General features: G+C 32.5%; 5 protein-coding genes and 1 non-coding gene across 6 annotated transcripts; 3 read left to right on the top strand and 3 right to left on the bottom strand.

Annotated features, from left to right (window-relative positions):
* Positions 1 to 6,735: 6,735 nt before the first annotated feature.
* On the top strand, positions 6,736 to 7,716 carry LOC114175393 (uncharacterized). The gene has a single exon (XM_028060164.2). It carries the CDS (start codon positions 6,736 to 6,738, stop codon positions 7,714 to 7,716), a length of 981 nt encoding a protein of 326 aa, XP_027915965.2.
* A 1,569-nt stretch (positions 7,717 to 9,285) lies between these two features.
* Positions 9,286 to 9,726, top strand: LOC146887848 (uncharacterized). Its single transcript, XM_085670432.1, has one exon. The coding sequence runs from the start codon at positions 9,286 to 9,288 to the stop codon at positions 9,724 to 9,726; it is 441 nt and encodes a 146-aa protein (XP_085526558.1).
* Positions 9,727 to 39,782: 30,056 nt separating this feature from the next.
* Positions 39,783 to 40,753, bottom strand: LOC114175390 (paired amphipathic helix protein Sin3-like 4). The gene is made up of 4 exons (XM_028060161.2): positions 40,608 to 40,753; positions 40,330 to 40,495; positions 40,087 to 40,185; positions 39,783 to 39,987 (listed from the first exon to the last, which is right to left on the bottom strand). The coding sequence occupies exons 1-4, from the start codon at positions 40,739 to 40,741 to the stop codon at positions 39,919 to 39,921; spliced, it is 468 nt and encodes a 155-aa protein (XP_027915962.1). The 5' UTR covers positions 40,742 to 40,753; the 3' UTR covers positions 39,783 to 39,918.
* Positions 40,754 to 46,659: 5,906 nt separating this feature from the next.
* On the top strand, positions 46,660 to 47,025 carry LOC146887847 (retrovirus-related Pol polyprotein from transposon TNT 1-94). Its single transcript, XM_085670431.1, has one exon. It carries the CDS (start codon positions 46,660 to 46,662, stop codon positions 47,023 to 47,025), a length of 366 nt encoding a protein of 121 aa, XP_085526557.1.
* A 2,909-nt stretch (positions 47,026 to 49,934) lies between these two features.
* On the bottom strand, positions 49,935 to 50,008 carry TRNAT-AGU (transfer RNA threonine (anticodon AGU)). The gene has a single exon. It is a non-coding gene; the product is annotated as a tRNA-Thr (tRNA).
* A 5,972-nt stretch (positions 50,009 to 55,980) lies between these two features.
* On the bottom strand, positions 55,981 to 56,565 carry LOC146887846 (uncharacterized). Its single transcript, XM_085670430.1, has one exon. It carries the CDS (start codon positions 56,563 to 56,565, stop codon positions 55,981 to 55,983), a length of 585 nt encoding a protein of 194 aa, XP_085526556.1.
* Positions 56,566 to 72,089: the final 15,524 nt, after the last annotated feature.

The raw sequence follows: 72,089 nt of genomic DNA, 5'->3' as shown, positions 1-72,089 counted from the left end.
AGCAACGATTTAATTCACGAAAAAAACTCAAATTTCAAAAAAAAAAAAACACAATCAATACAAATTTACTTTTGAAACTTCGCAAAATAAAAAGATTTACAACTAAATAGAATATATATATATATATAATTAATTTTTATTTTTAGTAATAATAATTATTAAATTTAATTTATTAAATTTTATTAATTATATTACAAACAAATTTTCTACTCACATTCACCTAAATCATATTATTTTCTCTTAATCCAAATAATTACATATTTACTTATAAATCAGTTCAAATTTACTTCTCCAAATCCACGTTCCAATCCAACATTCACCTAAATCATATTATCTTTTTCTTAATTAAAAAATCCTATCTTCCCCTACAAATTAACTCAAATTCATTCCCAAAATCCACATTCCAATCTACATATAGCATTAATGTGTGTAACCAACCATCACTAAAAAATATTCTAGTATATTTTCAATATATTCATTAAAATAAATTATGTTTATTATATTAACTATTTTTTCTACATTAATATTTTTATTTTTATCCTTTCATAATTTCTAATTACTTGGTCATTTAATAAATTATTAAAGAATAACTTAGATTAAAAGTATTTATTCTTTCTTTTATACTTTTTTTTTCATTTTCAATTTTATCTTTTATAATTTTTAATTACTTGGTTATTTAATAAAATAAAATTAAAAAAATATATTTTACTTTTATTTCTTTATATTATTTAAAACATAATATATATTTGTTAACATTACAAATTGTTTACAGAACAAATTGTCCTTCTAAAGAGTTATTTAACTTTTTTATCATTTAATTCGTTCTTAAACTAATTTACCATACCAATGGAAATATATTTCAATTCTATCCTTTAATATATAATAAATTATTATTTTAGCTCTTAAATAATTTTATTAGTTTCTCAAATTTAAAATTTTTATATTAATTTTTAAGACGTTAATTATGTCTAACATTAGAATTTTTTTTATTAATCAATTTAATCCATGATAGATATTTCTAAAAATTATTTTAAAAGTTAGTTGATTTTAAAAATAAATACATATTTTTTTATGTCTTTAGATACATTTTAACCATCATTAAATTTTTGTTCTAACGTATTTTTAATATATTTATTATTATAAAATAGCTTATATTTAAAGTATTAATTTTTTTTAATATTATATTTTTCATTCTTAATTTTATCCTTTTTATAATTTGTAGCTACTTGGTCATTTAATAAATTATTAGATAATAATTTATATTTAAAGTATTAATTATCTTTTATACTTTTTTTTTCATTTTTAACTTTATCCCTTTATGATTTTTAATTACTTTGTCATTTAACAAAATTTAAATTTAAAAGATATATTTTTGTTTTTATTTCTTATAATTATATTATTTAAAAAATAATATATATTTATTAACAATACAAATTGTTTCACCGTTATATACAAATTGTTTCTCTAAAGACTTATTTTACTATTTAATCCATTTGTTTTGTTTTTAAACTAATTTACTATAAAAATAGAAATATGTTTGAACTCTATCATTTCATGTGTAATAAATTATTATATACTACTAATGAATTTATATTGTCCGAGTTTAGAAATATATATGAGACATACATTTATTCGATGAGTTTGACAACTCAAACTACACAAATATAGCAAAAAAAAAAAATAGTCTAACAATATACATATTCGACGAGTCTGTCCATACATTGATTAAATGAGTATAACAAAAATCATTATACGAGTCTATCAATAAACAATAGATGAGTCTATCAATCCATAATAAACAAGTGTATCCATATATTAATTAGATGAGTATAACAAAAAGTTAGACGAGTCATTTCATACATTGATTAGATGAACCTATAAATACACTGATTAGACAAGTATAAAAAAAATTATTAAACGCATTTTTTGATGCACTGATTAGACAAGTTTAACAATACATATTAGATAAGTTTGTACATTTAATCACTAGAAAAGTATAACAAAAAACATTAGACGAATCATTCCACACATTGATTAGACGAGTATAGAAATACCTATTAGGCGAGTCTGTTCGTACGCTAATTAAACAAGTCTAGTAATAAAAACTAGGCGAGTTTGTCAATTCACTAATTAAATGAATCTTATAATACACATTAAACTAGTTTGCACATACATTGATAGATGATCATTCCATACATTAATTAGATGAATATAATAATACACATTAGACGAGACACATGTTAGACCAGTCTATTAATACACATCAGGCAATTATATTCATTAACTAATTAGATGAGTCTCACAATATACATTAGACAAGTTGTCCATATGTACTAATTAGACGAGTCTAACAATACCCATAACACAAGTATGTCCATATGCTGATTAGACGAGTCTAACAATAAACATTAGACCAGTCTGTTCATACACTGATTTTTTGTATTTTTAGCGAGTCTAATTTACATGTTTCTTTATATCCTTTTTATTTTTAGAGAGTCTACTTTATATTTTTGCACATGTTTTATCCTTTGTATTTTTAGAAAGTCTACTATTTATACTTTTATAGACATATTGACTTTCTAAACCTATAAATTATTTTTCATGTTGATTTTATTCAAAACTCAAAAATATTTATTACTTCTTTCATTAGTCTCTAATTTTTTTTAATAACACACAAAGAAACATCACTTAAAACTAGTTTATCATTAAAAAAAATGGTTAAATATGTTTTTGGTCCTTTTACTTTCAGTGAATATTAGAATTATTCTCTATTTGAAACTTTGATCCAATTTAATTCTCATATTTAAAAATGTATGGATTTAGTTCTTTTAACCAAATTTTATTAAATTTATTTAATGTTATATATATATATATGCGTGGAATTGCAAGAAGGATGCAAGAAAGTTGGATGTAAATGAGTCTTTAAGACTACACGTGACTCTCATGGCAATATTGAACGTTACAAGACCTGACTTGTTGCCAAAGGTTTTACTCAGAAAGATGACATTGACATGACATTGACTATAAGAAAACATTTTCGCCTGTTTCTAAGAAAGATTCCCTTAGAATTATCATGACATTAGTAGCTCATTATGATCTTGAGTTGCACCAAATGGATATTAAAATTGTCTTTCTGAATGGAGATTTATAAGAGAATGTTTATATGAACCAACTAGTGGGGTTCGCTAAAGAAGGAAATGAACACATGGTGTGTAAACATTTAAAAGACCAATATACAGACTTAAGCAAGCTTCTTGACAATGGTACCTTAAGTTCAATGATACTATTATGTCCTTTGGATTTTAGGAAAACATTATTGATCAATGTATATATCTGAAGGTTAGTGGAAGCAAATTTATATTTTTTTAATATGTGTTTTGATGATATCTTACTTGTGACTAATGATCTGGGTCTATTAAGTGTGACTATGAGGTTTTTCTATAATAACTTTGAAATGAAAGATATGAGTGAGACATACTATATGATAAGAATAGAAATATTTTGTGATAGATCACAAGGACTGTTAGGTTTGTCTTAAAAAACATATATTAATAAAGTTTTAGAGAGATTCATAATGGATAAATATTCAGCATCTCCCGTTCCAATAGAGAAAGATTCAAGTTTAGTCTAATGCAATGTGCACAAAATGATTTGGAATAGAAATAAATGGAAGATGTCCCTTATGCATATGTTGTTGGGAGTTTAATGTATGCTCAAACATGTACGAGGCTAGATATTACCTTTGTAGTTGGTATGCTTAGTAGATACCAGAGTAATCTAGGACTGAAACATTGAAAAGTTGCAAAGAAATTTTTAAAATACCTACAAGGAACAAATATCACATGCTTACTTATAGGAAATATGATCACCTTGAGGTGTTTGGTTATGCAAATTCAGACTTTACCGACTGCAAGAATACAAGAAAATCTACATTTGGTTATATGTATCTTTTAGCCAGAGGAGCAATTTCATGGAAAAGTGCGAAGCAATTCGTTATTATTGCATCCACCATGGAAGTTGAATTTGTGGCATGCTTTGAGGCCACAAATCAAGCTAATTGGTTTCAAAACTTTATTTCAGGACTTGGAGCGGTCGACAATATTGCCAAGACTAAATATTTATTGTGATAATTTCGTCGCAATCTTCTTTTCTAAGAACAACAGGTATTCCAAATGTGCTAAGCATATGAAATTGAAATACTTTGTCGTTAAAGAAGAAATTCAAAAACATAGAATGTCAATAAAACATATTAGCATGATCTTATGATTGTTGACCCTTTAACAAAAGGGTTATCGCCAAAATTATTTACTGGCCATGTAAAGAATGCGAACATTATGTCTATTAACGAATGTTGAATGTTAATATTATTGATGTTTATGTGACACTCTGAGTTCTTTAATGTATAAGTTTATAAAATTTAGAATAAACTTCATTTAGAATAAATTACACTTACATTCTTCACTTTTTTTTCAAATCATATCATGTGTGGAGACCCAAAAAACTTCAGCCCTTAATCTCTCTTCTCTCTGCCACCCACACCATTGAACTTCATTTACACAGCACTGCACCTCTTCTCCCTTTTCTCTTCCTCTGCCTTCTCTCTATCAAAACCTGAATTCACTCATCATCTGTTGCAGAGTCCAAACCTGAGGCTAGTTCAGGATCTCTTCTCTCAGCTACAATTCCCCCTCCTTCATGTAAGTTGTTCCTAACCTTTTCATTTTCCTCTTTAATTCGAAAATTTGTAGAATCCCTTTCCGCTGTTGGGAACCCATCTCATATTGGAACCTGTAATTTCAGCTCATTAAGTGGTACAATTGAAGCTCTTGGGTGGGAGGATCCTAGCTAATTAGAAAGATATATAGAGGTAAGGGAAGCTAACTCCTTTTCTCAAATTTGAATAGAAAATCCATGGATGAGCTTGAATTATGTAATTGAGTGATGAATTCGTGTTTGTATTGCGTGAATTGGTGAAAAATTACTTGGTGATTGATAGAAACTGGTCTGCTGCATGTGGGAATAGGTTTGTGACCTGGTATTTTCGCCTAGGCGAGTTACTCTCGCCTGAGCGAAAGCATCAGGAGACGCACCTCTGCTCCTGCGTGAAGTCTCGCCTAGGCGAGCTAAGGTCGCCTGAACGAGATAACGATCTCGTATGGGCGAACCAACCTAGCCTGAGCGAGAGTTCACCCAGGTTTTCTCTTTTTGCCACTGTTAGTGTCTCGCCTAGGCGAAACTGGCTCGCCTGAGCGAGATAACCTCTCGCCTAGGCTAGACTTTTTAGCCTGAGCGAGAGCTACTGTAGTGGTAGTTCTTCAAATCTGTTTTCTTTGGTAAAAATATATGTTTTAATGCGTCTTTATGTAACTTAGGCCCTGTATGATTGGAATGCTACCATTGATGTATTGTATGATTTAATTGGATGAATATAAGTTATGAGAAGATGAGGTTAAAATGGAATTTCAAGGGAAATCCAAGTGGAATTGTAGTGTGTGTAAGGATGTGAGGAATCTATAATGGTTGGTATCCTGAAACTCCAATAATCATTCAAGCTCAGATAGAGTAGAATGGATTATGTCGTGAGGAGTAGCAGGAGGTCCTCGTCGTCGGACTTGATCAAGTCTTAGACGTGGAGGGGACTTACCCTGGGAACGGTCGGGTGAATACTCCATGTGTCCAGACTCTGCAGAGTTTGGGAACCGTTACAGGTGCAAGCCACCAAGAGCTCCAACGTCACTTACACAATCCGGATATCGAGTCTATAAAATTATGGTTGAATTATATGCTATGAATGATATCTCTAATTGCGAAGCGTATTTATGTTGTTTCTTTCAGTTAGCTTACCCTTTACCCTTCTTGTTTGTGTTATCTGCTTTTGCATATTATCCTTTTGCTATGATCACCTGTGTTTGGTGGGAGCAGAGCAGAAACCAGGTGGAGATACCCCTCCTGAGTAGGAGTTAGAGCATGGCAGGGAGTGTCCGTTGTAATTAATTTTGGCTGTATGTTTTGGACTGGTGTAGTTTAGCATCCTTTTCACCTTCTCTTACTTTATATATATATATATATATATATATATATATATATATATATATATATATATATATATGTAGAAATAATAGTTCGGAGGACTGTACTAGGTTCATATACTATGTGTATATGACTGTTACCCTACTATCTGCTATGTTTGATCATGATATAATGTTTTGTTTGATAGTATGGAAACTATTAAATGGGATGTTACATTTTTGGTATCAGAGCAGTAGTTCCTTTAGGGTCTGTAGGTGTGAGCTTGTCTAGTTTCTGTTTTGTGTTTCTTATAGTGATTTGGTACAATTGTGGCGCTTGTTAGATAAACTGGCGAACCTCTCTTTGTGTGGTCAGAGCTATGGCACCTAGACCTCCTCCTCCTCCTATTCCTAACCCGGATAGCTCTCACTTGGTGGGGACTATTGAGGCGATGTTGGCAGCCATGCAGAAGTAGAATGCTAATATGGTGAACCAGCACAACTTGGCCTTGCAGCAGATGGAGTTTGCTAGGCTCGCAGCAGAGGCCACCCAACAGAGGCACTTGGAAGCCTTACACCAGCTAAGGGAGAATCGATCTGCGGCTGGATCTTCCCAAGCTCCACCACCACGAGTGCAAAAGTGGAGTTTGGAGGACTTCTCAAGCATCATCCATCCCGCTTTGACGGCAAGACCACTCCAGATGAGACAAATAAGTGGATGCGAGATATGGAGCGGATCTTTGAGGCCAAAAGATGCCCAGCAGAGAGTAGGCTAGCATATTCTGAGTACTTGCTAGCCGGAGAGGCTGTCCATTGGTGGTCTAGCATGAAAATGATGTTAGAAGACAATAGGGAGACCATCACTTGGGAGCTATTCAAGAAGAAGTTCTATGTTAAGTACTTCCCAGACAGTGTGAGGTATGCCAAGGAGGTGGAGTTCTTACAGCTGATGCAGGGAGAGATGTCCGTATCTGAGTATGCGGAAAAGTTCAAGCATTTGGGCAGATTCCACACTTTAAGGATGGCCGAAGACTGGCAGTGTAGGAAGTTTGAGAATGGGTTGAGAGGTGATCTCAAACTCATGGTGGCTCCGCTCTCTATAAAGGAGTTCCCTGCTTTGGTGGAGAAAGCAAGGGTAATGAAGAAGCTGAAAGCGGAGGTTGAAGCTCAGCAGCAGTCTCAGCAGAAGGTGGGAGGGCCATCTGGGTCCACGAGCCGACAGGATGATAGGAGGAAACCCTACTCTAGACCTCCGCCTCAGGGGTCCAGGAGATTCTCACCACAGTCACATCAGTCTCAGTCTCCTCAGCATCAGTCCCCTCAACACCATTCTCCCAGGCATCGGTGTTTTCAGTGTGGAAGGCCCCACACGAGGAGTGTTTGTCCTCAGCTTGGTGGTAGGCAGACGTGTTATAGATGTGGCCAGGAAGGCCACTTTCTCAGAGATTGCCCCACTGGCAGGAGTACAGTGCCAAGACCTTCGGCGCAGTCACAACCACAGCAGACACGAGGAAATGCTAGGCTCCAGGCAGCTGGCCGAGTATATGCCATGACGGGCATAGAGGCAAACAGAGCAGGTAACCTCATAATTGGATCTTATGTGATTGATGGTAGGAGCCTATGTGTACTATACGATTCAGGAGCGACACACTCTTTTGTGTCGGAGTCTATAGTGTTGGAGTTGGATCTTCCGGCGAAGGAGCTCTAGTATGACCTGGTGGTGTCCATGCCTGCTTCTGGGTTAATCAGAACCTCAACCTTGTGTGCTAGGTGCCAGATCGAGGTTGAGGGACGCCAATACCGGGTAAACCTGATCTGTTTACCTTTGGAGGGCTTGGATGTGATCTTGGGAATGGATTGGCTATCTGCTAATCACATTCTCATTGATTGCAATGAGAAGAGGGTGTTGTTTCCCAACTCAGAGGATGATGTTATGTTGATGTCCTCACAACAGGTGGATCAAGCCATCCAAGAGGGATCTCAGTGTTTCTTGATTCTAACTCAACTATCTGTTGAGAAGGAGGGTGGACACCTTGAGACGACAGTGGTGAGGGAATTCTCTGATGTTTTCCCTAATGAGGTACCCAGCTTGCCCCCATCTAGGGAAATAAAGTTCTCTATTGATCTGGTACTTGGAGCACGGCCAGTGTCAATAGCACCTTACTTGATGGCTCCTGCTGAACTGGCAGAGTTGAAAAAGCAGATTGAGGAACTGCTTGAGAAACAATTCATCAGGCCCAGTGTGTCACCTTGGGGAGCGCCGATGTTGTTAGTCAAGAAAAAGGATGGCAACTCCAGGCTTTGTGTGGATTACCGGCAACTCAACAAGCTAACCATCAAGAACAAATATCCTCTGCCAAGGATAGATGACTTGATGAATCAGTTGCACGGCGCTGCAATGTTTTCAAAAATTGACTTGAGATCATGATACCATCAGATTAGAGTTAAGTCTGATGATGTGTAGAAGACCGCTTTTAGGTCTAGATATGGGCATTACGAGTACGCAGTGATGCCCTTCGGTGTGACCAACACCCCTGCCTTGTTCATGGACTATATGAACCGAATCTTCAGGTCTTTTCTAGATAAGTTCGTGGTGGTTTTCATCGACGACATCTTGATATACTCCCGAACTTATGAAGAACATGCGGAGCATCTGATGACAGTTTTGAGCATCTTGAGGGAGAAGCAACTCTATGCAAAGCTGTCTAAGTGCGAGTTTTAGATGACCACGGTCCAATTCTTGGGACATGTGATCTCGGCCCAGGGCATATAAGTGGACCCATCCAAAGTCGAGGCTGTATTAAAATGAGAGCGTCCTAAATCAGCGACGGAGATTATGAGCTTTGTGGGACTGGCAAGATACTACCAGAGGTTCATTGAGGGGTTTTCTAAGATCGTGGCACCTTTAACATAGCTGACTCGTAAGGATCAGCCTTTTGCCTGGACTGACCGTTGTGAGAATAGTTTCCAAGAGTTGAAGCAGAAGCTGACCAGTGCTCCCGTGTTGGTGATCCCTGATACCAGTAGACCCTTTGAAGTTTACTGTGATGTCTCCCATCAAGGGTTAGGGTGTGTTCTGATGCAAGAAAGGAGAGTGGTTGCCTACGTCTCAAGGCAGCTTAAGAGTCATGAGAAGAACTACCCCACACATGATCTCGAGTTAGCGGCTGTGGTGTTTGCACTGAAAATCTGGAGACATTATCTGTATGGTGCTCAGTTCTAGGTTTTCAGTGATCACAAGAGCCTGAAGTACCTGTTTGACCAGAAAGAGTTGAACATGAGGCAAAGACGATGGATGAAGTTCCTAAAAGACTTTGATTTTGAATTGTTGTACCACCCGGAGAAAGCGAATGTGGTGGCGGACGCTCTAAGCAGAAAAACAGTTCATGCCTGTTATATGATGGCCAGGGAGTTAGATTTGGTAGAACAGTTCAGAGACATGCAGTTACAAGTGACTTTAGGAGAGGATGTCATTAGATGCAACCGCTTAATCGTATCTAGTGATTTCCTCGTCCTGATAAAGGAGAGACAATTGTCTGACCCCAAATTGTGGAGGACAGCAGAATTGCTTGGTACTGAGAAAACCAAGGACTTTGAGATGGGAGGTGATGGGGTGTTGAGATTCAGAGGCAGGGTCTGCATACCTGAGGACTTGGAAGTGGAGGGTATGGTTCTTGAAAAGGGCACGAGAGCCGTTTTAGCATGCACCCAGGCATGACTAAAATGTATCATGATCTAAGAGAATCTTTCCGGTGGACGGGAATGAAGTCGGACATTGCTCGGTATGTGTCATCCTGCTTAACCTACCAGAAGACTAAGACAGAACATCAGAGGCCTGGAGGAATGCTGCAACAGTTAGAGATTCCAGAGTGGAAGTGAGATAACATTGCTATGGATTTTATTACCCATTTACCATGGACGGTGAGGAACCATGATGCTATATGGGTTATAGTAGACCGTCTGACCAAGAGGGCCCATTTCCTCGCAGTGAATCTAAGAATGTCCATGACGAAGTTGGCACAGTTGTATATAAATAAGATTGTGAGACTGCATGGGGTGCCGATGAGCATAGTCTCTGATAGGGATCCACGTTTCACCTCCCGTTTCTGGCAGACGTTACAGAGTGCCATGGGCAGTAGACTAATTATGAGCTCAGCTTACCACCCCCAGACGAATGGCCAGTTCGAGAGGACAATACAGTCTCTTGAGGACCTTTTGCGGACGTGCGTGCTAGATCATCTTGGTGCATGGGACGAGGTCCTGTCTTTGGTGAAGTTTACTTATAATAACAGTTTCCATGCGGACATTGGCATGGCGCCATATGAAGCCCTCTATGGCAGGAGATGTAGGACTCCCTTGTGCTGGTACCAAGACGGAGAGTCGGTGGTTGTAGGGCCAGAGTTGCTGAGGCAAACTACAGAGAAGGTCAAGTTAATACAAGAAAGAATGAAGGCATCTCAGAGCAGACAAAAATCCTATGCTAATTAGAGGAGAAGACCTTTGGAGTTTGCAGTGGGAGATCATGTTTCTTGAGGATTACCCCAACCACTGGTGTGGGGAGGGCTATTCACTCAAGGAAGCTATCTCCGAAGTTCATCGGTCCATATCAGATCTTGAGGAAGATTGGACCAGTGGCTTATGAGATCGCTCTACCTCCTCAGCTGTCTAAACTTCACTCTGTATTCCATGTCTCTCAGCTCAGAAAATATGTGTCCGATCCCTCTCATGTGCTTGAGTCAGAAGATCTACAAGTTAGAGGAGATCTCTCAGTGGAGGTTCAACCGGTCAATCTTGGTGATAGTCAGACTAGACAGCGCAAGGGGAAGTCGGTCAGTCTAGTTCAGGACATCTATAATAAGAGAACGGGGGATTCTACGTGGGAACTTGAAGAGGAAGTGAAGGAATCGTATCCACACCTGTTCTCTGGTGAGTCTTAATTTTCGGGACGAAAATTCTTGTTGTTGGGGAGATTGTGGAGACCCAAAAAACTTCAGCCCTTAATCTCTCTTCTCTCTGCGACCCACACCACTGAACTTCATTTACACAGCACTGCACCTCTTCTCTCTCTTCTCTTCCTCTGCCTTCTCTCTATCAAAACCTGAATTCACTCTTCATGTGTTGCAGAGTCCAGACCTGAGGCTAGTTCATGATCTCCTCTCTCAGCTACAATTCCCCTTCCTCTATGTAAGTTGTTCCTAACCTTTTCATTTTCCTCTTTAATTCGAAAATTTGTAGAATCCTTTTCTGCTGTTGGGAACCCTTCTCATATTGGAACTTGTAATTTCAGCTCACTGAGTGGTACAGTTGAAGCTCTTGGGTGGGAGGATCCTAGCTAATTAGAAAGATATATAGAGGTAAGGGAAGCTAACTCCTCTTCTCAAATTTGAATAGAAAATCCATGGATGAACTTGAATTATGTAATTGAGTGATGAATTCGTGTTTGTATTGCGTGAATTGGTGAAAAATTACTTGGTGATTGATAGAAACTGGTCTGCTGCATGTGGGAATAGGTTTCTGACCTGGTATTTTCGCTTAGGCGAGTTACTCTCGCCTGAGCGAAAGCATCAGGAGACGCACCTCTGCTCCTGCGCGAAGTCTCGCCTATGCGAGCTGAGGTCGCCTGAGCGAGATAACGATCTCGTCTGGGCGAACCAGCCTAGCCTGAGCGAGAGTTCGCCCAGGTTTTCTCTTTTTGCCACTGTTAGTGTCTCGCCTAGGCGAAACTGGCTCGCCTGAGCGAGATAACCTCTCGCCTAGGCTAGACTTTTTAGCCTGAGCGAGAGCTACTGTAGTGGTAGTACTTCAAATATGTTTTCTTTGGTAAAAATATATGTTTTAATGCGTCTTTGTATAACTTAGGCCCTGTATGATTGGAATGTTACCATTGATGTATTGTATGATTTAATTGGATGAATATAAGTTATGAGAATATGAGGTTAAAATGGAATTTCAAGGGAAATCCAAGTGGAATTGTAGTGTGTGTAAGGATGTGAGGAATCTATAATGGTTGGTATCCTGAAACTCCAATAATCATTCAAGCTCAGATAGAGTAGAATGGATTATGTCGTGAGGAGTAGCAGGAGGTCCTCGTCGTCGGACTTGATCAAGTCTTAGACGTGGAGGGGACTTACCCTGGGAACGGTCGGGTGAATACTCCATGTGTCCAGACTCTGCAGAGTTTGGGAACCGTTATAGGTGCAAGCCACCAAGAGCTCCAACGTCACTTACACAATCCGGATATCGAGTCTATAAAATTATGATTGAATTATATGCTATGAATGATATCTCTAATTGCGAAGTGTATTTATGTTGTTTCTTTCAGTTAGCTTACCCTTTACCCTTCTTGTTTATGTTGTCTGCTTATGCATATTATCCTTTTGCTATGATCACCTGTGTTTGGTGGGAGCAGAGCAGAAACCAGGTAGAGATACCCCTCCTGAGTAGGAGTTGGAGCATGGCAGGGAGTGTCCGTTGTAATTAATTTTGGCTGTATGTTTTGGAGTGGTATAGTTTAGCATCCTTTTCACCTTCTCTTACTTTGTATATATATATATATATATATATATATATATATATATATATATATATATATATATATATGTGTGTGTGTGTGTGTGTGTGTGTGTAGAAATAATAGTTCGGAGGACTGTACTAGGTTCATATACTATGTGTATATGACTGTTACCCTACTATCTGCTATGTTTGATCATGATATAATGTTTTGTTTGATAGTATGGAAACTATTAAATGAGATGTTACATCATGACCCACGCTTTCTCTTTCCAAATATTACACAAACCTTTTTTTTATATATATATATATATATATATATATATATATTATCACTCATTTTTACATTATTATATCTAATTCAAAGTAAGAATGTAATTTAAAAAATATAAAAGGTATCACCATAATTCCCCATCCAAATACCCAGTAAAGATTCAGATGAGAATGTTCACGGGAAAACCCAATATTTTAAAATCCATTGAACTAGCTTGATTCCCAAAGAAATTATCAAAAGGAAACGAGGGAAATAATGGCTTGCCTCATATTCGCTTAAGCATACATGGACTTAATATTTTGGTAGGTTTCTATAGGACATTTCTTTTTGCACCCCATTTTTCTCCTCATATACCTCATACATTATCATATTCCACTTTTATTCTTTATTAAAAATATTGAAAACTCTAAAAATACTAATTCTAGGAGATACCTCCCTCTCCCTTCATCTTCAATAAGAGTGACAAAATAGACTGACCTAATCTGTGTTAAAAGGGATGAGTTGTGTTGAGAATTTCAACCCGTCAAGCCGTTCTGGTTTGATCCGTCCGGTTCGTTAATTTGACGGACCAAAATACGAATCACTCCATCCCATCTATTGGCCCATTTGTTTTTAAATTAAAAATTAAATTAAAAAATAATTAAAAAGATTAATGTTTTTATGCTAAACTTTTTAAAGGTATAAATATATAATAGTATTGTAATTTAAATCATTAACATTTACAAATTAAGTTTCAGTTATTAGTTATAATAGAGTAATTTAACATGTAGATGTAATAATTATTCTAATTTATCTAATTAAAAATATTAACTAATCAATTAAAAGTTTATATGATTAAATATGCTTTTAATATTAATTTATATGTTTATATAAACAAATTTTAAAAATTAAAAATTAAAAAATTTGAAAACAAATTAAAAAGTAATTTTTTTAAATGACGAGTCAGCTCAACCTGTTAACCCATTCTATACGATATAAGTTTTCATTATTGATATGTTTCTGTTTGAGAATCCAACCAAACACGATTCTAACGGACCACGGACGGATCTACCGAATAAAACATGACGGACTGACCAAACCAAAACAGGATGAACCAACCATTTTTGCCATTCCTAATTTTCACGCCTGTGGTGCAACTTCCCACTCCCCTCCATCTTTTTTATTACGCCGAGGGAATGAACCCATTGTTACCACCTCACACGAAATTCCATCTATCTTGCATATCTATTCTCCATTCTCACTCTTTACAATGCGTTGGCTTGACCATGCTTCTGGTTTGAGGCATGAACTTGTAGCAGCATGAATGGAGCCAAAGACTTGATAGCAACATGCAATGGTCCTCTCATGCATGCTCCTTGGTGTTTTTTCAGTAATAGGCAATTCAGTTGGGGTAATTATGGGAGTAGGCATTTTTTTAAAATTACAATTAAAGGCAAAACATGTGGGGGCAGAACGTTTTTTGATGAAGAAATTGTTATGCCCCCAAGCGTTTTTGGGTCAAATATGGTCAGCAGATGAAATCGTGCGAGGGGTGGACGACTTAAATAACGAAATCGTGGGGGGGGGCATGACGTTTTTACTTGAAATCGTGCAAGGGGGTAACATTTTTCTCTTTGCAATCGATTATCCTCTGATGTAATCGATTACTGCATGCGTTGCAGTGTTTATGGGTTTAATGTAATCGATTACAGACATACTGTATCGATTACAAACATAACTAAAAAAAAGGTTCACAAAAATTTAACTAGATACAAAAGCAATGATAATAATAATGTCGAATATGAAACTAAAAACAGTGGTAAAAATAGAAAAAAAAACATTATAATTAATTAAAGTACTAATATAACAAATAATAATGTCAATGTGAAGTAGATGATGCATTAAACAAATACAAAGTTCTTGAATGAAATAATGATGAAATGCATCTAAGAAGGAGGAAATTGGCACCGCACGTAAGCCATGTCTTCCTCAAGTTGACCAACCCGAGCATCCATACTGTCAAATCTTGAACCAACAAAAGCTCAGAGATCGCGGATCTCGTGGATAATATCATTGAGCCTAGCACTAGATGCATCCTAGGTAGGTTGAGACGGTGGATATGGTGTGCGCTCATCATGAATAGGTTGATCCTGCATATCATGTTTATGAACCCATTGACCATTTTGGTTTTTTACAAAAAACCAAAGGAATGAATTACTTCAGCACCAATTAGGCATGTTCTCCAATTAACCTCTTCAAATGGTTCATCTTCAAGAGGAACATTAAACTTAATTAAAATGTCAGTAATGTGGTTTGCATATGGTAAAGGGGCATGGTCTCTTAATGCCTTTTTCATGCGATATCTAACCAGATGACCCCAATTAAGCTCCCTTCCAGTCAACATTGCCCACATTAATATAATGTCCTCTTCAGTAGCTTGGACAAGGTTAGTTGTTCGGGGCAACAAGCATCGACATATGATGTAGTGCATGATACATGTTTCTACTTTCATTTGGCCTGCCAGTATTCTTCCTCCAATATTGACATTGTCACGACAAATCATTAATTTTGCATTTTGACTAGAATAGTCATCTCTCAATTCCTCCACCATGTTTCCCTCAAAACAGACACCTTGAGTCCCCAACTTGGTTATACGATAAAACATATTTATATCCATTCTAATCTTTATATTTTTAACTTCAATAATAATAAGTCATTCATCAATAATTTGCAAGTTAGAATAAAAGGCTCTAACTAATTCCGGATAATAAGATTGACAATTAGTTAAAAAATGGTAATAATCCCAAATTCTGCAGTATATCATAGAACTCAAAGTTTTGCTCGGCAATAAAATTATCAAGATATCTTGGTTCAATAATATCTCTGTTGGAAAATTTGGAAGAATACCTTTCATATTGAGCTACAGAAGAGAAAAGACTTTGTGGCTGTGAGGGTGCAATAATTTCATCAGGTTTGTTGGCGACGACACCACGACGACGGCGAACACCAGTTTGAGTCTTGCGTTTTCTTGAAGATTCAGTCATTTTTTGGTGTTTTTGACGATTTTAATCGGTGGGTTTTTGTGGAGAATTTAAAATAAGAAAGATTGCAACGAACGAGAGTTGATTTGGTTAAGAAACGAAGCAACAATGGTGAAAAAATGGTGGAGGCAATGAGGGGCGCAAAGATTCTTTGTGGGCGGCGGCGACGGAGAGAGAAAGTGCTGATTTTATAGTGGAAGACGACTTGTAATTTATTACAGGGTTTGTGTTCGATTACTGGGTTCAAAGGGTTTGTGTAATCGATTACACAGTTAATTTTTTTCCAGAAGCTCCTGTTAATCAATTAATCGATTACAGAGTTTGTATAAACGATTACAAGGTTCAATTTGTTTTTCCAAAAGCTCTTGTTAATCTAGTAATCGATCACATGGTTTGTGTAATCGATTACAGGGTTCAATTTGTTTTTCCAGAAACTCCTATTAATCGATTAATCGATTACAGGCTTTGGGTAATCAATTACAGGTTACAATTTAGTTGCAGTTCCTCGTTTTAATTGATTACGGGTACTATTTAAACGATTAAAGTAAGTTGTAATCGATTAAATGAATATATAATCGATTACTCTCGCATCAGATTATAAAAAATGATGTTTGTAATTGATTACACTATAAATGTAATCGATTACAATAAGTATTTTTGCGTCACAATGATGCTGCTAATGGATAACAGGTCCATATAATTGATTACAACATAACATTTTTTTTCCAAACGATTTGTACTCCATTAAATGGGTCCCTTAATAAAAAAGTTCAAAATAGTCTACTAATTAAATAAAAATAAAATGATTAACAACTTCCACATTACTTAAAATGAAAAGCAAAGAAAATAAAGTAAATCAATTACGACAACCATCTATATCTTGTTCTCCCCCGGTGATCCATAAACCATCCAGAATTGATATCTTCGTATTCTTCGGCAGGTGTTTGTGGTATGATATCTCTAGTTTGGATCAAAAGCTCGATATACGAAGAAATACGCGATTTCAAAAATCGATCTAGACTTTGTACGTGCTTCCAACGACTGATCGTTTGTAGTGCAAGATGACGATGGAGTGTTTGTAGTTAAAAGAAAAAGAATTTCTTCAGGTGATCTTGTGAACATGACATACAACTCAATCATTGTGTTCAAAGGGAAAGAAGACTTACATTGCAACATTTGAAAAACATCTTCATCCGTTTTTAATTCAAATGCGTCATACATAATATTTCCTTCAAAAGTGATGGTGGGTCGTCTGAAGTAGAGGTTGTTTATGGATGTATTTGAGGGACATGGAATGGCTGCACATACTCTTTGTTTCAGCATGTTTTATGTGCAGTCGTATAGAATGCGAAATATTTATGAACTTGACCCCATCATCACAAAGTTTCATTTCCCTATTTGTGAATAAGGTCGCTTATGTAAGAATTGGTGAAATCCTGAGACTCTGTGATGCCAAACATTTCAGAGGAAAAATGTTCCATGTGTGGGTTATGAATTAAGAAAAAAAAGGTAGAAGGAGACGGCAAGGAATGGTAGTGTTGGAAACTTGAATATTTGCAATTGATAGAGTGTAGGGCGTGGTATTTATAAGCATAATGGCACCATTATTGAGTGTAAAGAAAAAAAAATATTATTCATTTATTTGGAAACGTACATATAAAATTGTCATATTTAAATAGTACAAAATCATAGTAGAATATGGTCCCATAATGTCATAATTTTATTTTACAATAACATTCTTCAACAATGGCCACCTGTGATGCATGGTGGCCTCCGTGTGGATCGTAGCGGTCGTCTCTCGGGTTGTGTGGGAGGAAGGGGTGACTTACTTTCGTCGTCAGTTTCTTCCACTTCCACAGATTGAAAACCTTCATCCAAAACATGAAATGGAATTTCTGGTTTGTAATATTGTTGTGAAGATGACATGCCTTGGTCTGCGGATGGTGGAGTCAGTGATGATGTCTCAAATATTTGTGATGGACCACCCCCAAACTGGAAATTTGTGGGGCAGATGAACCACCATAAAATTGGGATGGACTCGCTACAAAGATTGACGACGGTGGGAAAAAACCATAGGAAGTGGGGACCTGATGAGATGACAATGGAGGTTACATTCTTTGATCCCAATTTCCATAACCTAGAGTCAGATTTTGTGAGTGAAGGAGGCCAGAAAAAGGTCTATCCGTACGAAGCTACTGATGTGAAGGCGAATTATGATATTGCTCAGGCATGTCATACTGATACAAAAATAATAATTACTTGACATGTTTGAAATTCAATAATAATAAAAATTATAATTTATGAAAAATCGAAAATAAATGATTCTCACATCATTATCAAATGATTGCGCAATAGGCGAGATATAACAGATGGTAAAATTTATGTACCATTGCACGTAGGGAAAGGTATCACGCAGATGACCTCTCTTGCTAAAAAGTTTGCCTTGAACAACAAAATTATGACGATTATTCCATAGTATTATAAATCGATGATGATATTGCCTCCAATTAATTTCCCCCTTCCTCGGAGATCAATTCTGTGAATCTCATCCAAGTTCATCAGGTCAACTGGGATGCTCTATCGCCAACCAAATTGTCTGACAACCCGGTCGACTTGGTGAAATTCGATAGTTGTAAAACAGATCAGGGGAACCAATGCCCGACTTATGGGCGAAACATTTATGATGATCAAGGACTAACCAAGGGTTGTCGATATGATGTCCATAAAAAATGCAAAAATTAAGGTTAATATTAAACATAAAAAAAAACAAATCGAATTTGTACAAACAAATTAGCATAGCACTGGTGATAATGAACCTATTTTGGTTGAATTTTATCAAATTTTTTCGGAACTCAACCACAATTGTTTGGTCATGGAAGACGGAACGTGTTTGCCAACACCACCTCACGCTTAAGGGGAACGCAAGGCCACCAACAATCTCGTCATCCGTGACTGGTTGTATTTCTGGAGAGATACATGTGAATCTCTCTCACGCCAACACTGCAGCAATAACATGCATCCACCAATGTTATCTTGTTGGAACTTTGTACTGTGATCCAGTGCACGATACAGACATGTCAACACTACGGATCCCCAAGTAAAGTTTGAAACATGAGCCAAGTCTCTTAACAATTGCAAATACATAAAATGTACGAGACTAGCTAATATACCTGGCATTAACATACTGCAAATTAGTATTAGGATGTGAGCGCGTGCATACTGTACAATTGTTCCTAGGTTGACGTCATTTGGTAATTCCCGAAATCTGGTATTTAGCCACGACAACTTTATCTGATTCCCTGTGAACATATTTTCGGGTGGAATGTCCCCCAATAATTCTTGGCACAATTTTAGGAGGTTTCCAGAACTACCACTGGTGAGGGGTTCATCATCTATTGGCACCCCCAATTGGAGTGAAACATCCTCGAGGGTGACAGTTGTTTCGCCTAGTGGCATGTGGAAGGTGTGAGTTTCAATTCTCCACCTTTCGCAGAGTGTTGTTACCATGAGGTGGTTAATCTTCATATTATCCACTTTCAAAACGTGACCAAAACCAGCTTGATCAATTAACATTCTGACTCTAGGGTCAATCAGATCTGTATATTTCAAAATCCAGATAGAATGGCGTCTTGACTGGAGCACTCTCTTGTTTCCTTCCCACATCTGGTTCGTGATGTGGTCGTCTTGATGACGCAAGACTGACATGTTTGTTGAAAGGTTGTTATTTTCAGCCATTATGAACTACGTAAAAAAATAAAATAAAACCATTAAGAGCACGCTTAATTAAGTAAAGGCAAAAAAATAATTAAACAATGTAGATTCACAAATCTAACCATATGATGAAGTTGACAGATGATAGTTGTAACCATTTTTTTTCCTTAAGCAAATAATAGCAGCGACAACTTGAAATAGAACTTGGAGTATGGAAAGGTTGTATTTTCGTTGCCTATCGGTCAAAGTGTATGCTTATTTATGCTTCCTTCAAAACAACTATTCATACATCATGATACATTATAATGTACATGGACCTACCACTAATCAATGATAAAGTTGGCATTTCAACTTTCTATGACAATGGTAAGCTTTTGCATAACTCCATCTCTTTTATAGGGACCTATTTTTCAACCACGCATGCAACATTTTCCAGCTGCCAAATTCCTTTTATCACACCTTACAAATTCAAGCAATAATGAAACTAATGGAATCTCTGCAATGGAAGTGATTGGTATAGTGCATGAATAGTTATACGCAGAGATTTCTTCATTATTTTGAAATTGTCAAAAAACATGAATGCATAGTGTGCAAGGCATGAGGGATGAATAGTTTTGTGGCAGGAGAAAACGTGAAGTAGCAGGAATAAACATGAAAGAAGAAGGGATGTGGCAGGGTTGCGAATGGAAAACGAGGGGGTGTGCCACATTTTCAATTAGAAAACGTTAGGGGGGATGTTTTCAATTAGAAAACGTTAGGGGTGGATGTTTTCAAAGAGAAAACGTCTTGGGGTGTGACGTTTTTAAGAGAAAACGTGTCAGGGGTGCACGTTTTCATCTTTTATGTTTTTTCTTCTTTGCACACCCCCATCTAGCTTTCTACGTTCTAGATCCTCATATTCTTTTATTTTTTATGCAACTTGAACATGCTTTTAAGTGGTTATATACTGAAACACACCACCATTTGTTCTCCTACCAAGTCTTCTCTTCATACACGGCCCACTTCACATATCAAGGTTAACATAATGAGTTCATGGAATTATGGAGGATCATCTTCGTCTAATCCAATCGAAGATGAACCTGTCATTCCAGACATCATGGACGAGTTTACTTCTGATGATTTTTATGAAGACAATCCAGACGATCAAGAAATTGTTCTGGTCCCTACTATGGATTACAATCCATATGGGGAAGTCAAACTACGGGAACAGATGCACTTCGATTCAAATGAGGCAACAGTGTCTGCAATAAAACATTATCACATCACCAATGGATACAACTTCAATGTTTTAGAATCGAAACCCTATCTTTACGTTGCATGATGCATCCATTACAACAATGGATGTCAATGTCGTTTGAGGGCTAGTTACAATAAAATCAGACATCATTGGGAAATCAAGTCCATTGACGATACACATACATGTTTCTCTATATTAATTTCAAAGGATCACTGCAATCTGGATTCCACTCAAATTGCTTCCATTGTTTTTCATTTGGTTAGGACAAACTCAAGCATTTGCATCAAAAGCTTGGTCGCAGACATAAAAAGTCGTTACAAATATACGATCACATATAGAAGAGCATGGATAGAGAAGGAAAAAGCAATTACCATGGAGTATGACGATTGGGACCAATCTTATAATGAAGTTTCCAGATGGTTACAAGCTACCCAACAAACTAATACTGGGACAATTTTCCAACTTTCCGGTCCTTCAGTTAATGTTGATGGTGAGGATGCGACACCCAAATACATTATGGAACGTTGCTTCTGGGTATTTGGACCATCCATTGAAGGTTTTAAGTATTGTAAACCTATTGTTCAAGTCGATGAAACATTTTTAACAGGCAGATATCATGCGACCTTGCTAACTCCAATTGCTTAGGATGGAAATAAAAACATATTTCCTTTGGCATTTGCAATAGTAGAAGGTGAGACAAAAGAGACATTGATTTGGTTTTTTCAACTACTACGAGAGCATGTAACTCCTCAACCAAATCTATGCCTAATTACTAATAGAGGCAATGACATTTTGTCAACCCTACGCTTAAAAGAAGTTGATTGGGAATCAGATAATCTTCACTCTATCTAGTACATACGTCATTTGGCTTCCAACTTCAACAACTGGTTCAAAAACGCGGATCTCAAAAAAGATTTCATTAACTTGGGTACGACATTTTCCTAACCTTACATTCCACATCAACAAAAAAATCTCACCCATCAATCTCATAGGTTTGGTCAAATTTATGAATTTATTTTTGTGTACGATTTCCCCTTTGATTAAGTTTAAATGATATTCTATTAATCTTTTTATCTTCTTTTACGCAGTTTATAATGGTTGAGAATAACAACCTTTTAGCAAACATGTCAGTCTTGCGTCATCAAGACGACCACATCACGAACCAGATGTGGGAAGAAAACGAGAGAGTGCTCCGGCTAAGACATCATTCTATCTGGATTTTGAAATATACAGATCTGATTGACCCTAGAGTCAGAATGTTAATTGATCAAGTTGGTTTTGGCCACGTTTTGAAAGTGGATAATATGAAGATTAACCACCTCATGGTAACAACACTTTACGAAAGGTGGAGGATTGAAACTCACACCTTCCACATGCCACTAGGCGAAACAACTGTCACCTTGGAGGATGTTTCACTCCAATTGGGGGTGCCAATAGATGGTGAACCCTTCACCAGTTGTAGTTCTGGAAACCTCCTGAAATTGTGCCAAAAATTATTGGGGGACATTCAACCCGAAAATATGTTCACAGGGAACCAGATAAAGTCGTCGTGGCTAAATACCAGATTTCAAGAATTACCAAATAACGCCAACCTAGGAACAATTGGACAGTATGCACACACTCACATCCTAATACTAATTGACAGTATGTTAATGCTAGGTACATTAGCTAGTCTCGTGCATTTTATGTATTTGCCATTGTTAAGAGACTTGGTTCATGTTTCTAACTTTAGTTGGAGATCCGTAGTGTTGACATGTCTGTATCGTGCATTGGATCATGGTACAAAGTTCCAACAAGACAACATTGGTGGATGCATATTACTGCTGCAATGTTGGGCATGAGAGAGATTCACATGTATCTTTCCAGAAATACAACCAGTCACGGATGACGAGATTGTTGGTAGCCTTGCATTCCCCCTAAGTGTGAGGTGGTGTCGGCAAACACGTTCCGTCTTCCATGACCAAACAACTGTGATTGAGTTCCGAAAAAATTTGATAAAAACAACCAAAATAGGTTGTTTTTTTTTTATGTTTAATATTAACCTTAATTTTTGCATTTCTTATGGACATCATATCGACAACCGCTGGTTAGTCCTTGATCATCATAAATGTTTCTCCCATCAGTCGGGTATTGGTTCCCTTGATCTGTTTTACAACTGTCGAATTTCACCAAGTCGAACGGGTCGTCAAACAATTTGATTGGCGATAGAGCATCCCAGCCAACCCGATGAACTTGGATGAGATTCACAGAATTGCTCTCCGAGGAAGGGGGAAATTAATTGGAGGCAATATCATCATCGATTTATAATACTATGGAATAATTGTCATAATTCCGTTGTTCAAGACAAACCTTTTAGCAAGGGTGGTCATCTGCATGATAACTCTCCCTACATGTAATGATACATAAATCTTACCATGTGTTATATCTCGCCTACTGCGCAATCATTCGATGATAAAGTGAGAATAATTTATTTTCGGTTTTTCAAAAATTATAATTTTATTATTATTGAATTTAAAAAATGTCAATTAATTATTATTTTTGTATCAGTATGACATACCTGAACAATATCATAATCCGCCTTCACATCAACCGGTTCGTACGGATAGACCCTTTTCTGGCCTCCTTCACTCACAAAATCTGACTTCGGGTTATGGAAATTGGGATCAAAGAATGCAACCTCCATCGTCATCTCATCAGGTCCCCACTTCCTATGGTTTTTTCCCACCGTCGTCAACCTTTGGAGCGGATTCATCCTGATTTTATGGTGATTCATCTGGTCCACAATTTTCCAGTTATGGGGGTGGTCCATCACAAATGTTTGGGACGTCATCACTGACTCCACCATCTGCATACCGAGGGTCGTCATCATCACAACAATTTTACAAACCAGAAATCAGATTTCATGTTTCAGATGAAGGTTCTCAATCTGTAGAAATGGAAGAAACTAACGACGAAAGTGACTCGCCCCCTTCTCCCACACAACCCGAGAGACGACCGCGACGACCCACACGGAGGCCACCATGTGGAAGAGGCAGCCATCGTTGAAGAATGTTATTGTATAATAAAATTATGACATTATGGGACCATATTCTACTATGCTTTTGTACTATTTAAATATGACAACTTCATATGTACGTTTCCAAACCAATGAATAATATTTTTTTTCTTTTCAGTCAATAATGGTGTCATTATGGTTATAAATACCACCCCCTACACTCTATCAATTGCACATATTCAAGTCTCCAACACTACCATTTCTTGCCATCTCCTTCTACCTTTTCTTTCTTAATTCATAACCAAAACATGGAACATTTTGGCATCACAGAGTCTCAGGATTTCACCAATTCTTACATAGCGGCCTTATTCACAAAAGGAGAAATGAAACTTTGTGACGATGGGGTCAAGTTCATATGTGAGAGTCCTCAAATATTTTGCATTCCATACGACTACATATACAACGTGCTGAAACAAAGAGTTTGTGTAGCCATTCCATGCCTCTCAAACACATCCATAAACAACCTCTACTTCAGACGACCCACCATTACTTTTGAAGGAAATATTATGTATGACGCATTTGAATTAAAAACGGATGAAGATGTTTTTCAAATGTTGCAATGTAAGTCTTCTTTCCCTTTGAACACAATGATTGAGTTGTATGTCACGTTCACAAGATCACCACAAGATCACCTGAAGAAATTCTTTCTCTTTTAACTACAAACACCCCATCGTCATCTTGCACTACAAATGATCAGTCGTTGGAAGCACATACAAAGTCTAGACTGATATGTGAAATCACGTATTTCTTCGTATATCAAGCTTTTGATCCAAACTAGATATATCAGACCACCAACACCTACCGAAGAATACGAAGATATCAATTCTGGATGGTTTGTGGATCACTGGGGGAGAACAAGATATAGATGGTTGTCATAACTAATTTTGTTTATTTTCTTTGCTTTTCATTTTAAGTAATTTGGAAGTTGTTAATCATTTTATTTTTATTTAATTAGTGGAATATTTTCAACTTTTTTTATTAAGAGAACCATTTAATGGAGTAAAAATCGTTAGATTTTTTTTTTATGTTGTAATGAATTATATGGACCGCGTTATCCATTAGTAGTATGTTTGTGACGCAAAAATACTTATTGTAATCGATTACATTCATAGTGTAATCGATTACAACATCATTTTTTGTAATCTGACGCGAGAGTAATCGATTACATATTCATTTAATCGATTACAACTTACTTTAATCGATTAAATAGTACCCGTAATCGATTACACAAAGTCTGTAATCGATTAATCGATTAACAGGAGGTTCTAGAAAAAAAATTGAACCCTATAATCGATTACACAAAGCTTGTAATCGATTACTCGATTAACATGAGGTTCTGGAATAAAAAATTGAACTCTGTAATAGATTACACAAACCTTGTAATCGATTACTCGATTAACAGGAGGTTCTGGTATAAAAAATTGAACCTTGTAATTGATTACACAAACCCTTTAATCGATTACGCGATTAATAAGAGGCTTTGGAAAAAAATTTGAACCCTGTAATCGATTACAGGTCGTCTTCCACTTTCTCTCTCCGCCGCTGCAGCCCACAAAGAACCCTAGCACCCCCACTGTCTCCACCATTTTTCACCATTGTTGCTTCGTTTCTTAACCAAATCAACTCTCGTTCATTGCAATCTTTCTTATTTTCAATTCTCCACAAAACCCATCGATTAAAATCGTCAAAAACACCCAAAAATGGCCAAATCTTCAAGAAAATGCAAGGCTCAAACTGGTGTTTGTTGCTGCCGTGGTGTCGCCGCCAACGAACCTGATGAAATTATTGCACCCTCACAGCCACAAAGACTCTTCTCTTCCATAACTCAATATGAAAGGTATTCTTCCAAATTTTCCAGCAGAGATATTATTGAACCAAGATACCCTGATGATTTTATTGTCGAGCAAAACTTTGAGTTCTATGATATACTGCATAATTTGGGATTATTACCTTTTTTTACCAATCTTCAATCTTATTATCCGAAATTAGTTAGAGTTTTTTATTCTAACTTGCAAATTACTGATGAATGACTTATTATTACTGAAGTTAAGAATATAAAGATTAGAATGGATATAAATATGTTTTATCGTATAACCAAGTTGGGGACTCAAGGTGTTTGTTTTGAGGGAAACATGGTGGAGGAATGGACAAATGACTATTTTAGTCAAAATGAAAAATTAATGATTTGTCGTGACAATGTCAATATTGGAGGAAGAATACTAGCAGGCCAAATGAAAGTGGAAACACGTATCCTGCACTACATCATATGTCGATGCCTGCTGCCCCGAACAACTAACCTTACCTAAGCTACTGAAGAAGACATTATATTAATGTGGGCAATGCTGACTGGAAGAGAGCTTAACTAGGGTCATCTGGTTAGATATCGGATGAAAAAGGCATTAAGAGACCATGCCCCTTTACCATATGCAAACCACATTACTGACATTTTAATTAAGTTTAATATTCCTATTGAAGATGAACCATTTGAGAAGGTTAATTGGAGAACAAACCCAATTAGTGCTGAAGTTATTCATTCCCTTGGTTGTGTAAAAAACCAAAGTGGTCAATGGGTTCATAAACGTGATATGCAGGATCAACCTATCCATGATGAGCACACACCATCTCCACCGTCTCAGCCTACCCAGGATGCATCTAGTGCTAGGCTCAATGATATTATCCACAAGATTCGCGATCTCTGAGTTTTTGTTGGTTCAAGATTTGACAGTATAGATGCTTAGGTTGGTCAACTTGAGGAAGACATGACTTACATGCGACGCCAATTTCCTCTTTCTTAAATGCATTTCATCTTTATTTCATTCAAGAACTTTGTATTTGTTTAATGCACCATCTATTCCACATTGACATTATTATTTGTTATATTAGTACTTTAATTAATTATAATGTTTTTTTTTCTATTTTTACCATTGTTTTTAGTTTCATATTCGACATTATTATTATTATCATTGCTTTTGTATCTAATTAAAATTTTATGAATTTTTTTTTAAATTATGTCTGTAATCGATTACAGTATGTCCGTAATCGATTACATTAAACCCAAAAACACTACAACACATGCAATAATCAATTACGTCAAAAGATAATCAATTACAAATAGACAAGCGTTCCCCTGCACGATTCCAAGTGAAAACGTCATATTCAAAAAAGCATTAGAGCCTAACGGTTTCTTCATAAAACAAACGTCCAACTCCACACATTTTGCCTATAATTATCATTTTTAAAAAAATTCTTACTCGCTTAATTACCCCAATTGAATTGTTTATTACTAAAAAAAACCCGTAATGTGGAATGCTCTCTTGGATTCGGTAGTCCATACCAGATCGGCCAATTTGGTTAGTGAAACACAGTACCGCATATACCAAAAAATGCAAACTAAGCTACACAAACCTGTTATTTTCCACCGAAAGAAGGAATGACAGATATTGATGGAGTTCCGTGGATCACGAGTTGCGTCGTCCTCCTCTACCAGCAATGGCGATGGAGGTGCGTCGTCAGCAACTTCCTTCTATTTCAGCGGTGCGGCAGTGCAAGGTCTGCGTGATGGGTTGCACACAACGTCTTGAAGAAGATGGGTGCACACAATATTGCAATCAAGATGTGGTGCCTCGTGGAGAAGAATGAAGAAGATGGGTTGCAGGGGATAAAGGGGATGCAGCGACGCCTTCAACACAAAAGGGGAAAGACTTCACATTAGGATTCTTAGGGTTTCTTAGGGTAATTTTGGGATTTCAAAAGTTACATCAGGAGAAAAAACAGGGAACAGGAAGAAATGATCGTTTCCTAATTCATTCACCTAATGCTGTTTCTCTTTACACTTCAACAATTTCTTTAGCACTTCCAAATTTTACAAAATTAGTTAAAATACTTTTTTAACTTTAACCATCTATACCCTCTAAAAATGATATTATCAGATGTCGAAATCTAATTAAAAAAATTATATAATCTAATGTCCAAATCCATAATATATATAAATATTGGACGTGGACATCTGAAATGCATATATAAACAAATTTTGATATCCGTAAATATATATACACGATATATATATATATATATATATATATATATATATATATATATATATATATATATATATATATATATATATATATATATATATATATATATAAAACTTTTTTTTCTTTTTTTTTTTAAATTTTTTAATTATGATTAATTTCTTTTTATTGTTAGTTTTTTATTTTATTTATTTTATTTTTTTACTATTTATTTTATAAATAAAATAAAATATTAATATATATTTATATATGTATATATTTCTCTTTATCTTTTGTTAAAAAAATAACTTTTTTTCAATTTAATTTATTTGAAAACATAATATTATAATATTTGAAATAAAATATTATTATTTTTTGTTTTAATTAATTAAGGGTTAAATATGTTTTTGGTCCCTTAACTTTCAGTGAATTTTGAAATTAGTCCATTTTGAAATTTTGGACCAATTTAGTCCTTCATCTTTCGGAATACGTGGATTTAGTCCTTTTAATCAAATTTTGTTAGGTTTATTTGATGTTTCGTACGTATTTTAAGATTGTATTTGAGTTGTTTATACTGTTTGACACATTTTTGCTCTAATTTTAAGTCAAATACTATTGTGAAATACGCTTGAAATGTCAAATAAACTTAACAAAATTTGATTAAAAGGACTAAATCCACGTATTTCAAAAGATGAAGGACTAAATTGGTTAAAAGTTTCAAAATGGACTAATTCCAAAATTCACTGAAAGTTAAGGGACTAAAAACATATTTAACCCATTAATTAATTATATATTTCTAAAATATATATTAAACAAATGAATAAATATTAACATTTTATTTTATTTTTAAAATATACATTAATAAATATGAAAACATAAAAAATAAACTAAAAAAACATTTAAAATTTAGAAAATATAAATTTTAAATAAAACTAAAAAACGTTAAAACATAATTAATTTTTTTAATTTAAAGGTTTAGTATTTTACTTTAATTTATTTCATATATATATATATATATATAGATATATATATAATTTTCTATAACGTATTAAAAAAAGTTAAACTAGAAAATAAAATTTAAAAACATTTAAAATAAACAAAAAATAATATATATATATATATATATATATATATATATATATATTTTATTGAAAGTCAAATTCGATAATATATGTATAGATTGTGGAAGTCGTATGATAATATATATTTTGAAAGTCGATTATCTATCTATATATATATATATATATATATATATATATATATATATATATATATATATATATATATATATATATATAGATATATAAAAGTTGATTTTTGACTATATATTTTGATATTTGAAAATCCTTTTTATTAAATGTTGATATTCATAAGTAATTTTAAAACATGATTTTGTTCAGTTGATTAAAGGATACTTTTGGAATTTAATTTTTTTTTTTGAAGATGCAAGAAGAAAAGCCTTTCACGTGATAAAATGAACTAAACAAATGTAAGGTTGAATACTTCATTTTTGCTTCTTGGTGTTTCTTTATCCACCTTTTCTTCTTCATCAATCTCAAATTATTTCTCATAAGGTAATCTCCAACATTTTTTTCAAAGCAAATCAGATTATACAAGTTGAAAAAGTATTTTCGAATTTAAAAAAATACATATTTTAAATTGTACAATAAAAAAATATTTCTTAATCCATAAATGACTTCTAAATTGAACGATCTATAATACATTTATTAAAAAACAAAATTTCAAAATGTATTTTTAGATTTGGAAACATGTTCCAGAATAATCATTTAGAATAAACTCAAAAAGTATAATGTGTATTTGAGAACGTATTATATAATTCGTATAAAAAATATCTTTCGAATTGCACAATCCAATATGTATTTTAAAAAAATAATATTATGGAATATACAGTTTAGAATATATTTAAAAAAAAAGTTAAATATGTTTTGGATTCTTAACTTTTAGTAAATTTTGAAATTAGTCCATTTCGAAATTTTGGACCAATTTAGTCCTTCATCTCTCGAAATACGTGAATTTAGTCATTTTAATCAAATTTTGTTAAGTTTATTTGACATTTCAAGCGCGTTTCATAATAGTATTTGACTTAACATTAAAGTAAAGATGTGTTAAACAATATAAACAACTCAAATACAATCTTGAAATGAGAACGAAACATCAAATAAACCTAACAAAATTTGATTAAAATGACTAAATCCACGTATTTTGAAAGATGAAGGATTATATTGGTTTAAAGTTTTGAAATGGACTAATTCCAATATTCACTAAAAGTTAAAAGACCAAAAACATATTTAATCCTTAAAAAAAATCAAAATATACATCGCAAAAAGATATTTTTGAATCTAGAAATATGTTCCAAAATGTATAGTCAAGAGTACATTAAAAAAAACCCTTTCAGATTAGGTGTATCGAAAGGTGTTTTCGGATTAGGTGTAAGAACTTCCAACACATTAATGATGGTCCGATAGCGGGTGAATATATGTCCAAAATGTAAAATATTTTATAGTTTCCATGCAATAATACTTCATTATAGAGAACTACTATAGGATCTTAAGATTCATGATTCAATATGTTATAATCCTTGATCCATGAGAGATCCAATAATAATGCGTTCTTCAACCTCTGTTCTTCTGCCTCCTTTTCCTTTTCCCAATCTATATTTTTGTCCTCGTTACTCCTCTCACATTCTCTTTATTGATGACTTATTGAGAGAGAACCTTATGACCAGAGACAAAACCCTAATATCCTTTTATAAGCCAACGTCCATCGAGTTGGGCTGAGCTTTAATTTATTTTATTATGACTTCCCATAATAACCAATAGGTCCTTATATTTCATTAAATCACAATTGGGCCATCATAATATTTCAAATGAGTCACATAATAGAATTAATTCGTCAATTAATTCTAACATTCTCCCACTGGACTCATATGATGTCATAACATTATGTGATTACATAAACATAATGCGCATTAAAGGACCTTACATGAATTGGTGTTCAATCATTATTCACAATCAAAGATGCAGAAATAATAAGAGTCATGGCGGTCACACATCATTCACTCGACATGATTCCTTCCATGGACTACTGTATCATTCCTTTCTCCTTAATATGACTTTAGCATGAGAAATCCTTAATGAGTTCAAACATAATGTCATTTTTTTTTCAATAATAACATAACAAAATTTGTTTTCTTCATCATAATTTGCATGCATAAACATAAAGAAGAAAACACAACCTTCAAAAACTTATACATCAAAGAGCTCAGAGTGTCACATAAACATTAATAACTTTAACATTTAACATTTAACATTCACTAGTAGACATAATGCCCATTTTCTTTACATGGCCAGCGTACAATAGGGTGGTAACCCTTTTGTCAGAGGGTCAGCAATCATAAGATTTGTGCTAATATGTTCTATTGACACTCTATGTTTCTGAACTTCTTCTTCAACGACAAAGTATTTCAATTTCATAAGTTTAGCACCTTTGGAATACCTGTCGTTCTTAAAAGAGAAGACTGTTGCGGAATTATCACAATAAATTTTCAGCGGCTTGGCAATATTGTCGACTACTCCAAGTCCTGAAATAAAGTTCCGCAACCAATTAGCCTGAACTGTGACCTCAAAGCATGCCACAAATTCAGTTTCCATGGTGGATGCAACAATGACAGACTACTTCACACTTTCCATGAAAACGTTCCCCCGACTAAAAGATACACATAATCAAATGTAAACTTTCTTGTATCCATACAACCGGCAAAGTCTGAATTTGTATAACCTATTACCTCAAGATGATCATATTTTCTATAAGTAAGCATGTGATTCTTTGTTCCTTGTAGGTATCTTAAAACTTTCTTTGCAGCTTTCCAATGCTCCAATCTGGATTACTCTAGTGTCTACCAAGCATACCAACTACAAGACTAATATCTGGCCTTGTACATGTTTAAGCATACATCAAACTCCCAACAACAGATGCATAAGGGATATCTTCCATTTGTTTTCGTTCCAAATCATTCTTTGGACATTGCATGAGACTAAACTTGTGTCCTTTCTGTATTGAAACGGGAGATGCTGAACATTTATCCATTCTGAATCTCTCTAAAACCTTATTAATATATGCATTCTGAGACAAACATAACAATCTTTGTGATCTATCACGAAATATTTCTATTCCTATCACATAGTATGCCTCACCCATATCTTTCATTTCAAAGTTGTTAGAGAGAAACCTCTTAGTCTCACTTAATAGACCAAGATCATTAGTCGCAAGCAAGATATCATTGACATACAGAATCAAAAATATAAACTTGCTCCCACTGACCGTCAGATATATATACTAATCAACAGTGTTTTCCTTAAATCCAAAGGACACAATAGTTTCATTGAACTTAAGATACCATTGCCGAGAAGCTTGTTTAAGTTTGTATATTGATCTATTAAGTTTACACACCATGTGGTCCTTTCCTTCTTCAGTGAACCCCACTAGTTGGCCCATATAAACATCCTCTTCTAAATCCTTATTCAGAAAAGCAATTTTAACATCCATTTGATGCAACTCAAGATCATAATGTGCTACTAATGCCATGATAATTCTAAAGAATCTTTCTTAGAAATAGGCAAAAATGTTTCCTTATAATCAATACCATCTTTCTGAGTAAAATCTTTGGCAACAAGTCGATCCTTGTAACATTCAATATTATCTTGAGAGTCACGTTTAGTCTAAAGACCCATTTACACCCAACTCTCTTGCATCCTTCAAGAAATTTCACAAGGCCCCATACGTCATTCTGTGCCACTGATTTAAGCTCATCTTTCATGGCATCTAACCACTTATCAAAATTATCACCATTAATGGCTTCTGAAAATGAAACGGGATCATTATCAACACTTAAGTCATTTTCTGACTCTTGTAGATAAACCACATAGTCATTCGAAATAGTAGATTTTCTATCTTTGTGAGATCTTCTTAATACTACTTCTTATGGTTGTTCTACTACCAGCTCATTATTAACATCAGGATCATTAATTTGTTGTTCTTCTTAATTGTTGTAAGTTTCTACAACATAGGGAATAATAAGTCTTGAAGAAAAATACTAGCTACAAGAACTTGTATTCTAACTTCCTTAATCTCCAAACTTTGTGAAGCTTCACTCCTACTGATTTCACCATTCTCAATAAATCGAGCATTTCTAGTTTCAACGATTCTTGTACTATGGATAGGACGACAAAATATACCTTTTTTTTTTCTGGATAACCAATGAAATATCGATTGATTGTTCTTTCATCCAGTTTCTTTTCTTGCATATTGTATCTTCTTACTTCTGCCTGACAACTCTAAACTTGCAGGTGTCTCAAACTGGGTTTCCTACTTGTCCAAACTCAAAAAGAGTCATTTTGAACAACTTTACTAGGAACCTTGTTCAACAAATACATGGCAATCTTTAAAGCATACATCCACAACGATACAGATAAACATGAATTACTTAATATACTCCTAACCATATATCATTAAGGTTCTATTACGCCTTTCTAATACACCATTTTTTTGTGGTGTGCTTGTCATTTTGTATTGAGCATAAATACCACATTTCTCAAGGAACTTAGCAAACAGACCAAGGTGTTATTCACTTTCATCATATCTTCCATAATACTCACCACCTCTTTTTGACCTTACGATTTTCACCTTTCTGTCTAATTTTCTTTCCACTTTATTTATATAAACTTCCAAGGCATTCACTATTTAAGATTTCTCATGCAATAGATAGACATGTCCATACCGCGAAAAATCATCAATAAAGGTGATGAAATACTTCTCTTTATTGAAGGAATTTACATCAAACGGACCACATATATTGGTGTGTATGATTTCAAGAAGCTGAGTGCTCCTTGTGGTTCCTTTCTTTGTGTGTTTTGTTTGTTTGTCTTTAATACAATCCACACACACACATTCATATCAGTAAAATCCAAATTCGGAAGGATTTCATTATTTACTAATCTTTGTATTCTTTCTTTGGAAATATGTCCCAAACGCTAATGCCACAAGTAAGCAAATCGTTCATCCACTAAACTATGTTTAGTGTCAACATTGTGATGCAAGGTCATAAGATTTTCAGCATATAAATTATCCAAATTCAATTTATATAAACCATCATAAAGTGTACCAGATCCAATCATACAAGTACGCTTAAACAAACTGAAACAACCATTCCCAAACTTAAAGAATATCCAACAACATCAAACTTAGACAAAGAAATTAAATTTCTAGTGATACTAGGTCCATAAAAAGTATCCATAAGGTCTAAGTGATATCCAGTGTCAAGGATTAGACGATAAGTCCTGACAGCTTCCATTGAAATTTTCTCTTTATTGCCCATGAAGACAAACTTCTCATTTGGGTTTATGGTTCGAGTTGAAAAAAATCCCTACATCACATTAGAGACATGAATCGTACATCTAGAATCCATCCACCAAGCATTATGGGGAACTTCAATTAAGTTTGATTCAAAACACATGTGAACATTATGCTCATCTTTCTTTTCGAACCAAGCTCTACGCTTTATGCAGTCCTTCTGGAAATGTCCAGAATTTCTACAAAAATGACATTTGCCATTTTTCTTCTGGATTTTGGTTGAGGACTCGTCAATCTTTAATGGTTCTTTACCCTTTCCATGTTTTTTTGAAACTTTCTCTCAAACTCCTTAATTCTTCGCATAATGAACATCCGAGATAATTTTCATCCACTTCCATTCTTAGAGACTTAAGTCTTGCTACAATATTTGTCATCTCGATCACGTGCTCGTGCATAGTACGTGAACTATCAAACTTCATGGTGGTCAACGTACTCATCAATGTCCCAGTAAGGGACTTATCAACAGTTTGGGAGCGCTCTTCCACACATTTCTTAAACTCTTTCACATTATCAATTTTGGGAAGAGCGACCTTAGTGTTGCTTGTTATGCTCATTCGCATAAACATTTACATAAAATCTAGTCAAGGAAATTCAACCCATTGAAGACTAGAACAAACATATAAAGATACCAGAACAAAGACTTCAATTATCACATGCCTAACATCAATGCTTTGAGTCATAAAACTAAATTAAATACAGATTCAGACATAAATAACCATTATATGCATACTAAAGTTCTCCTTTTGGAGATCCACTAATATACAAACATAGACATAATGACGCCGATCATATTATATAACATTCATATTATATAACATTCATATTATATAACATTATTGATAATTAAAATATGCATCAACTAGAATCACCTACTACCTTTGGGTATATAAATAAAACTAGTGACACATACAAAATTATCTACCATCATGCTTATTAATTATAAAAACAACTAATCAACCTTTGGGCGATCTTGAAATGCCTTATAATAATGAACTTCAATTAACCCATAAATCAATTATTCATAATTTAGCATCCATACTACAGGTAATTAAAATAAAATCATTAATAAAACTAGTATTGGTAATTAAAATATGCATCAACTAGAATCACCTACTACCTTTGGGTATATAAATAAAACTAGTGACACATACAAAATTATCTACCATCATGCTCATTAATTATAAAAACAGCTAATCAACCTTTGGGCGACCCTGAAATACCTTATAATAATGAACTTCAATTAACCCAATCAATTATTCATAATTTAGCATCCATACTACAGGTAATTGAAATAAAATCATTAATAATTTGAAATCAAACAAACTTTAAAATTTTGGCCACTTTGGTGACTAACAAAATTTATCATACTTGATCTCATATAAATAAATATACATTTAATTGCTATCAATCATACATAACAAAACATACACATTATTGTAAATTAAAAATACATTATTCATATAATAAAAATATTAAAATATTAACGTTAATTGGTGACCCAATTCAATAATATCACCGTACTTGATCCATGAAAAACAAACAATTAATCCAACAATAGTTGATTCATGGAATTTGCAATTCAAACATTCAATTTCTTTAATTCAAGAAATTCTCATAATAATTCAAGCCTTTTTATTTTGCAATTAAAGCATAGCGGAAACAAACATTACAATTGCACATTAAATATTGGTTTGATCCATCATTAAACTCACAAAGGACACGTAACCAACAAATTTCATCATCATGCCATTGAATTCAATTAAAGCATAAAAGATAAACAACATTAAAGAAACATAATAGTGCAATTCTTCAATTAACAATATATCCCTACAACTTATAATTAGGATTCATACAATTGGTAAAAAATATAAATTTCAAAATCTCTAAATCCATAATTAGGGTTTATCTTAATTTAAAAAAAACCCTAAAATCATAATTAGAGTTTATAATATCATAAAATCCCTAAATCATAATTAGGGTTTATTATAGCATAAAATTCCTAAATTCATAATCAGGATTAATACTTTAATCAAATCCCTAAATTCATAATTAGGGATTATAATAATTTCAGGAGAACACAATTTGAATAAAACATCATAATTGGAGAATCATAAATCTAATAACACTAAGCTCTCATACCACATGTAAAATATTTTGTAGTTTCCATGCAATAATACTTCATTATAGAGAACTACTATAGGATCTTAAGATTCATGATTCTCACATGTTATAATCACAGTTTCATACTCAAATCATAATAGGATACTAACCTTGATCCTTGATTAATGAGGGATCAAATAATAATATGTTCTTCAACCTCTATTCTTCTGCCTCTTTTTCTCAATCTATCTCTCTATCTCTTTGTCCTCGTTACTCCTCTCACACTCTGTTTCTTGATGGCTTATTGTGAGAGAACCTTATGACCAAAGACAGAACCCTAATATCCTTTTATAAGCCAACGTCCATCGAGTTGGGCTGAACTTTATTTTATTTTATTATGACTTCCCATAATAACCAATAGGTCCTTATATTTTATTAAATCGCAATTGGGCCATCATAATATTTTAAATGAGTCACATAATAGAATTAATTCGTCAATTAATTCTAACACAAAAAACAAAAATGGTCCGATAGCGGGTGAATATATGTCCAAAAAACAAAAATTTCATTAGAATAGATTTTATTTAAATAATTGTTTTGATACCATGTTAAGAAGTGAACTTTAAGTCTAACTCAATCCCACAAAACTGACTTATAAAATGAGATTTGCATCACTTATATATAATGATTATGATGTGAGACTTCTGTAACTCATTGGCATATGACCTGACCTGAGCATGATGACTTTCCTCGCTCATGATCTTCTAATGAAGGTGGAGCCATTATAGCCAACAAATCCTGAGAAGTACCTTCTTGCTCCAAACACTCAGCCATAGGCTGGGTGTAAGGGAAGACGAAAGGGATAGAATTATTATTTCATCAAGGCTGTAGAGGTGCAGAGGAAAAAAAAAAATGGGTACATGAATTATATAAAAAAGAGCTGCTGTAGAGTTAAAAGTTTTAACATGAGTTTTATACAAAAAAAGTATTCGCTCCCTTAGATTATAAAAAATTATAAACAAAAAACTTAAATATAAAAATAAAGTTTTTTAATAAATAAAAACGAATGATTTGATTTTGAAAAAATGCATTCAAGTGTATCGAGTTTTTTTTTTTTAAATGATGTCGATACCTTTTCTAGTTGCAAAATAGATATTCACAACTGTTATTAATAAAATAACATTCGTATTTCTTATTTTATTCATATTCATATTTATATTATATTTATATTTATATTTATATTTAAACTTATCTTTATATTTATATTTATATTGAAATTATATGGGAGCTTCTTCAATACTTACTTTTCCAATCTTCCCTTAATACTTTTTTACAATTCAATACGAACAAAATGAATAGTAACACATTGGAGAGGCTGAGTTTGATAATTGATTATCAAACAACGTCGTAAAAAAAATTGTCATGGTAGTTGAAATAACTATAAAAAGAAAATCAGGAAATAATGTCTCAAAATAGATATCTCTTGAGCCAAAAAGTGGTGTAACCAAATCCAAACACAACAAGGCTAAGGTTTACCAAATTGAAGTTGATTTTTTTTTTTTTTGGGAAGAAGAAATTGAATCTCATTGGCAATATCTAGTTCATTCATCATCCAAAAGACTTAGTAGGTTACGCTTTAGAAGGAACAACTTTTAGTTACATGAGGTTTCTACAAAAGCAATCTCTACAATTGCATATAGGATATGGAAAATATGTAAACTAGATATCAAACACACAACTTATTTACACTGTATTTTGCTTCAATAAAGGATTATAATCAGGGTTAAATATGTTTTTGGTCCCTTAAGTTTTAGTGAAATTTAGAATAATCTCTCTTTAAAACTTTCGACCAATTTAGTCCTTCATCTTAGAAAATACGTGAATTTAGTCATTTTAACCAAATTTTATTAAGTTAGTTGACGTTTCAAACACATTTCATTATAGTATTTGAATTGTTTACACCATTTAACATATTTTCGCTTTAATGTTAACTCAAATATTATCCTAAAATGCATTTAAAATATCAAATAAACTTAAAAAAATTTAGTAAGAAAGACTAAATCCATGCATTTTTAAAGATGGAGGACTAAATTGGTATAAAATTTCAAAGAGGGACTAATTCCAAAAAATTGAGAGACCTAAAATGCATTTAAAATATCAAATAAACTTAAAAAAATTTAGTAAGAAAGACTAAATCCATGCATTTTTAAAGATGAAGGACTAAATTGGTATAAAATTTTAAAGAGGGACTAATTCCAAAAAATTGAGAGAACAAAAACATATTTAACCCTTATAATTAACATGCTTGATATAGCCACTAGATAAACTCATCAATGATATTCAATCATTTATCAAATAGAAACAAACAAAACTCAAGTTCAAGCATTCAAACAATTTTTAGCCTATCACAATTCCTACATGAAAACCAAAATTTAGTTACCAATTCACGTTCACATCCATGTCTTCTATCCTACAATTATATCAATATCATAAATATCATAAATAGCTTCCCTTACCTAAAATCTTTATCTTCAAAGCAATTTCCAACACTCCAAACAATAAATTACTCCAAAATCTAGAGGAAACTAGAAAAAGGTATCCAAATATAACAAAATTTTAGTATAAGCTTAATTTTACATTGTTGTTTTTTATTTATTTAGATACAAAAACGATGCCATTTATAGACTATATTTTAGTATTAATTTGTAATCTCTGCTTTTAATTCTGCATTTAAGTTTCACTACATTTTAATTCCAGTCGATACAGATCTTTCAATCTTTTTTCACAAATTTTCAGATTTCAATGTTCAATTCAGTAATTTAGTTTTGGTTCTTAGATTTTACATTTTATCATTTCTAATTTTATTATTTTTTGCTCTACAAAATTCAAACCCTCAATTCTTAATTTGTTGAGAAAGAAATCACTCGATAACTTCAATTATAATGTATTTTAGGTTAACTTCTATATTATACTTCTAAATTGTGATACCTGTAGTATCATAGGTTTGTTGCTACTGTTTTAAATTCAAATATAAATTGTGAGCAATTTCCAATGGATAAGTGAGAGTATAAATTTTTTAGCTATACTTATTCTTCGTAAATAATACTTGGACTATCATTTCTTGACATCCAATAATTTTTTATTATCCATTTCTCTTTACAAATAAAAATATTATCTTTAAAAGTAGATTGTTAAATAGTTGATATAGTATAAAAATATGATTTCTCAATACTAAAACATTAATGATATTGACTCTTCTACAATACTTAATTTTCCAAATTGGGACTAAAAACCCTTTTTATACTAACTTTTTCTTCTTAAATTTTAGAACTACTTCGATACCAAGCATAATTATAGAGGCAAATATCTTAGATAATTCAATGCATTCAACAAACATAGTTTGTATACGAGATTTTGCTGTGGAGTTTTCATATCTTTGCAAGCTTATTCATAAAGACAGTTTCAGAGTTCAAGAGAGTTGGTTAAGTGTTTGATCTATCAATGACCAACACAAGAACCTCTTTGCTTGCTTGTCATAAATGAAACTAGATCTTCTTCCCCTTACGCATCTGGCAAAAACAGAGTGAAATCACGAACAAGATCATGGTGACCCTCAAAAAGTTTTTCAACCTGGGAAAGTCCAACAAACATATGATTATTAAGTGAATGACAAAGAAAAGGAAAAACATAATAATAATTTGTTGACACAAATAGGTAGACAACACTTGCCTTATGGAATATTTCACTAGCAGACATGTCATTTTTGTCCCTATTGGTTAATATCCTTACAAATCTCTTGTAGATTCTATCTGTGTTTTGAAATCGATCCTGCATGAAAAGAAACCAATTAATTGAAGTTGTTCAATTAATTACATTGGCACAACAAAGAATATATAATAAATACATCAAACCTAGAATTTTATCGTGCCCTAGCAAAATCAACCGGTGTCCTAAATTTAACAAAATTTTGACCTTAATCTTCTGCACATATTTGATAGCATCTTTCAACTGAACTGTGTCCTTAGGTGGAAGAAGGATTTCATATCCCTTTGGCAAAAACTTGTTGAATCCCGAAATGAGATCATCGTGGTCTTTAAGAATCTCCTCCACTTTTTCTACTACAGTGCCAACATCCATTCTACAAATGAATAAGATGTAAAAAAAATCAATATATTTTAAAATTTTGGACTTTGAGACGTTGGCATAAACTATGAATTTATAGAAGATAGAAGAGTTCAACTTGGTCCAACCTATGTTGTCTATAATCGGTCATGACATTCAAAAACTCCTCGAACGTTTCCTTCTTGTCTTTAAATTTCTTTTGCACTTTTTTTATGTATTCCACGGCTTCCAGTTTTGTCATATTTTTCCCACCTTGACTCATTATTTGGTATTGAAACACTACCTGAGCATCACAACCAAGAACAAGCCAATTCAAACAATCATGAGAAACTCATATATATATATATATATATATATATATATATATATATATATATATATATATATATATGTAATCATGGCCAATTATTTTCACCAACAACTGTAAGAATTTATTAGCTGAGATGAAGATGCAATAAGTGTTTTGTGCGGTACATGCATTGAGAAAAATTAAACACAACTAATCTATGAAACAAACTTAAAACAACAAAACTAGATGAACTAACATTCTAATATCATAACATACAAATGAGATCTTGATAAGAATATCAGGAGATGTTTATTTTATCAGTGAAGAGTTTTGGTATTTAGGATTCAAACTAAATTTATGAAGAAAATTTAAAGATCTTCGTTTTTAAAGTGTAATTAGGGGGTGGCAAAACAATTATGTGGCTATCTTTGTCATAATGTGTACCAGACTTACCTCTGAATTTGGATTTTTTACTGGATTTTTAGGTGCTGTTCTTTTACTGTGTCTCTATAATATACTAATTACCATTAATTTTGACGTTTTAAAATATATTAAAAGGATATTTAAAATGCCAACACAATGTATTCTTAATGTTCAGCAGAAAAGAGCACAAAAAAATCAGTAAAGAATCTGGACTCCTTACCTCTTCCTCATATGCTGAATCACTATCTTTAGATATTCTATAGTTAATTATGTTGTAATAATTCATCTACTTCTTATACTATTTTTTTTAGTTATAGTAATTGCTAGACATGAAGAACCATTCTCCTTAAATTATTAGATTGGGGGCGTTTTAAGGAGATGTCTAAGGACATCTTAGGACTTTACTTTCAAAGAACATCACTTTCTACTCATCGTGATTTAGACTAGGCCATAACTTGTCATTTAACTCATTGGAATAACAAATTACTTGATCAATCTTTGTAAAGTCTTCATGAAACAATATTATCTTTAAGTCAATTTCACGAGAATACCCTATAATAATGTATATTCAAAGAACAAATTCCTAATTTGTTCATTGTTGGAACTACATCCCTTGGATAATACTTAATTGGAGTCGAGATCCTCTACTAGTTTTTTTGGTGTTGTTTTCTGTTGAGCATTAAAAATACACTGTGTTGGTATTTTAAATATCTTTCTAATAAATTTTAAAATGTCAAAATTAGTGATAATCAATGTATTATGAAGGCACAGTAGAGGAACAACACAAAAAACCCAGCAGAAAATTCAAATTCTACTTAATTATGACAAATTATGAGCTATATTCATAAAAGAGGATCCTAGTCTCCAATCAAAAACATTTCTTAAAAATCTATCATGTGTATATGTCATGTTCACATACACAAGCACCTTATAAGTTTAATTAATTGTGTATAGGAGATTAGTTTCCTTCGTTGACGTCCATTTGTCCCTTTATCTATAATCAAATAAATACTTCTTAATTTACTTTAATCAAGCAAATATTTTCCTGGTTAAAATAGGGGTTTTCTCCATTCTCATTTCTCTTGTATGTACTTCATATGAAAATAAGTCCCTTTTAATCAAGGGTCTCAACAAAAGAATTATTAAGTAGTATCCTTAAAACCCATTATATCTACCTAAGTATTTTATATATGTGTACCTTCAAACACCAAATTCCACTTCCCTCCCATATTTACTCTTTAATTAATTAAATAAACCACAACAATTTTGTTCTCTCTTCGTTCACCACCACCATTTTTCCAAAATAGTGCTAAATTAAACAACCTTATATTAAGTTTACACACTTACTCCTAAGCTTCCCATTCCCACAAAAAATAAAATAAAATAAAATTAAGATTCAAGTAAAGAGATCATACCTTTCAGAGCCTATGGAAGAAGGAAAGCAAGAAGAAGAGAAGGAACAACTATATTAGACAAGTATAATAATGGTTTCTAGAATTCAATTTGATAAGAAATATATTTGAGTTATAAAAACTAAAACATTAATCAGGATATTAAAAGTTTCATTAAAAAAAAATAAAGTATTTAATTAATGCATGAATATTTAACAAAAAGTTAATAAATACTTTGCCTTAAAAATATTAATGCATTAATAAATGTTGTCAAGAAAAAATAGTTTTTCTTTCGAAAAATTGTGCCACTCATTAATGATATATTATTATTAGTAATTTTAAAATTTATTTGGCAATTTTCAAACACTTACATAATTTTTCATATTTAATGACTTCAAAAGATTTACATGAAAATTCCTTGAAAAAACTTTTACAAATTCTTATAAGGAAAATCCACACAAAACTCCCATAAAAGAATTATAGTATTACATTTTTTAAGGTTAATAATGTTTTCGTCTATGTATTTTTATGAAAAATTGGAATTAAAGTTCATATAAAAAGCATCCTTATACTTTTAAAATACGTGGAATACGAAAGTTCATATAAAAATCATCCTTATACTTTTAAAATGCGTGGAATACATCCTCGATTTTAGATGGTGTTAAGTTTTCTATGACTTGTGTAATGAAGAAAATGACGTGAAAATATTTAAGTAGACACATGTTGGTAATCAATTACACTGTGTTGTTAATCGATTACCAATTCAAAATTTACATTACGCCTATCGCAATTCCACTCTTCTCTCTGACGTCTTCATCGTCTTTCTCTACTCCTTCATCATTCTCGGGAACCTTAGCAAAAAAGAAACCTTAAACTTAAGAAGACTGAGAATGGCGAGGGAACAAAGAAGGACATGTTAGTAATTTTGGATCATGTATATATATGACACATAATTAAATGTGTTAGGGTCATTATTTATTAAGCCAAATAATAAAGTGATCTGACTAAATTAAAGTTTTTGGCTAAAGGCATATGTCATGAAAATAAATATTGTGTAGAGACCATAAAGTAATTTCTAATTTGATGAGGGGCCAAATTAGAAATACTAAAACTTAAGTAATTAACAGTTTAAAATGGTCGTGGTCACCTTCTGAGAGTACATAGAGACATAACGTTCTTTTCAAGTTCCTGTTCCTTTCTCTCTATCCCCATCAAGTAGGGATGGCAACGGAGCGGGGCGGGGACGGGTTTCACTATTCCATACCCATCCCCGCATAAAAAATTCATCCTCATCCCCATACCCAAACCCAACGGTATCAAACTTTTTTCCCATCCCCATCCCCACCGGGTAACGGGTATAATCTCGTACCCATACCCGTACCCGTGTTCTAACTACTTCAATATTAATTTTTATAAAAGAAAAAAAATTATGGTAAAGAAAACATAATATTATGAAATATTCAATATTAGGAAGATTTTCTTCGATGCCAAATACCTTAAAATAAATTATAATTGTTTACATTTTATATTAGAATACCAAATAAAATTTCATGTGAACCAAAACATTTATTAAATTTGCAAACTACAACATTGATGAACTTAGTTGATAAAATTAAAAAATATTTCAAAAAAAATATAAAAGGAAAACAAATATTCAAATTAAAATATATTTTAAATGTTTGTTTACTTCAATTTTTTTAAATTCTAATGAATCTCTTTTTTATACACTAATAAAAGTTATAATATATCACTTGATCAAAATGACACAAAGAACAAATAATAAACATAATAATAAAAGAAAAACAAATATTCAAATTAAAATATATTTTAAATGTTTGTTTACTTCAATTTTTTTAAATTATAATAAATCTCTTTTTTATACATTAATAAAAGTTATAATACATCACTTGATCAAAATGACACAAAGAACAAATAATAAACATAATAATAAAATTTTGACATAGATTTTGTATCTTTTGAACTTCAATATATGTTGGATAGTGACGAAAAAATATTCATAGCAATTACATTAAATTTTTATATTGTAGTAAATAAAAGTTATTTATACAATTAAAGTGAAAAAAATTACAGTATGATTAATAGTGAGTTATAAAATAACAAATAATTAGATAGAATATATCGAAATATTATTCTACATGATGAAAAAAAACAATAAATAAAATTATTAAAAAACTAACAAATGTGTGTTTTAGAAATAATTTGAGAGACTATCGAAAGAAATCGCACAAAGGAAATCAAATGTATAATTAAGGTATGATAAAATGAAAAATACCTTAGAGAACTAATTATTAAATTACGTTTGAAGTGGTTAAAATTAAATAGAAATATCATTAGTGACAAAAAAATTTGTCATTAAATTACAAATAAATTAGTAATTAAATTGGTCACTAAATCAAGTATCGATTGGATCATTGAATCAGTCACTAATTTAGTCATTGATTCAGACAATAAATCAACTACTACCACCAATGACGAAAAATAATGACTGATATGGGTTACTAACTAAATCAGTCACCATTTCATGTTTTTCTTGTAGTGAATTATCATATACTATTCCTAAATATCATTATATATATATATATATATATATATAATTTTAACCACTTCAAACATAATTTAAAGTGAAAAAATTACATTATGATTAATAATGAGTTATAAAATAAAAAATAATTAGATAGAATATATCGAAATATTATTCTACATGATAAAAATAAAAACAATAAATAAAAATATTAAAAAACTAACAAATGTGTGTTTTAGAAATAATTTGAGAGACTATCGAAAAAAATCACACAAAGGAAATCAAATGTATAACTAAGGTATGATAAGACGAAAAATATCTTAGAGAACTAAGAAAACTTTTCAAGTATCAACATATATACTTAATGGTTGAAAAATAACGAAAATTATTTTAATGAAACAAAAGAGTTCTTCAAATTAAATAAAAATTAATAATAATAATAAGTAAAGAATTTTTTTTATATTACCTTAAATTGAGAGTATAAACATTCTCATGTGAAAGGAAAATTTATAATAAATAAAAATATTAAAAAATAATATAAATATTCAAATGTGAGGCATAATATTTTTTTTTTATTAACATACATCATTTTAACATAATTACATAAATGTTATGATAAGATAAAAAATATATTGGAGATAAGAATGAGTTTCATAACAAATGAAATAATTAAAAGAAAAAAAAAATAGAAAAAAAAAATATATATATATATATATAGGAGTTACTTGATTAATTATGAATATTTTAATAATTTAAACGAGAATGGAGATATGGCGGGGACGGGTATTATGGCGGGTATATGTACATCCCCATACCCATCCCCATACCCAACTGAAAAAGTCGGGGATTCCCCATACCCATACCCATACCTAGTCAATGCGGGGATTTCCCGTCAAAACGGGGACGGGTTCGGACAATACCCACGGGGACGGGTTTATTTGCCATCTCTACCATCAAGAGAGAAAATCAAAGGGAAATAAATGTGCTCTACAAGAGGAATAACTTATTAAGCTCACATAATAAAATAAAAAGTAAATCATTATAAATATATTCAAATAATGGTTTAACCCATCCCAAGACACCCAATGCACCATTAATATCAAGTCTTTGGACAGTAATATTAACTGCTAGGGGTATCTTGTTGTAATGATCAAACATTGATAATAAATCACGTCCAACAACAAACCAATATTTGGATTAATTTATCATCGACAGAGCAAATCCTTATAATTATCACATGTTTATCATCACAAGTGTGTATGCAATCCGGCCAAATATTAATCTTCCTTTGGGCCGATCAATACCTGCATGAACATACATAAACACCAACATTTAACATTTTTCATGACTCATCTACTCAAGAGAGGTTACTTTGGTGACTTCTTGATTCAATTAACTAATTTAAAATGTTAAACAAAACCAGAATTTGATTATTTATTTATTCCAAAACTAAATATATTTATTTTATATATTAAACAAAAAAATATATAAAATAAATAAAATTATATTTTATTAGGGTTTCATTTGGCTTCGAGATGAATCTTGTTGATGATTGTGTGTATCACAAGTTTAAGGGGAGCAAATTTATTTTCCTGATCTTGTATGTTGATGACATTCTGCTTGCCACTAATGATATAGGCATATTGTACGAAACCAAGAAATTTTTGTCAAAGAATTTTGAAATGAAAGATCTTGGTGACGCCTCCTTTGTATTAGGAATTCAGATACACCGTGATCGATCTCGAGGTATTCTAGGATTATCACAAAGGAGCTATATCGATAAAATTCTTAAAAGGTTTAGCATGCATGAATGTAAATCCGGGGATACTCTAGTTGCTAAGGGAGACAAGTTCAATCTCAATCAGTGCCCAAAGGGGAATTTGGAAATTGAGGAAATGTAGAAGATTCCTTATGCGTCAACTGTAGGGGGTTGATGTATGCCCAAGTATGTACGCGTCCAGACATAGTATACATAGTTGGGGTTTTAGGCAGATACTTAAGCAATCTAGGAATGGACCATTGGAAAGCAACAAAGAGGGTCATGAGATATTTAAAGAGAACAAAAGGTTATATGCTCACATACAGGAGGTCAGACCAGTTGGAGATCATTGGGTTTTCTGACTCGAATTTTGCAGGATGTCAAGATAGCTTGAAATCTATTTCAGGTTACATTTTTATGTTGGCAGGTGGTGCGGTTTCTTGGCGCAGTGTCAAGCAAACCCTTACAGCTTCATCCACCATGGCAGCAAAATTTGTAGCATGCTGTGAGGCATCTAATCACGAAATATGGCTGAGAAATTTTGTCACAAGCTGAAAATTATGGAAGGCATTGAAAGACCACTTAAGTTATATTGTGACAACAAATCAGCTGTATTGTATTCCAACAAAAATAGGAGCTCGACTAAGTCAAAGCACATCGACATTAAGTTCCTAGTTGTTAAAGAAAGAGTACAGAGTGGAAAGATTTCCATAGAACATTTAGGGACAAACTCCATGATTGTAGATCCTCTAACCAAAGGACTTCCACCCAAGGTCTTTCATGAATATGTTGCTCAGATGGGTGTTTTACAGTTTGAGGAATCTGAGGTTTAGTAGGAGATAGTCATTTTCATATGTTTTATGTTCTATGTTTAATTTCTTGTATGCATACATTAAACTTTAAGACATATTTGGTTATTTATATATATGTGGTTTTAATTATTACACTTTGTAATTAAGATTATTATATCGATCTCATTAAGTTAAAGTTTGGGCCAGTTGAAAATAGATGTGTGTGTACAGATCACCTTCACATAATTTTTCATGCTACACATTTCATGATAAATCCATGTCATTTGGCTCTGTCAGGATTAGTGATCATTGTTGGTTTTAGTTGTGATTGTTGCAATGAAAAATTGGTTTGGTTCTACATGCTAATATAATCAATGGACGAGACTTTTGGAGTATGCTCAAGTAATATAATGGCAATTTTGAGCTCATAAAGTCTAACACATTTATAAAGTTGTAAGGACATATATATATATATATATATATATATATATATATATATATATATATATATATATATTTGTGACCAGTGGGAGATTGTTAGTAATTTTGGGTCATGCATATATATGACACATAATTAAATGTGTTAGGGCCATTATTTATTAAGTCAAATAATAAAGTGATCTAACTAAATTAAAGTTTTTGGCTAAAGACATATGTCATGAAAATAAATATTGTATAGAGACCATAAAGTAATTTCTAATTTGATGAGGGGTCAAATTAGAAATACTAAAACTTAAGTAATTAACAGTTTAAAATGGTCGTGGTCACCTTCTGAGAGTAGATAGAGACATAACGTTCTTTTCAAGTTCCTGTTCCTTTCTCTTTATCCCCATCAAGAGAGAAAACCAAAGGTAAGTAAAGGTGCTCTACAGAAGGAAGATCACTGGATCAGTAGTGCTCTAAAGAAGGAAACATCATCGTTATGGCTAATTCGGGTATGCTTCCGTTTACTTTTTTACAGCATATTTATGAGTATGGGATATTGTTTATGATTGATTGTTAGAATCACTATTAGGATCATATTCTCCATAGGCTAATAGGACAATGAAGACATGAAAGAGAAGAGAGAGGAGAGTGGAATTGCGATAACAATAACGTAAATTTTGACCTGGTAATTGATTAACAATAGAGTGTAATCGATTATCTATATGTGTCAACTTAAATATGTCCACGTCATTTTCTCAGTTACACATGTCATAAAAAACTTAACATCGTTTAAAACAGAGAATGTATTCCATACATTTAAAAATTATAGGATGCTTTTTATATGAATTTTCAAAAGAGAAATGAATTCTAATTTCGAATTCTAATTTCGCTGAAAATACGTAACAAAAAATATATTTAACCCAATTTTAAATAAACATTATAAATTTATAAACATAAATAGGTATTTATTACTGAGAAAATGAGAATGTTTTGATTTTATATTGTATAAAAAATTGTATTTCATTTAAACTATTTAAAATTATTATTTTTAGTTTTATAAAATGGGTAAATTTTGGTTTTGGTAGTTATAAATTATTTTTCTCCAGTTTTAATTCTTAAAAATATGGAATCTCTAGTTTCATAGGTAAATTCAAAATCAGAAATTATTTATGGAATTAATTCATCTAATAATCACGCCAACATAAATGTAAGTTGAGATTCATTATTTGAACTTATTGGTAGAACTAAAAAATATATTATTGGCTTAAATATTAATATTAATTTGGTCTCTAATTTTTGTTAAAATTTTCAATTTAGTCCTAATATTTTTTTTTTCAATTTGGACACAATTTTCGTCAATTTTGTTCAATTTGGTGTTTTTTGATAATAACATTTAAATAATTATCGTAGTTTTTTTTTTAAATTTTTATAATTTAAAAAACTTCTAAGTACTAAGTCAGCATCATGTCACGTGTTAGAGGGTCACTGTCACGTGTCATGTACAATGTTTTATATTCAATTGGGTTTCTATATTCAGTATTTTTGTTCAATTTGGTATCATTTTTTTTAAATTGAGCAATTTTGTCTCTCTCAACATTGAGACCAAATTTAGTTCTTATATAAATGTTATAGTCATGCTTTTATTAAAATTCACATATTTGTAAGTATTTCTTTCAAGATTTGCTGAGAAAAATGTTTTGTGCTAAATATTTTGCAAAAAAAAATGGTAGCAATTCCTCGGAAATTATTATTCATAACAAAATTTGTAAGTATTACTTTAAAAAAAGTTTTCAAAAAAAGAAAATGGACAAGAAATTCATGAAAAAAGTTATAGTGCTTTCATTGAGAGTTGAACTCAAGACCTCCCACTTACTAAATGGGTGCTCTAACCAACTGAGCTATGAAAGCAACCCATAATTCAAGAAAAAGTTTTCAAAAAAAGAAAATGGACAAGAAATTCATGAAAAAAGTTTTTGTGCTTTCATTGCTCTAACCAACTAAGTTATGAAAGCAACCCATAACATTTATGTCTATATTCAGAACAAACACTCTAAACAACTATGTTACAAAAAACATAGAAACACATTTTACTTACTAAAATGATGATTTTGATTATGACCATAAATATGTCATTTGATATTGTTATTTTCTTTGCTAAACCGGATGAAAGCATTGATCACTTCATTGGTGATGAGAGTGTTAAGATTTTTTTTTCTTTTTATAAAATGTTAGAAGAAGTCTCTACATGATAAATTTTTTAATTTCTTTTTATTATAATTTAATTTAAGGTAAATTTTTTATGGTATTTTTACTATATTGATTTAAAATATGCATGTCTAACTTTGGTATTATGCAGTGGCGGAGCCACGGAGGAGCGGGCGGGGGCCACGGCCCCCCCAACTTTTTTTATTTTTTTAAAAAGTTTTATGTATTTAAAATTTTTTAAATTATATATTTTTAAATGTTTTAAATTATGTGTATCATTTTAAATTAGATAGTAATATACCGAAAATTAATAAAAAACAAATTAGGTATTTTTTTATTTTTTTATAAAGTACATCATTTAATTTTAATAAATAGTACAATATAAAATTAAATATAATAAAAAAAACTATTAAGATAATTTTTATTTCTTTTCATATTGTTTTTTGTGTTTTTTCACGTGTTATACTCATTTCTTACTCTTACCTGATTTCTTTTATTACTGAAAAAAAAAGGTTAAACAGAAACTCATCATTTTTGTCCTCATCTTTTTCATATATTCTCTTATTCTTAAAGGAAAAAAATTTTCTGTTGTCTCACTTGGTAGTGCAATACTTGTTTAATATTTAGCCCTATTTTTTTTTATCTCATTACCCTTTTGTATATTATTTTTTATGAAAAGAGAAGAGCAAATAATATATTATGTGATTTTTTATAAAGGATGTTTCAAGTGTAACTTGATTATCATAGTTATTTTTAGTAATTATGTCTCTCAATTTTTGATTAAATTATAATAAATTATTTTTTTAGTCTTAAACTTGTTTTATAGATAAAAAAAATTAAAGAATAAATTTATTTTTTAAAATTGATAAAAAAGAAGTGAAGATGAGAACAAAAGCTTGTGATGACTTTTGAATTGATATGTGCATATTAGTAAAATGAAAAATCAATATTTTGCAGATAATATTGTTATTTACATTGAAAAAAAATAGCTAAAAAATGTAGTTATGATTCAATTATTTGATAAGTTCAAGAATACGAAAAAACAAATGACAATATTATTTAGATATATGTATTTTCTGTTATAATTATAGCTATATTAAATTATGTATTACTTTTTCCTGAATTAGTGACAAAAATCTTAAATATATAAATTGAGTATATTATTTTGGCTCCCCTAGAAATTTTGGCCAAGATCCGCCACTAGTATTATGTATGGGTATAAAAATCATTTTTTCTTTTGTATTATAGAATGTATATGTGAACCGAGTGTATGATGAACATTTATTATTATATAGATCTTACATAGTAATTATTATAGAAGAGTGAATGAAGATATTCAAATACTAATATTATACATTATACATATATTAGAGATGAATATATTTTATGTTAACAATATATTAAAAGTACATATTATGTGTAAGAATGTGAGATATGGATTTTCTTATACTATACAAATATAAAGTTTCAAATAATTTTGGATATGAAATTTTATACTTAGTTTTATTTGATATGACTTGTGAAGTTGTTTAATTTTGGTGGTACCTACAACGAGTTAAGGTTATTAAAATTTTAATTATATGTGTGAAAATTTGATATGCAGTAGTGTTGTATAGACTAATTGTTAGAATATATGATAAATATATTCTATATTTGTGTATATCTCATCTTTTGTAACGTAGTCTTTATGGTGCATATTTCTGTACAGATTTTTCGCTAAATGCATATTCTCCGCTAATTAGTGTCCTTTTTTCTAGGCTAAGTACAATTTACAAGAGCATAATTAGCCTAGAAATAAGGAAACTAATTAGCGGAGAATCTGCACTTAGTGGAGAATCTGTACATAAATATGCACCATAAAGACTATGTTACAGAAGATGAGATATACACAAATATAGAATATATGTATCATATATTCTAACACACCCCCACAGTCGAAACAGGAGGTTGACGAACGTTGAGACTAGCTCGAAAGTCTTCAAATAAAATACGAGGTAGGCCCTTCGTAAAAATATTGACGATCTGGTGATAGGAAGGAACATGTAGAACGTGTACGCCGCCTTTAGCAACTTTTTCCCGAACAAAATGAATGTCCATCTCAATATGCTTGGTATGCTGATGTTGTACCAAATTTCTTGATAAATAAATGGCACTCACATTGTCACAATAAACCAAAGTAGTTGTATGAATAGGACAATGTATCTCATTTCGGATCCAACAAGAATCAAAAACAACATTAGCTGCTCCTCGATATTCAGCCTCAGTACTGGAACGTGACACAATTGGTTGTGTTTTGGACGACCAAGAGATCAAGTTGTCACCTAGAACAACATAATAGCTGGAAATAGAACGTTGAGTATCTAGGTATCCTCCCTAGTCAGCATCAATATAAGAAATGAGCTTGTTGAAAGAGGATTTATACAAGTGCAGACCATAAGACAAAGTACCTTGCAAATAACGCAAAATACGCTTAAGAGCAATCATATGCTCGTTCCTTGAATCATGCATGTGAAGACAAATTTGTTGAACTGCATAAGAGATGTCAGGTCTAGTAAAAGTAAGATATTGTAAGGCACCAGCTAGACGATGGTACTTCATAGGATCCTCATAAGTTGAATCCTTCGATGCACTAAGTTTAGGTTTGGTGTCAATAGGAGTGGGACACAAGCTGCAATTAGTCATATCAGCTGCAATTCTAAGATAAAAACATGCCATTAGCATCACGGGACACAACAATCCCCCAAAAGAAGCTTAGAGGACCTAGATCCTTCATAGCAAACTCGACACCCAATAGAGCCATAAAATGTTGTCTCAAGCAATGAGAGGAAACTGCAAGAATAATATCATCAAGATATAACAAAATATATGCCATATCCAAGCCCTAATTGTAAATAAATAATGACTGATCAGATTTACTGTGAGAAAAACCAATGGTGGCAACAAAATCTACAAAATGCTGATACCAGGCTCGCGAGGCCTGTTTAAGTCCATAAAGAGATTTCTTTAGTAAACACACATGATCAAGGCAACTTTTGTCGTGGAAACCTATGGGCTAATGCATATAAACTGTCTCGTTAAGATAACCATGTAAGAAAGCATTCTTGACATCTAACTGGTGAATGGTCCAAGATTGTGAAATAGTAATGCTAAGGACAGTGCGAATAGTAGCCGGTTTGACAACCGGACTAAAAGTCTCCATCACAATCAATACCCGATTGTTGTGTTTTCCCATCACCTACAAGACAGGCTTTATGCCGCTCAAAAGAACCATCAAAGTTTCATTTATGTCGAAAAATTCACATTGACCTGATTACATTCAGATCTGGTGGCCTAGGTACTAATTCCCATGTTTTATTATCAATAAGAGCATTAAATTCATCTAACATTGCAATTTTCCAATGCGGGTCACGAATAGCACTAGCGGGATCTTTAGGTAAAGGAGATATAGTGGTGGTAGCCATGGCAGAAAAATTAGAAAAATATCTTGAATTTGGTTTGTAGATTCCAATTTTAGCTCTAGTGGTCATTGGATGAGGGGTAGGTCCTAACAATGGTGTGGGAATGGGTGTAGGCCAGTTTGGGGAGGATTGATGGTCTTGCTGGTGGATATGACTAGTTGGCATAGGGAAAGAAGGGGGCGAACCAGGCTGCTGGTCAGGAGCGGGCAATGTGATAGTACCGAGTGTAAGAAATGTGCTTGATGAAGATGGCCCAGCTATAGAGTGAGGAGGCGAAGGTGGGTCGGAGGTAGGTGGCCCAGTAGATGAGAGGGTGGGCTGAGGGGGTTCGGTTGACACCATGGGTCTAAGAGAGGAAGTTAGGTCAGCTTGGTGTGCCAAATTTGGAAGATTAATGCTTTTGGTGGTGCAACTGATGAAAAATGGGATTATAATCCAGAAAATTATAATCATCTTTGTGAGGGGAGGGAATCTTAGAGAAAGGGAATACTGTTTCAACAAATTTCACATGATGACAAATAATAATTTTTCAACTTGACATGGCATATCATTTTGAACCTCTATGATTTGGGGCGGGACCAAGATAGACACAAGGAGTGGATCTTTCTTGCAATTTGTGAATAGAAGTGGACGAGAAGAGAGGAAAACATAGGCAACCGAAGATGCATAATTTCGAGTATATGGGATCACATTGATATAGAACTTGAGTGGGAGACATAAAACCAAGAACCTTGGTTAGAAGAATGTTTAAGAGATATGTGGTCATTTCTAATGCATGATGTCAAAAACAAAGAGGCAAAAAAGCATGAGCAAGTAAGGTTCGTATGATATTGTTTATGAATTTTATGCAACGTTCATCTTTTCCATTTTAAGGGGAAGTATGGGGTAAGATAGACGAAAAAACATGCCATGTTGAGCAAAAAACTCTTTTAAAGTGCCATTGATATATTTTGTGCCATTGTCACATTGAAAAGTCTTAAGATCACAAAATGAGACTATGAAAAAATTTGAACAAGTTTTTAACTTGGGATTTCTTTGCAATATGATATGTCCACAAAAATTTACTATAATCATCAAGAACTAGAACATAATAACAATGGCCAGAAGAACTCAAGATAGGCGAAGTCCAAAGATCACTATGAATTATATAAAAAGAAGAGACAGTGTGCGACATAAAATCATAAAACGGTAACTTAGAATGTTTCCCGAGAGGACATGAGGAACAAAAAGTTTTACAAGCCTTATTACAATCAATAAAAATTTTGCTACTAAGGGATCTAAGAATAGCATCACCAGGATGGCCTAGGCGAGTATGCCAAAGATCGGATGAATTAGCGATAAGAGCTGAATTATTGACTTGAGGAGTGACTGGATTGTTTGAAATGAGAGGGTAAAGGTCACCGATATTGTCACATTGCATTAGTTTGGCTCCCGTCTGTAAGTCATTCACAGAAAAACCAAGGGGGTCAAAAGCAACGGAAACTGAATTATCAGTAGTGAATTTACGGACAAATATCAAATTTTTAATCAATTTAGGAGCATGTAAGATATTGTTCAAGTGAAAGGGAGGGTAACGTAGTATTGTTGTGACCAACAATTGGAACCAAATGTCCACTACCCACAACAATGTTATGATTTTTAATGCTCAAATTGAAATAAGAAGATAAAATACCTTGGTTCGCAGACATGTGAGATGTAGCGCCGATGTCCATATAGAAATTCCCATCTAGTTGAGAGAAAGATAGAGCATGCATTGCTGCTTCAATGTCCGTGGGTGTGTATCTAGTGGATGGTGCTACAACATTGTATGCCTGGAGACACGAACCCAAGACCCCTGAACTAGATTGGCGTGGCCCAGTAGTAGGGGCAACAATATTTTTTGGTGCCCAGGAGGAAGCAGGATATGGACATGGAAGCGGGTTTGGCCATTGAGCCAACCAAGGAGCCCGGCGGCCCATGGCTGTTGTTGCCAATTAAATGGCCTGGGTTCAGATTGTGGTAGGGTCCCTTGCCCATTGTTATTGTGAATTTTCCCAGAAACCTTGGAGGTGGACTTCTTTTGCTTATTGCCTTTGGAACTCTGACGAGATGAGGCTGAGGATGTAGTAGTGTTGTTGTCCGTGCCATGGTGGCTGTCGATGCTTGTGACGAGAGCGGGTTCAGAGCAGTTGCTGAAGTTGCCTTCCTTTACCAAGCGGTTTTTAATGGTCCTCTCTGCTAGCTTGAGTCGAGATCGACAACTTGCAAACGAGGGTAATGGTTCTTGATTTTTGATAATATCCATCGTCCCAGCACATGCTTCAGATAGCCCTGCCATGAGTTTAAGAACCAATCTGCTATTTGTGAGAGGGGCATCAACATCTGATTATAGTAACTATCAATCGATGAAAAATTCTCAAAATTAAGGTCCGCAAGTTCCTCTTCAAGATGAGTAGCCCGAGAAAGCTTGTTGTCATGAAACATAGATTCGAGACAAGCCCATGCCCCTTGAGTTGTGTCGTCTTTGAGCAAGATAGCATGAAGAAGATTAGTGGAGATAGTCCCGTATATCCATTGAAGCACCGCAACATTGAGACGCTTCCATAAAGCAGGGTCTCCGACTTTGGATGCGGCATAGGAGGCTACCTCGTTGGCCTCCATAAGAGAGATGATGTGATGATGTAAATCATGAACCCTAACAAGGACCGTGAATAAAGTCGCCCAATTGTGATACATGACATTCCCCGCATCCAATGTTATGGGAATGAGGGACTTAACATTGGTGATAGTTAAAGCAGGGTGAAATTTATGTTGATCGGCCATTTAAAAAAATGCAGCGGAAAAAGAAAGAAAAAGTGGAATAGACGTGGTTATTAAGGATTTTAGGATCAAAACTAAACTGATACCATCAAAGAGTTTGAATCCCTGCTGTCTTGTTAGAAATGTGAGAATATATACAATATACAAGAGCATAATTAGCCTAGAAAGAAGGAAACTAATTAGCGGAGAATCTGCACTTAGCGGAGAATCTATACAGAAATATGCACCATAAAGACTATGTTACAAAAGAGGATGATGAAGGCATGACCACCTCCTTAGAAGCTCCATCAAGAAGGATCACTAGAAGCATGTCTAGAGGGGAGTCTTCTATTCCATCACCTTTATCTTTGTTTTGCATTACTTTAGTTTGAATTCCCTAAGTTGGTTTCTAGTTGATTTATTTTGGTTGACTTGTTGACTTTGATCCAAAGTTGACCTTTGACCAAGATTAGATTAACTTAAACCAACATGCTAATCCTTGTTTGTCTTGTTTTGTAGGTAATTAAGAGAAAGTAGAGCATGGCTAGGTGGCACTTGGTGATTGGAGCACTTGGATGAAGTGGAAAAGAGAGGAAAACAAAAAGCATAAAGCAAAAGCAAAAGTAGACATGTACCTTGTCTCCTTTTGCCTTTGTGGTTTATGCCTTAGAAGGTCACTTGGTCTCCTTCCTCTTTTGGCCTAGAATCCTCATGGGAATGCCTCCACCAATCATCTTCCTTCACTTGGCCAAGACTCACTCTCACATTAGGTTTAGGGTTTGCTAGTTAATCCTTTTTCATGTTTTTGTATTTGCTAAAGGACCCCTAAGAACTCCTATTTAAAGGGTGCTCCTTGTCTTGTAAAAGGGTTGATCATTTTGTTTCTAAACTATTGTGTTTCAACCTTTAAATTTTCGTGAGCTCTCCTTCCTAGAAGTGAACTCACCTTTGCCTTATCTTGCTTGCAAGTGGCGGCACCATCACTCATCTCTAGGGCTTGGTTGGCTTAGATCCCCCCCTATGAGTGGCGTGCTTCTTCCATGCTTCATCTTCTATGCTTTCCATTTTTAATGTTTCTTCTTTCGTTTTGGTTCTTTAAGTGTTGTTAATGTTGTGTGAGTTTAAGCTTGAATCCAACTCTCTTCTTCCTTTCATGAGCTTGAGAAATGAACCTTCACATCTAGATAGCTTGCTATCTTAATGTCCAGTGGGAATTTTCAAAAAGCTTTCTTAAATAACTTCACCATATTCATAACTCTAAAAGGAAACAAGATAATCCTTCATCATTTGGTATCTAGAGCTTTGGTTGTCCTTGAATATGGTGTTTTCATGTTCTAACCTTGTCTTGTGTAGCTATCTTTGAATGGTCCACATAAAAACAATGCTGGCAGAAACTGTTCACGATTTTAAAAGATTAAACTGCACCTGCTCAGTGGTCCAAAAATTACGTTCTTGATGTCCAAAGAAAGCTCTGTTAGTCTAGTTTTTAACAAAAAAAGAACCAATGCATTTGGAGTTCTGTGGAGAGAGTTATGATTGAAATAGTGAGCAAAGGTCAGAGCTGCCGAGATCACCGCGAATCAACATTTTTCAGGTTATGTTGGGCAGTTTTGGCTACTGTTTTTGTTACTCTTCTTACTCCTAAATGTTGTTAGATAACATGTCTTTGTGTGCTTAATCATTGACCTTCATTTCGAAAAGTTTAAATGCATGATAGCTACATGTTTGAGTCTTTAAATGCGCCTAACTTTTGCTTGAGTCATATGTCATATGTTAGCTTGAAGTTTTCTTATTGTTGTTTTTCCAAGTATTTGAATCTTGCTTTCACTTTATGTCTTGCTTGATGTATGCTCCATGAAATTGATTTTGGCCTAAAACTTGAGGAACTAAGTGTTCAAGCCACCTAAAACTCTTTCTCACCATTTTATGAAACTAGTTGTGAAAAGAAGAAAATTTTTGCACCAAATATTGTCTAAAAACCAAGAGCAATCTTGCTCATTGGTGAACTAAAAGTGTGTTTTTCACTAAGTGTTATGCAACTAATTTCATGCTTGAGAAGTGGGTGATATTGGCAAATTAGTTCCATGCTTTAACTTGGTTATGATCTTTCTTGGTGTATGCATGATTTAAGACTTGAAGATGCTTGTCAAGTGCTTTCCATAGAGTCTTTAAAATGTGCTTTTCTTGTTTTAGTCTTGTTAAAAGTTTTGTCTCAAACTTTTCTTCTTTAGAGTTTAGCTTTCCTTGTTTTTGTGCTTTTCTTGCTTGTCACTAGGTGTTCTTTGTTTTGTCTTAGTAGTTTTCTTTTCTTGAAACTCTTGGGATGTTGTGGCCGAATCACTTGTCTTGCATTTGAAAGGTTTTGAACAAGTTTTTAAAAGTGTTTGCTTCACTCCTTTGGTGGATTTTGAGTGCTAGCCTTGCCTTGTTACTTTGGGAGAGTGATATAAACACTTGGGTTACATTTTGGGTTGGATTTGGTCTCGGTTTCATGTTGTCTAACCTCTAATCCATTTATTTTGTCTCGGATTTGAGTGTTTTTGTTGTAGGAATCATGGCAAGTTCATCAAATGCACCTACACCAAACAAAAACAATACATTGATGAGATTGCTTCGGGATTTGGAGTTGTCTAGGAAGGAGGCCTTTGAACAATTAAGAAAAGACAAGGAGCAAAGTGACCTAAGAATCCAAGAGCACATTCAAAGGCTTGAAGCTAAAGAGCAAGAAAGAGAGGCTAGGAAAAGAGGGCATTCTAGGCGCAACCCATCACAAGAGAAGCAAACTCCAAAGATTCCTAAGTTCTATGGAGGAAGTGATCCCAAAGTCTTCCTTGATTGGGAAGCTAAAGTTGATCAAATTTTCAATGAAAATCATGTAAAGAATCAAACACAAGTTGATCTAGTAGTTTTAGGATTTTTGGAGTATGCCAATACTTGGTGGCATAAAGTTTGTAAGAATTATGACTAAGGGCCACCCGCGGCTTCTTGGATGGACATTAAAACTCTTATGCGCGCTAGATTTGTTCCTCCCTCCTATAGGAAGGAACTTCTTTTGAAGCTCCAAAGGCTTCACCAAGGTTCTATGAGTGTGAGTGAGTACTTTAAAGAATTAGAGTCTCAAATGCGTAGGGTTGAAATAAAAGAGACTAACAAAGAGAAAATAAAAAGATTTGTGAGTGGTCTTAGGAGAGACATACAAGACCAAGTAGAGTTGTATGAGTACTCCACTATTGAAAATGTTTTCACACTTGCCCTTGGGATTGAAATTCAATTGAAAAGAAAAAGAAGGGCAAGGAAGAGTTACTCACCCAACCACTACTTTAGTCACTCATGGAAGGGAAAGGATAAAAAGAAACATGATAAGTTCCCTTCTAACTCTCATCAAGAACCACCAAGTAAAAGTAAGTCACCAAGTGATCACATTCACCATTCCACTTCTCAAAGATCAAGTTCCATTAAATGTTTTAAATGTTTGGGTTATAATCACATTGCTTTAAATTGCCCAACTAAAAGGACCATGATCTTAAAGAAGAGTAATGATGTTGAAAGTGAACACTCATCTCCCCATTCTCTTTCAAAAGAATCTTCTTCCTCAAGTAAAACTAAAATTTTTGAGAAAGACCCTATGTTATTAAGGCGCATGATAGGTCAAGATCAAAGTGAGCTTGAGCCAACTCAAAGAGAAAACATTTTTCAATCTAGGTGCAAAATTAACAAATGGGTTTGCTCTCTAATTATTGATGGAGGAAGTAGTACCAATGTAGCTAGCACAAGGTTGGTGGAAAAGCTTAGCTTAGAGACCATTCCTCATGCTAAACCCTACAAGCTTGCTTGGATAAGTAAAGAGGGAGAAATAGATGTCAATAAACAAGTCCTAATTAACTTCTCTATAGGAAGCTACAAAGATGAGGTGCTATGTGACGTTGTTCCCATGGAAGTCACACATATCTTACTAGGTAGGCCATGGCAATTTGATAAACAAACTTTACATGATGGCTATACCAACCAATACATTTTCTTCAAAAATGGGAAAAAGACAACTTTACTACCTCTATCACCTCAAGAAGTTAATAAGGATAGAAATATAATAAGAAAAGATAAAGAAGAAAAAGAAAAAAGGCAAGCTTTCACCAAGGTTTTACTTGCCTACAAAAAAATTCTTCCAAAGCAAGATGTGCATCACTCTTCCTTCTCTTCCCAAGCCAAAAAGGAAGGCCCAAAGCATAAGCAAGAGAGGAAGAGTAGTCTAGAAAATAAAGATGGCCTAACCAAAGCTAGGGGTAATACCCTTAGAAAGGATGGAACAAAAGCTCATAAAAGGGAGGCGCAAATCCTCTCCCAAATCAAGTCAAGTTCCATCCACAAAGGCTTCAAGAATTTGTGGTCAAATTCTCTCCAAGAAGGGGAGGATGATGAAGGATTGACCCCAACCAAGGATGAAGGCACATGCTTAAGAAGACTAAGCATGTTTAGAAAGGAAGTTCACTAATCCTTCATCCCTTTTCATTTGTGTTTATTATTTTTGATTCCCAAAGTTGGCTTAGTTGAATCAACTTTAGTTGACTTGTTGACCTTTGACTAGGTTTGACTTATTGACTATAGTTGACTTGACTTAAGCCAATATGCTAATCTATGTTTATTTGCTTTGTAGGTTAATTAGGAGTAAGAAAGCAATGCTAGATGGCGCATGGTGATTGGGGAGCATAAATGATGTGGAAGAGAGAGTAAAGCAAAGGCATAAAGCATAAAGTAAAAGGCATGAAGCAAGTGTACCTATGTACCTTTGGTCTCCTTTGTTTTTAGCACTCCTTGGCCACTTTTTGGAGACATATGAGACACATTCTTTGTCTCCTTTTGTGCTAGAACGAAATTAGCCTTGCACACACCATAGCTAGCTCTTTTGTCTCTCATTATTTGTAACCTTATTTGACCTAGTTTCTAGAAGCTAGGGCTAGGTTTTTGTAGAGACATCCTTAGGTATCTTTTATTTGCTTAGAGGCCCCTAAGCTCTTCTATATAAGAGGTGCTCCTAGACATGTAAAAGGGTTGAACATTTTGAAGTAAAAACACTCTTGTGTCTCAACCATTTGTGAGAGTTTCCTCCCTTGGGAGTGAATACTTTTAAGCCTTATCTTGCATAGCAAGTGGCGGCACACATCCACTCATCTTCAAGGTTGCCATGGCTTCTAGCCTAGCCTTGTAGTGGCGTGCTTCTCACATTTTTACCATTTCTTTGCTTTCCATTTTATGTTTTCTTCTTCCTTTAATTGTTCTTTGTTTTCTATGGTTTATTTGCTTTCCATTTCCTTTTTGTTTTGAATCAATCCATCATATTCTTCTCTTGAGCTTTGTGAAAGGAACCTTCACATCTAGATAGCTTGCTATCTTAATGTCCAGTGGGGATTTCACTTAGCTTTCTTAATCAACTCACACCATATTCAATATTCTTAAAAAGGAACAAGATAATATGTGAGAATATATACAATATACAAGAGCATAATTAGCCTAGAAAGAAGGAAACTAATTAGCGGAGAATCTGCACTTAGCGGAGAATCTGTACAGAAATATGCACCATAAAGACTATGTTACAAAAGAGGAGATATACACAAATATAAAATATATGTATCATATATTCTAACACTAATAAATATATTTTGTCTTGTTGATAGTGCAACAACTAATACAATTCTCAAGAGTAATAATTTTTTTTTCTTTTTTAGTTACATGAGAAGTCAATATTAGTATTATTTATTGTACTACAAATATATTTGAAGGCTCCAAAAGAGCTATTATACTTCTACCAATAAGTTTAATAGAAATTTATTATCTTTCAACGATATTGGTCTAAATGGATATGATATTGAGACAAACAATGAAGGAGATATAAAATATCTTTATATCACTATAATTGAGCTTAATAAAAAAGGTTAAAATACATTTTTGGTCCCAATTTTCGTCAAATTTTGTCAAATCAGTCCTAATTTTGTTTTTGTGCTCAAATAGGTCCCAATTTTTGTCAAATTTGTTCAATTTGGTCTTTTTTGCTAACACCGTCTAAATCATTGACGTAATGAACAATGAATGCCACGTGTCACTTCGTGGTTTTTTTATTTTTTATTTTTTTTAAATATCCACGTATCAATCCAACAATGTGTCATGTGTCAAAGTCAATGTTATATATTCAAATTAGTCCCTATATTTGTTATTTTTGTTCAATTTAGTCCAAATTTTATTTAAAATTGAACAATTTTGTTCCTTTCGAAATTGAGATCAAATTTAATCTACTATATATCTAAGAAAATGTTAGTATAATGAAGTTAGTGAACTGGCCATTCTAATTCATTGACACATGTCTCAAATGAAGGGTTTTTTTGTCTTTTCTCTCTTCTTTAAGATTTCCCGCTTCTTCTCCTTTAATGGCTGATCAAATTTTTGAATGGCCCACATTCAATGCTTGATTAAAATATTGATTGACGTGTAACAAATAATTACTATTCTTTTTCTTCTTCGAGAAAAACTATTCTCATTCTTCTTCTTCCGCAAAAATTTACAGAACCAAAAGAAAACCCTCAAGGTTGTCTTCTTCTTCTTCTTCGTTTCCTACTTCTGCCATCATATCCAGTTGAAGGTAAGTTATAATAACCCAACTTTGTTTTCGAGTTCTACTTCTCGATCTTCATAAAAGAGTTTTTTTACTTCTTCTCATAACTTATCCTTCTTCATCTTAATCTAAGTTTTTTTTTTCTGCTTCTTAATCAATTAACATCATATTGAACGTTAGGTATTATTTAATAGCTTGACTTCTCCTTCTTTATTAGAGGTTCTTCTTCTATTTTTTTTAACTGAACTCTGTTTCTATTTCATCTTTGTAGGTCTCCTTCATCAAAGGGTATTTTTCTACTTTTTATTTGGTGAAATATATCCAGACATCCTTGTTGTTCTTAGATCTTTCTATTCTTCTTCTATTTTTTTAACTGAACTTTGTTTCTATTTCGTCTCTGCAGGTCTCCTTCATTAAAGGGTCTTTTTCTACTTTTTATTCGGTGAAATATATCCAGACATCCTTATTGTTCTTAGATCTTGAGTCGACTTTCTTTTGGGTCTGCGAAGGTTTGTTGGGTTAGTTGGGTATATTTTTATGTTTTTGCTCTATACTTAGGGGTTTGCTAAATTTTGTTGTAAAAAGCTTTGGTTTGTGTTTACTATGGATTTCGTTGATGAATTATTTGTTTGCTTTATATGATAGTCTAAAATAAGCATTAGCTTTCAATCCTATTAACTTGAAGTTTGAGTTGAGTTTCTTCTAGGTCTGTGGAGATATAACCTTAAGACCCTGTTATGAAATTTCCTGCAGTGATTACTGATTTTTTTGGTGTTTTTTTCCTTTTTTCGTGTTAACCTCAATCTTCAAGGTAGGTTTTCACAATTTTCGTTTTAGAAGAAGGTTTTTTTGTAGCTTCGTATGTTTTAGATGTTATCTTCGTATGTTATCTTATTTTGTTGGTTTTGTTACTATGGAGTGGTACATTTAATATCTTCGTATACTTTTGTCTTGGTTTTTGTACAAGATGAAGATGAGCATAACAGAGTGCCACTCATTGAAATTGTTTCTTGCTTCTGTAGATTAGAGGATTTCAAACCCATATGACCAAATGGATTGAAGTATGTGGCTGCATCATAACAAAATCAAGTTATAGAAATTTCATATTTTAAGTCCTCCTTCACATCTTATTGTTTGCAATTAGACTCATTGTTTGTTTGAAATTTTCAGGATGGACGGGTACCATGGCAGAAACATTGATCATAGGACTTCCAATAATTATCTGATAGGATGGCTAATAAGTTTGATAGCATAAAGGAGGTTACTTTTTGTTCTCAAATAACTCAAGGTATCCAAAGTATGATATGTGCTTAATTTATTATTTAATTTTTGACTTTTATGAAGTGTGGTTGCTATGAACTTTCATATGAATTCATAGAAAATTGGGAACTTTGAGAACTAGATGAAAATCATGGAATATGATTGTAAAAATATCACCACAGAATACCAAATATCACCATGTAATTCTAAGTATCTAATCCTTTTTCATACATTTGTCTACTCTAAACATAATACTAAATATCATGTATTAGTTTTAGATAACCATTTCATTTTGTTATAGTAACTGATTCATGTCATAGATTTTAAATTGTAGCAAAGGTCACCCTCAACACACCATTATGTTGATTGGTGGAAAGGCTGTTGACATTGGCGGAACTAGGTAATGACAAGGGGGAGCCACGACTCCCCCATTTTTTTTTTTGAATTTTTTTTACATATATTTATATATTTTTTAAAATTATATTATATATTATTTATATTAAGATTATATTATGGAAAATTATAATAAAAGATAAATAAAATTTTTTAATGGAGACATTAATTTATAAAAGAGATTAGGTTTTTTTTCTGATTATAAAATCTTTCTACCATGTAAATTATCATGAAAGTGTGTGAAGAGAGATAAATACAAATTCTTGCATGATCTCTCACAGATCAAGGTTAGTATCTTATTATGATTTATGTATCGCTACCTATGGTAATTTTTTTTTAAGTTTTGAATTTATACAATATTGCTTATTTAATTAAAGTAGTATGAGTTTTGTTATGTTTTGCATTGTGATAATTGTGATTTGTGAATATAAATTTTATTTTTTCTAAATAGGCGAGTGGTGATAAATTTATATTAGAAAGATTATGATAAAAAGTAAATTGATTCCTTTTTTTCAAAGAGGAAGGTTTTAATAAAGATGAAAAAATGCATTTACGTTAACTAAACTTGAGAAATTTAATAAGAACCAAGAATTTAAGACAATAAAAAACAAATCTCTAAAGTTCTCAGAAATCAAATTGATGAGATACGAATGACTTATCTAAAATGGTATTCATGATTTGGTATAATGATATAATAACATGATATAATAGCGAATGATAGTAATATTTTTTTGAATTCTACTATTATGTGTGTTTGTTTTAAGGAGAGGAAATGAAGAGAAAAAATGAAGAGTTTTTCTTCTAAAGAAAAATTATATATAACAAATCTAATTTGGCCCCCCTACATTTTTAGTCCAAGTTCCGCCACTGGCTGTTGAACTTCGAAGTTATATGGAAATGCCCAACCAAAGGTGAAGATGATTCTTTTGTTGGTAACTATATTGCAAATTGTATATATTTATGTGTGTGGATGTCATTACAGACAATGATATATTGATGCGCACACCCAGTTGTGGATAAATCATAAAGAAGAATTTTTGCAGTATGTTGATACTGGAGATCCAATAAATATGACTTTCAATGTAAAAGAATCGAAGGTATGGTAAGCCTAGCCTTTTGTTTGCAAGTTTTTGTTTGACATAGGTAAGTTTAGCAAATGATATTAGAGATTAAGTCAAATGATATCATGTTTTTTTAAATTTTATCATGTTATCTCTCAGAATTTGTGTTATTCTTTCTTTCTTCCATTCTACAATAAATTAGAGTATTAAAGTAGACTAGGTAGTTTAAATATTTGGAGCAGATAATTTTTTGTTAATCAAATTTCTCATTAGCTTTTTCATTTTGCAGCAAGTGCATACAAAAGCTTTAGTCCTTTGGAAGAGCAACATGCACAAGGAGAAACAATTTTGTATGATGATGGTGGAAGAGAAATTCAAATAATTACAATGCAATAAATTACAATTCAAACACCTGGTTGAATTGTCAGAGTAGATACAAAGTTTGGGGTGCTCAAACCAAACACTAGGAATAAAGCCTTTTATTTGAATTTTAGACTTATTTGTATATTTGAAACCTTTGAATTTAAAGCATGCTATCTTCATCCTTTGTTAGTCTTTATAGCTTGACTAATGTCTCAGACCAACTGAAAGGAATCATGGACTACATCCTGAAGATTAGTTAGTTTGGCTTTTTAATGAGCGTGTCAAATGTTGTTGTAGTTGTGTCAGGAACTAATATAGTTAATATGTTTTATCAAGATAGGCTGCGAGATGTAATATTGTCCAAAGCTTTATTAGCTTATAATATATTTTGTAACCTTCTCATCTTTATTACTATAATTAGTGATTGAAAATGACCGAAATCCAATAGTAGAACAATGTGAAAATAAAATGTGTATCCAACTTAGGATTTTTTTTCAAACTATTACATACCATTGGTTATGTATTAGCTTAAGTATGTACAAATTGGAATAGATTTATAGTATCAATAATTATATGATTTGTTTCTAAATTTTTTTTATTAATTGACCAATTAATTTCATTCATTGTTTTTAATGTTCTAATTATGAATGGATTTTTTTTATTCCATCATTTTGAAATTTGTTAAACTTATACATTTGTAATTAATAATTATATGATTAGTTTCTAAAACTTTATTATCAATTAATTGATTTCATTAATTATTTTAAATTTTTTTAATTATAAATGGAGTTTTAATTGGTAATTGCTAATACTATCGTAATTATTAGTAGTTTTGTTATTATTATTTGAATCAATAAATTAAATATTTATTATATATAATAATAATAATAATAACATATATGTATACAATATTTATTATGTAACGCATAGAATTGATATTTTAATATATATAGAATCGAGTTTATGCATCACATAATAGATTTTATATTTATATTTGTGTTTTATTATATTCTCATATATTTTTTTATAAATCTTTATACAGTGATAAAAGATTTAAGAAAATAGTATAATGTTTTACATGTTATTTTATAATGATTTTTTTATCTTTTTTCTAATTTTTAGACTTGAGTTTTTATTGTCAAAACAAATAAGATTTAATTGTAAGCATGAGTCTTACTTACTTTAAGTGTATGGGTATATTCATTGTATTAATTGATTGATGTTGTACTCCTATGTTCTATAATTCTTTAAACAAAAATAAGAAAACTAATAATACATGTCATATATCACAAATAACAGAAATGATAATATTAATCCCAAAATCTAAGTATTTAAATTGTATCCAACTAGGGATGTCAAAAAAATCCATACCTACGGGTATCCGTGGATAAAACCCGCAACGGATAGGAAATGAATATTAAAAATGGATACCCGCTACCCGTAGGTATGGGTATTTTTGATACCCGCATGTTAACGGGGCGGGTACGGGTATCATAGTATCCGTACCCGTGGATACCCGTACCCGCTAAACTTTAATTCAGAAAAATTATTACCCCACAAATGAGTCAAAACATTATGAGTCTTCATTATATTAGTAAAAACTTTAATTCAGAAAAATTATATATATATATATATATATATATATATATATATATATATATATATTAGTAAAAACATTACGAGTCTTCATTCAATAATGGTGGTCAGATTCTTACCCCACAAATGAGTAAATTACTTCCATATATTATGGAGGCACTGATGTGTCTCTAAGACTGGTTATGGACCAACATGAAATGAGTAAATTACTTCCATATACTATGGAGGCATTGATGTGTCTCTAAGACTGGTTATGGACCAACATGGAAGGTAATGAAGTTAGCACTTTTACTTAGATATTTTAATTAAGTGATTGTTAGAAATTTTTACTGAACTCCTTATGTTTTAAGGCTCTTCTAGATTAAAATTGGACAACATGAAACTTTATACAATGTTGCAAGAGGTGTACATTGATGAAGTTAGTAATTTCTTTAATATTTTATTCAAAAATAAACTACAATATAAATTGGTAGTGATTTTTTATTTGTTTGTTTTTCAAGAATCAATCGGAGAAAGGGGACTTATTGATCCAAACAATAATTATTGTTAAATAATTATTTTTTTAAATATTTTTGTAAATACCAGCGGGTACCCGTCGATACCCGCGGATATGAAAAAATAGACGGGTACCCGCATAACGGATACCCAACGGATATGGGTATGGGTACAGGGCGAATATTTATTCAGCAGGTAGGGTACGAGGGAACTACTACCCGTACCCTACCCGCCCTGTTAACATTCCTATATCCAACCTACAAAAAAGTTAAATGTCTCATAATTCCATGATCCATACTAAATATATTAAGAACTAATTTTAATAATTTTTATAGATGAAGACATGTCCTTAGAAACACCAATTCCAATATGGTCTCTAGCCCGAAATCAATTTGGAGAGAAAAATTGTTTCCACCCATAATTGAGATAGAATTGTCTTGCATATCTTCCTCTCCATCTAATAGTCTCCATCTAATAGTGCAGGTCAACATCATTCATTCCTTGCTGACCAAGATGTAGTTCTTACAACCTTTAAGGAAAACTTTTGATTCAAAGTTTGCATTGAGGTACTAACAACAATAGAATTTAACTTAATTAATGAAAATAATAAGGGTATGAAAGATATTAATAACGAATAAAACCAAGGAATATTATTTGATAGCATAACTGGATAAAAAAATTCCATAGATCATATTTTCGTCTCAGGATAAAAATATCCGTGAAACATTTTACTATTAGCTTTTTGGGTTGTATTTATTCTCCACGAGATTATATTACAGAATATATTTACATTTTACTTTAACAATGATGTGCGTATGCACGTTTCATTTTAATACAATATATAACTAAAAAATTTAATTTTAAGTTTTAATCATATTACAATATTATTTTACTATACAACACCAATCTTAATACAATATATCTAGATTTTACATAACAATGAACATATATATTTTATTTTAATTTAATATATAATTATAAAATTTAACTATAAATTTTAATAATATAATAATATTATTTTATTACACTTTATTAATTAATTATATATCATATGTAAATATTAATTTTTTTAACCTGATAATTGTTATTATTTGTATTAATTAATTTAACTAAAAAAACTTATAATTAATGATTTACGTATCCAATATTATCTGATTCTTTATTTAAATATTATATTTATAATTATACATAACTAAATTATTTATTTAATTAAAATTATTATTATTATTATTATTAGTATTATTTATACATACATATGTTTCTATTTAAAAAACATGTTTTATTTATTTTTGTACATGACCATATTACATAATATATCTACTTTTACAAATTTTAACATCAATCTTATGTTGTATTTATTTGATACAGGACCATATTACATAGTATACCTACATTTTACTTTAACAACAACCCTAATATATGCATTTCATTTTGATGTAATATACATGTATTTGTATTTGCATGTGTTCCTGTTTCTATCTAAAAATGTTAACATCAATTTTATGTTATATTTATTTTGTACGAGACAATATTATATAATAAGCCTACATCTTACTTTAGCAACAACTTGTGCATGCGTATTTTATTTTAATCTAATATACATGTGTTTATATCTACATGTGTTTCTATTTAAAATTTTTAACATCAATTTCATGTTGTATTTATTTTATACGGGACCATATTATACAATATGCTTACATTTTACTTTAACAATGACGCGTGGATACACATTTTATTTTAATATAATATACATGTATTTATATCTACATTGGTTTTATTTAAAAATTTTAACATCAATTTCATGTTGTATTATTTTATACGGGACAATATTACACAATATGTCTACATTTTACTTTAACAACGACGTCCCGTGAGTACACATATTATTTTAATATAATATACATGTATTTATATCTACATGTATTTTTATTTAAAAATTTTAACATCAATTTCATGTTATGTATATTTTGTACATGACCATATTACACAATATGCCTCCATTCTACTTTAACAACAACATGTGCATATACATTTCATTTTAATGTGATGTACATGTGTTTCTATTTAAAAATGTTAACATCAATTTCATGTTATATTTATTTTGTGCGAGACCATATTACATAATATGACTACATTCTACCTTTAGCAACGACCCATGCATACTCATCTCATCTTAATATAATATACATGTGTTTATATCTACATGTATTTTTATTTAAAAATTTTAACACCAATTTCATGTTGTGTTGTTTTTAGGGATGACAATGCGGGCGACCCGACCCGTTTAGGCCCGGCCCGTATAAGGCCCGCACATCGCGGGTTGGCCCGTCCCGCCCCGTATAATTTATGCGGGTTGCAATCACTGGCCTGCCCCACCCCGCACTTGGCCTGCTTTTTAATTTTTTTTAATTTTTATGATAAAATTTTCAATGTTTAAAAATTGAGAAACTTTAAGAAGTTCACAAAATTAAATAAAGACTTTGGGGAGTTGGATGATGAATTGATAATTCAACAGTTTCATCATATTCATATTCATACTATGACATACACAATGTATTCTTTAAATTTTAGCACATTAAAAAATACATAATACTTGTCTTTTCCAATTATACAAGAATTTGAAACGTTAATGCAAGAGTCCATAAAAAAATAATTAATATACACAAGTGCAATTTTTTTTATGCGGGCTTGTGGGCCGGCCCACGGACCAACCTGTGCGGGCTGCGGATTTATGTGGGCTGGGCCACTACGGGCTTCCGAGCTCACTACCTTGGCCCACCCCGCGTTTTTTTCGCGGGCCTGCGGGCCGGTCCGACGGGCCAAGCCCTAATTACCACCCCTAGTTATTTTATATAGGACAATATTACATAATAGGTCTACATTTTACTCTAGCAACGACACGTGGATACATATTTTATTTTAATATAATATACATGTGTTTATATCTTTTTGTGTTTCTATTTAATAATTTTAATATCAATTTCATGTAATATATATATTTTGTACGGGGTCATATTACACCATATGTCTACATTTTACTTTAATAATGACTCATACATACGCATTTCAATTTAATATAACATTCAAGTGTTTATATGTACATGTGTTTCTATAAACATGAAACACAAGTGTTTAAATACAACATGAACATCAATTTCATGTTGTATTTAATTTATACAGGACCATATTACATAATATACCTATATTTTACTTTAATGATGACTCATGAATATGCATTTTATTATAGTATAATATACATGTTTTTATTAATATCCACATGTGTTTATATTTAAAATTTTTAATATCAATTTCATGTTGTATATATTTTATACGGGACCATATAACACCATATGCCCACATTTTAATTTAATAACGATTTGTGCATATGCATTTCATTTTAATATAGCATACAAGTGTTTATATGTACATGTGTTTTTATTCAAAATATTTAGTTTATACGGGACCATATTACATAATATACTTACATTTTACTTTAACAATGACGTATACATATGCATTTCAGTCTAATTTAATAATAATAATAATATTATTATTATTATTAATACTATTATTATAAATTGTTATAATTAATTAAATCGATAATATATTTAAACAATAAAATTAAGGGTTAAATATGTTTTTGGTTCCTCAAGTTTCAGTAAATTTTGGAATTAGTTCCTCTTCGAAACTTTATATCAATTTAGTCCTTCATCTTATTAAATGCATGAATTTAGTCCTTCTTACCAAATTTTGTTAAGTTTATTTGACATTTTAAATGC

The sequence above is a fragment of the Vigna unguiculata genome, chromosome 3 (genome assembly GCF_037176805.1).
Source record: "Vigna unguiculata cultivar grain cowpea cultivar isolate G323 ecotype 2 chromosome 3, ASM3717680v1, whole genome shotgun sequence".
NCBI classification, from domain to species: domain Eukaryota; kingdom Viridiplantae; phylum Streptophyta; class Magnoliopsida; order Fabales; family Fabaceae; genus Vigna; species Vigna unguiculata.
The sequence above is the reverse complement of the archived record's forward strand: the minus strand, read 5'-3'. Positions and strand labels throughout refer to the sequence as shown.

What these genes read in the sequence shown, in the direction of transcription:
- LOC114175393 (XM_028060164.2), top strand. Translation starts at nt 6,736, where the DNA reads ATGGAGCGGATCTTTGAGGCCAAAAGATGCCCAGCAGAGAGTAGGCTA.
- LOC146887848 (XM_085670432.1), top strand. Translation starts at nt 9,286, where the DNA reads ATGAGGCAAAGACGATGGATGAAGTTCCTAAAAGACTTTGATTTTGAA.
- LOC114175390 (XM_028060161.2), bottom strand. Translation starts at nt 40,741, where the DNA reads ATGAGTCAAGGTGGGAAAAATATGACAAAACTGGAAGCCGTGGAATAC. An exon ending in ACCGATTATAGACAACATAG is followed by an intron (nt 40,496 to 40,607) that starts GTTGGACCAAGT and finishes ATTCATTTGTAG; the next exon opens with AATGGATGTTGGCACTGTAG. An exon ending in AATATGTGCAGAAGATTAAG is followed by an intron (nt 40,186 to 40,329) that starts GTCAAAATTTTG and finishes CTTTTCATGCAG; the next exon opens with GATCGATTTCAAAACACAGA.
- LOC146887847 (XM_085670431.1), top strand. Translation starts at nt 46,660, where the DNA reads ATGAATCTTGTTGATGATTGTGTGTATCACAAGTTTAAGGGGAGCAAA.
- LOC146887846 (XM_085670430.1), bottom strand. Translation starts at nt 56,565, where the DNA reads ATGGCCGATCAACATAAATTTCACCCTGCTTTAACTATCACCAATGTT.